The sequence below is a fragment of the Acipenser ruthenus genome, chromosome 34 (assembly GCF_902713425.1).
Source record: "Acipenser ruthenus chromosome 34, fAciRut3.2 maternal haplotype, whole genome shotgun sequence".
Taxonomy (NCBI): Eukaryota; Metazoa; Chordata; class Actinopteri; order Acipenseriformes; family Acipenseridae; genus Acipenser; species Acipenser ruthenus.
Window position 1 is genome coordinate 10,164,330 of NC_081222.1, and position 72,089 is coordinate 10,236,418.

Here is a 72,089-nt window from a genome sequence, read left to right on the forward strand (position 1 = left end):
AGTCAATCCCAGAACAGCCACTTGGACCAACCATTCCGACCAACGAGGTAAGCCAATAGGGCCCAGCTCACCTCACAAACAATGGAGACTGCAGCTGGCGTCCCGGTGGGCAACAGAAAAAAACCCTAACCCATTATGTTATGGCCAACGGGACAAAGCTCTAGATACTCCCTCTCATTCACAGCCCTCTGAGCCCCAGTGTTACCGCTGTAATACTCCAGGTCATTTAGTACGTGACTGTACAGTGATGGAGGTGGACAGCGCAGTCAAGACCTGGGCCCCCACAGCAGGTAAGGGAACTGGGGTAGGTTGGGAGGGCCCTTATTGCCTTAATGTACAGGTCGGAAAAAAGAGAACCTACGCTTTAGTGGACTCTGGGTGCGCACAAACGCTTTTCGGCATGAAGTCTTGAATGGTGTGACCTGGGAGATTCCGTTGACCGAGGAGTCTAAAGAGAAGACGGCATTCGTTACCCCCGAGGGTCTTTTCCAATTTCGCACTATGCCGTTTGGTCTTCACGGTGCCCCCGCAACCTTTCAGAGATTGATGGACAGGGTGTTGTCCCCACATCGATTGTATGCTGCGGCATATATCGATGATGTAGTGATTTATAGTTCTACCTGGAAAGAACATATTGATAGGTCAAAAGCCATTCTACAATCTCTGAGAGAAGCTGGGCTTACTGCAAACATGGCGAAGTGCGCCTTTGGAAAAGAAGAGACAAAATATTTAGGATTCATCATGGGCAAAGGTAAAATCAAGTCGCTTGTGTCTAAAGTCCAGGCTTTATTGGACAGATCGGCTCCTACCACCAAAGCTCAGGTAAGATCACTGATGGGTCTGGCTGGATACTACCACAGATTTATAAGAGATTTTGCCACCACAGCCGCAGAGTAAAATCATGACTCTGCTAGTTTTTTTTTTTTTGACAGCCATCCTGTGACAGGCACTATCATTTAATGTGCAGTTTTAAAGCAATAAAAAGTGATAGTGGAACGACTGGCTATCAGGGGTGCCTGGCAAATACACAATTCATAATATTTAATTGTGACCAAACCGCTACTAGGACATAACATGTGCACGATTTATGAGTAATACCACTTGAATCCTATGCCGAGGAATTATAAACAGGACAGAGGAGAGAAGAAGCTGGAACAGAACCCAGAGAGACAGTACTGGTTCTTGTATATTTTAATGCCACTATCATTTAATGTGCATTCGTACAGCAATAGAAAGTGATAATAGTGTAGCGATTGGCTATCTGGGGTGCCTGACTTCATTGCCACATATTCAGAATTTGCGATTGTTGTTTTATCAGTTTAGTCTTAATAATTATAACTATCACTGTAGTTATGAAATTAAAAAAAAAAAACAGAGACACTATATCAGTAAAAAGAATAGTGCATTTTTTTTGGCTTCTGTTCAGCTATGACAGCGTTTTTGAAAAAAAAATGTGATTACAGAACATTTGTGTACAGCCCGAGAAGACGGTATTTTTTTTTAAAATTCTTTGTGTGTATCAGTATTGCCTGCATGTCCACGAGGCTATAAGTAAACAAACAGCATTACAGCTGAGAAGCTGGTAAGCTCGAATTATACTAAAATATCCGCTTTTTGGGGGGGATTCTCCATGAATAACTTTGTGATCTTTAGAGTTACAATGCTATTGTATAGAGCAAGCGATTGTGAAGCATTCTGTCTATACATTTGATTACCAAAAATAAATATTTCAATGAAAAATATATAACGATTTTTAAGCAAACTATATTCATGTGACTTGTAAAGCTGCTGTTTTATGCATTTAATTGTTTCAATTGTGTTGGTTTAAAAAGTATAGTGCAGTTTTTTTCCACGTTTACTTACTTTACAGTATGTGTATATAATCCTTTTCACTGTAATCACTGTTTTTTAAGTTAAATCTGTTAGTACAACTGTTCTCGTTAAACACCAGCGAAAAATGGCTGCTTTAGGAATTTCTTTTTCTTAGCTTGTAAACAAACAGCATTACGGCTGAGAAGCTGGTAAGCTCGAATTATACAAAAATGTCTGCTTTTTGTGGGGATTCTCTATGAATAACTATGCGATCTTTACAGTTACAACGAGAGCAAGCAATTGTGAAGCATTCTGTCTATACATTTGATTACCAAAAATAAATATTTCAATGTAAGATACGGCCCCAAAGTCGCCATGGCCCCCCCCCACGCCCCGCCCTGCCCCGCCCTGCCCCGCCCCGCCCCGGCCCGGCCCGGCCCCCCCGTCCGTCCCGCCCACGCCCCGCCCCGGCCCCCCCGTCCGTCCCCCCTTTACACATGCATCTTTTAAATGGATTACACACGCAGTGTCGTTTCAACAGATTCGGGATTTGTGACTGTGTTTGACCACAGTTCAGTCATAAAAATAATTATATAACAATTTTTAAGCAAACTACATTCGTGTGACTTGTAAAGCTGCTGTTGTATGCATTTCATTGTTTCGATTGTGTTGGTTTATAAAGCATAGTGCAGTTTTTTTTTCGCGTGGATGCAGCTGCAACAGTTCTTAAAAAAATGTTTTCTTAGTTTACAGTATGTGTCTGTATACAGTACTATGTGTACGTCTAAGTATAATCCTTTCCACTGTAATTACTGTTTGTTACATGTGTTACTAAAACTGTTCTTGTAAACACCAGGGAAAAATGAGTGCTTTAGAATTTTTTTTGTATATCTTGCTGAGTTTTTCATGTTAACAGCTGCCCCTAGTGGTGGGAATGTGTCATTAATTGGCTCATGGCGATCATGTTTGTTATTATTATTATTTATTTCTTAGCAGACACCCTTATCCAGGGCGACTTACAATTGTTACAAGATATCACATTATTTTTTACATACAATTACCCATTTATACAGTTGGGTTTTTACTGGAGCAATCTAGGTAAAATACCAGGGATTGAACCCACGACCCTCTGGTTAAGAGTCCGGAGCCCTAACCATTACTCCATACTGACTACATTTTTTAGAGGATAATACAAAGATAACGTATAACCAAGATTCACATCAATCGGGCATGTGAACAAGACTTGAAAATTGCCAAAAAAATGTCATTAAATCTAAGATGGCTACCACACCATGTGACCTTTGGCCGCCATATTGACCATGGCACAACATCCCATAGTCCTCCACATCCGTGTCAAATTTCATGCATTTCGGTGCAGCATAGGCAGTTTTATAGCCAGTTGCGTGTGTTGATGATGTCATGCAGCGTGGACGCCACGATTTGCACAGTAGCAACTTCCTTTGAACAAGCGGAATAGAGGACCACACTGAGATGTTTTATTCCAATTTTTGTTTCAATCGGATAAGCGCTTTCAGAGAAAATTATGTTTGAATTTTGATAATTTCGTATTTTTATGTAATTATTCGATGTGGTTGCCAAACCACATAACCAATCAGCATAATATTAGCAACAGTTAATCATGGACTATCCCTCAACATGTATAGCAATTCTCATAACTCTGCAGTAAGCGGATTCCGAAGCATAGGCGTTTTAACAAATTCCGCAAAATCCAATATGGCTGCCAAACCATGTGACTTGCGCAAGTTTGGACACCAGTCTGGTTATCTCCACACAGCCACCTACCTACACACCCAATTTCATAAGCCTGCGATGAGGTCTCAGAGGAAAGAATAATAATAATAATAATAATAATAATAATAATAATAATAATAATAATAATAATAATAATCTTAACAGAAACAATAGGCTTCCTCAGCCTATGGCTTGGAAGCCAAATAATAATAATAATAATAATAATAATAATAATAATAATAATAATAATAATAATAATAATAATAATCCTAACAAAAACAATAGGCTTCCCCAGCCTACGGCTTGGAAGCCTAATAATGATTTTTAAGCAAACTATATTCATGTGACTTGTAAAGATGATGTTTAATGCATTTAATTGTTTTGATTGTGTCGGATTAAAAAACATAGTGCATTTTTTTTCGCGTGGATGCAGCTGCAGCACTTCTTAAAAAATGTTTTCTTAGTTTACAGTATGTGTATGTATACTGTACTATGTGTACGTCTAAATATAATCCTTTCCACTGTAATCACTTTTTTTAAAGTTACATCTGTTAGTAAAACTGTTCTTGTTAAACACCAGTGAAAAATGGCTGCTTTAGGAATTTTATTTCTTACCTTGCTAAGTTTTCCATGTTAACAGCTGCCCCTAATGGTGGGAATGCGTCATTTCATGGTAACATTTGGGCAAACTGGCATGTCACCCATATTGATTGGCTCATGTCGGTCATGTTTGTTGATATAGGAACTTTTCCTGACTAATTTTTTTTAGAGGACAGTACAAAGTTAACGTATAACCAAGATTCACATCAATCGGCCAAAGGGCTCATGAGGAGTTGTTGTTTAAGCGTTTCACGCAAAATCCAACATAGCTGCCACACCATGTGAACGATCCATTTTTTCTTAAGTAGAATCAATCGTGGACATGAGCGCATTATGTACAAATTTTTCACAGCTGTGCTATTTTACCGTTCATGAGAAGACTTTTGAAAATTGCATAAAAAATGACATTTAATCTAAGATGGCTGCCACACCATGTGACCAAAGGCCGCCATATTGACCATGGCACAACATCCCATAGTCCTCTACATCTGTGTCAAATTTCGTACATTTTGGTGCAGCATAGGCAGTTTTATAGCCAGTTGCGTATGTTGATGATGTCATGCAGCGTGGACGCCATGATTTTCACAGTAGCAACTTCCCTTGAACAAGCCTAACAGATGATCATACTGAGATGTTTTATTCCAATTTTTGTTTCAATCGGATAAGCGGTTTCAGAGAAGAAGATGTTTGAATTTTGATGATTTTATATTTTTATGTAATTAATCAATGTGGTTGCCAAACCACAGAACCAATCAGCTTCATATTAACAACAGTTAATCATGGACTATCCCTCAACATGTATAGCAATTTTCAGAACTCTGCAGTAAGCGGTTTCCGATACATAGGCGTTTTAACAAATTCCGCAAAATCCAATATGGCTGCCGAACCATGTGACTTACGCAGTTTTGGACACCAGTCTGATTATCTGAACATAGCCACCTACCTACACATTCGATTTCATAAGCCTGCGATGAGGTCTCGGAAGAAAGAATAATAATAATAATAATAATAATAATAATAATAATAATAATAATAATAATAATAATATACACAGCAATAACAATAGGCTTCCCCAGCATTTGGCTAGGAATCCTAATAATAATAAACACAAGTATTAAATCACGCAAATAGTGGAAGGTAAGCGTTCACAGTTTATATTAAAATTGCAGCATGTTTTTGAAATAATATCGATTTATATACTTGTGTTTACGTAATACTGGCCTCTATACTCAGAACTGTTGGTATTTCAGTGTTGTGGTAAACATTTTTCCAAATAATTTCTTTTTGCACTTTGTCAGAAAATCGAAGCGGTACTCAAACAAAATCTTCTAAAATAAGGGAATTCAGTGAGCACAAATTCAGTCTTATATCCTTCGTTACAATCCGTCAATTTAGGATTCAATCAGTGAAAACAACATGTACATTAACAGGTAGATTGCCTTCCTCCCAGGAAAACAAGATGAAAACAGATCAGCAAAAGTGATGAACTACGATTCAACTGTTTCCAAAGGGTACTTATTACTGGCATGTTCCTTGTTTTTACAGGAACCAGCTGAAAACAAGCTCTTCGTGGTTTGGGGTACCATTTATTTAAAAAAAAAAATACATTGTAAATTGGCGTTCCTTATTAATACATTTTGCTACTGACACTTTTGAGTAAAGAGGCCACTGTAGCTAACTGCAGTTACAGTCCTGATTGGCAGGATATATGTATACAAGAAAATATCTCCCTTTCTACATTATTCTAGCAACATGTAGTCTATTCCCCCCTCGGCTTAAAGCACCTAAACCTCATCTGCACCTGGTCTCACTGTTTGAATGTTTTGCACTCTGCAGTTGAGTTCTTATCTCCTGAGTTCTGAGAGCACAGTATTTAGAAAGCTTGACTTCCCAGAAGCCTTAGGGTGTGGTTGGTGGTTTTTTATTTCTTCTTGAAGTTTCATGTAAGCACTGTAAAACAATAAATGAAAATAAAATATCAAACTTTAAAAACCTCAGTCTTACAAATATTTCAGAAAATACAAAAATAAAAAAACGGATCTTACTCATCACTAAATTCATCTTCACGCCATGGATTAGGGAGAAGTGGCTCTGGTCTCGGCTGTTCTGCAAAATAAGGAGAGATACGTAAATATGCACAACTCTGTTTTTTTCTGTGGTAAAGATGAGGCTTTTAATATGATTTACCTCTTGATGACAATCCTCCCATTGCAGCAGACGTTGAGATGAGGATATGTATTGTGGAAGGTGCTCAGAGGTTACAGAAGTAATGATACTATTAAAGAAAAACAAACTATATATATATATATATATATACTGTGTGTGTGTATATATATATATATATATATATATATATATATATATATATATATATATATATATATATATATATACAGTATATGGTAGATGAGGTGACACCCCCTGATGAAAGGAAATCTAAATCCAGTCTATATTTGGTTAAATGGGAGGGGCATGGTAAGATTCTTCTAGTAAATGACTGTGTCTGAACAGACTGTTTGCCACATGTAGGATCTGATGCTGTGAACACACAACACATTGTCACCAGAATACAGTATTTCCAGTTGCAGAGAGGAGCAGGAGAAGAAGGTAGGGCACACTTTATCTACTTATACTTATTGGGTGGTTTGGGTTGGCTGAAATGTGACAGATTGCATAAAAAAAGCATTGATAAATTCAGACAATAAAACTAAAGGTTTGATACTATTTTGGGATCATCTGATAGCAATAACAAGTGTTATTTAATCTGTAGTATTTTGTATTTAATTATATCCTGATATAACTATCACTGACACTGTTATCTGCTCCGTTATTGAATCGTATTTTGTCATATACTTGTACTTGCTAGAACCAAAGTCATTGTATTTTATCTTGCTCTTAATTGTATTAATACTTGTACTGTGATTCTTAAAATGCATTCTTGTTTATGACTGTAAGTCACCCTGGATAAGGGTGTCTGTTAAGAAATAAATAATAATAATAATAATAATAATAATAATAATAATTTCCACTCAGGTTTTAAGATTTCAGAACTTCTAGGGCTTAGGGACAGAAAATGTTTTGTTTTTTAAATGTTAAAGCATTAAGGAAATATTTAGCCTCTGGCTTCTAGAGAATTTATTTCTGGTATATTTCTTGTTTTTACTAATGACAGAAACCCGCTGGTCAGGTCTTTTTTTGCATGTGTCCAGCTGCTATTAGTGCTATAACCTAATATCTACAACTAACCTAATCTTTACCCCCAAACCTAATCTCAAACTCTAATCCTAACTGTGTTACTATTAAAGTCATTTTGCCGAGTCAGCAACACAATCTAATCAGCTATAGGCGTACATTAATCGTTTTTTGCACTTTGCACGTTTTCTCCATAATGAATACACATATTATTGATCTCTATCGTGTGTCCAAACTGGAGCATGTTTAAGACTTCAGAGCATGACCAGAATTCACATTGTTTGGGATTGTATTAAATACACTGAAAAAGAAAAACGAGGTTGCCGTTCTAGTTCTGCAGATTACATACATGTGTTGAAGAAAACCTGGCTAAACAGTGCAGATAACCACATATGGGAGATAATGACATCAGTTGTGATAAAAAATGTGTACAGTAAAATATTGACGTCTTGAATATAAAACAGACATGTGTTGCACAGCCTAACTGTAAATATTGAATCTAAAAAGAAAACATGTCTTTACTATTTAATTTGCATTATCAAAAACCAGCTCGACCTTGTGGTCTTTTTAGGTATCGCGCAAGTAAATTCTATACACAGATTTTACCCCCCCAAAGAGAAAATTAAAAGAAAATTATTATTATTTTATTATTATTATTTGTTTATTTAGCAGACGCCTTTATCCAAGGCGACTTACAGAGACTCGGGTGTGTGAACTATGCATCAACTGCAGAGTCACTTACATTTACGTCTCACCTGAAAGACGGAGCACAAGGAGGTTAAGTGACTTGCTCAGGGTCACACAATGAGTCAGTGGCTGAGGTGGGATTTGAACCGGGGACCTTCTGGTTACAAGCCATTTTCTTTAACCACTGGACCACACAGCCTCCTAAAATGATAGCCCCACCCCTGTTTTGTTGTACCTGTGCCCCACACATGCACGTCTTTCAGACAAATGCCAGACAGAGGTGCTTGATTTTACTGTTGGATTGTCTGCAGTTCATTTATTTAGGGCAGCAGTATGGAGTAGAGGTTAGGCCTGGCCTGTAAGAAAAAAAAACTCCAATTTGTTCCAAGTAGAGTCAGAGCACCCTTACAGCAGCAATAGTTCCCAGTCCGATTTCTATTCCTCAATGGCACACACAGGTCTAAATACCAGACAAGGCTGAAGTTGGCTTCTTATTCGCCTGTTTCTCAATCGCTTTTTTCTTATTCACTGGTTCTTATTCAGACTTTGATCTGCTTCAAAATGAATGATTGGCTTTGTATGTAAGGGGTTAAATCACATTGGGCTGCTAATTTCTCTGTGGATTTTTATAGAGGGGCAGCTCCTAAACACTATTCATTTCTTTTTTGCTCAGCCCAACAGTTGGCATGTTATCCGATTAATGAAAATTGAATAGGTAACTGGGGTATTTCAGGGGTAAAATCGCTTTGGGCCACTTACTTCAAAGCTGATTCTCACAGAGGGGGAACCCCTCTACGTCCCTCATGGGTATTTATCCCGGCCCCAAACCGATTTTGATAGATAAACAGTGGGCAAACATGGCACAGACAGTGCATTTCAGCTTCTTATTCACATCCCGCAAATGTAACACAAATCGAATAAGTAACTGGGGTATTTTGGGGGTTAAATCACTCTGGGCAACAGATTACAAAGTGGAACCCCTCTATGTCACCCATTGGTAGTTATCCCGGCCCAAAACGTATTTTGATGCACTATTATTATTTATAGTTACCAACTTTCCGAAGCCTAAATCCGGGAGTCATAATTTACAAAGACTGTAACTCAGTAAGAGTTTCCGTGCTCATCCAGTCTGCAGTAACGAGGTGTGAACTCAAAACATATGACTATATCTATATGACCATATGAAAATATATGACTTAAGAATTTGATTTAGTATAATACACTACTCATTTTCATGAACTGAGAAGACATTTGTGTTTATTATTATTATTATTATTATTATTATTATTATTATTATTATTATTATTATTATTATGTATTAATTTATCTGACCTTTATCTAAGGTGACTTACAAGTATTACAATAGAAAATACAATATACAAAAATATTCAAAAGTTGAAATCAGTGTTCTCCACAGAGAAATTAGTAGCCCAATATGATTTAACCCATTACAGACAATGCCAATCATTCAGTCTGAAGCAGATTAAAGTCTGAATAAGAAACGGCAAACACGTGAATAAGAAACAGGCAAATAAGAAGCCAACTTCAGCCTCGTAAATACCAGGGCGGACACATTCTTTCTCATGACCGCGCTGCCGCTCAAAACAAGAAATAGAAAACAAAACTTAACTTTTGTGTGTTGTAATGATTCCTGTACCTTTAAGGATGTGTTGGCTCCACTCATATATCGTGTGTGTGAGTTAGCGCAGAGAGAGTGTGAGAGTGAGAGCACACGTGTAGTTTGGAACTCCTATATAAATCATATATAAATCATATGGATTATTATTATATTATTTCCTAGCATTCCGATTGTACTCGGATTAATCTCTTGTGAACAGTTCGAAAGGTCTTCCATTGATAAAGTGGATATGTTTGTTTTATGCCGGATTGCATGTGGCTCATTTCTGAAAAGGATCCAAACCTCATTGATGGTCCGGGGTCCAGCCTCCAGACCCTCACAGTGTGCTGATGCGCAAAGCAGGCTGCAATGTGGTTGATTCCTGGAGCCAGCATTACACCAGTCACCAACAAACAATGGACAGGACCATCATCTGCAGGCCTGAACTGGCCATCTGGCAGCTCTGGCAAATGCCAGAGGGGCCAGTGCATTAGTGGGCCAGTGTTCATGAGTGAAAAAAAAAGTAAACCTATTTTTTTCTTTTTTTTCTGCTTTCGCTATTGTGTACGTGTAGATTAAAGATAAGACCGTAGTGAAAGTAGAAAGTAGGTTCATCTGTATGTTCGACATGTCAAGTCTCCCGCATTGGACGTGAGACTCACACATTAGCATGCTATCTCACGCTCACATGCATTCCTAAGCTTATCTCATGCATTGTCAGTGCAGTACAGTATATGTACCGGCATATATAAAGATTTAAAATAGTTTTACTCAAGTGCCTCAGAGACAACAATACAGATCCACAGCCTCAGGCACAGGGCTTAACCAAGCTTGTGTACTGTGGTAACCATGGAGACTACATGCCCGCGAGAGGAGAGGAGCAACTGTTCAGCCAATTGTATTGCCGTGCGGGTGCTGGCATTTAGCGTTTCAACCAATTGGCACCAGGCAATAATGAGCAAGGGCGGGCGTTCTTGTTTTCAACCTATCAGTGATTGTATCCGCACCAAGCACTACGAGAAACAGTGTTTACTGTACTTGATGCTTTCACTAACTGTGATGTCGGCTGGCAAACTTTAAAAGTACATTTCAAACTTATAAAATGCCACATTTAAAACAATCACACATGTGCATCAATTCTAGGTCAGACTACGCAGCATAAACTGTGCAAACAGCTGATCCCTACAAGAAAATCGTTTGAACACTAATTTGAATAAAGTATAATAATGTGTATTTTTATTTTTTCTACACCTCATTAATGCAGTGGTTTCATTTGCATGGTAGTTTCTATACTGTCACTTATAAATTCTGTGACGTGAATAGAAAATACATTTTAATTGATACGTTTTAATTGATACATTTTAATTTGTCCCAGTGCTAAACAAAAATATTGTGTTGCATGTTCGATTTTGCTAAGATCATAATATTGCTACTGCATCATAAAGAAAATACAGCTGCATAAGGATTATACCTTTCTACCACAGAATATGTTCTTAAAAATAGCGGAGGGGAGTGGCTTATGAACAGTAAGTACACAAGTTTCTTATTATGTATAATATTTAAGTTAAAGTTGCCAATTGTCCTGGGAAAATATAAATCAAATTCTGTTTTAAGTATTATTTATTTATTTATTTATTTATTTATTTATTTATTTATTTATTAGCAGACACCTTATCCAAAAAATACATTTCAAGAATCACACTACAAGTATTAATACAATTAAGAGCATGATAAAATATATTAACTTCAGTTCTAGTAAGTACAACTATATTACAAAATACAAATCAATAACAGGGCAGAAAACAGTGTCAGTGATAGTTACATCAGGATATGATTAAGTGCAAAATACTACAGACTGAATAACACTTATGGCAGATTACAGTACTCTGTAAAGTACAGGATTAAATGCATTAAAATAGGGAGCAGATAAGTGCAAGTAAAGTGCATTAAGGAAGAGCGATAGTGTCCAGAGGGAAAAAAGGAGTTCTACAGGTGCTATCTGAAGAGGTGAGTCTTGAGGAGGTGCCGGAAAGGTGGTCAGGGACTGGGCAGTCCTGACATCTGTTGGAAGGTCATTCCACCACTGCGGGATGAGGGTGGAGAAGGAGTGGGCCTCTGGAGGCAGGGGAGCGTAGAGGAGGTACAGCCAGTCTTCTAGTGCAGGAGGAGCAGAGAGGTCGAGAGGGGGTGTAGGGAGAGATGAGGGTCTGGAGGTAGGTATGTGCAGTCTGGTCAAGGCATATGTAGGCAAGCCAGTGGAGTGAGTGGAGCAGTGGAGTTGCGTGGGACAAGCGAGGCAGAGAGAACATCAGGCGAGCAGCGGAGTTCTGGATGAGCTGAAGTGGACGGGTGGCGGACGCAGGGAGGCCAGCCTGGAGGGAGTTGCAGTAGTCTAGGCGGGAGAGTACCAGGGCCTGGACCAAAAGCTGGGTGGCATAGTTGGTGAGGAAGGGTTGGATTCTTCGGATGTTGCTCAGGAAGAATCAGCAAGTGGGTGCCAGTGGAGATGTGCTGGGAATATGAGAGGCAGGGGTCCAGAGTGACTCCAAGGTTATTAGCTGAGGAGGAGGGAGAGAATGTGGTAGATTCCAGAGGAATGGAGATAGAGAGATCAGAGGAGGGGGAGGAGGAGGAGGGAGGTGAGAGAAAGCGGTGGAGGCAAGGACAGAGGGAGAGAGAGAGCAGAGGTTACGGCAAGAGGTGACAGAGGGGGTAGGAGGAGCAGGGAGAGATGGGAGAGACCGAGAAAAAGAGATGAAATAGTGATCAGAGAGGTCCAGGGGGGTGACAAAGAGGGTGGAGGGGCAGCAGGCAGTTTAGCAACAGCCAACCAGCCGTGTGTTCCTCCACCGGGCTCTGTTTACATACACCCTGCTGTAGAGTAGACCTTGCCCACCTAGGTGAGTTGGGCCTTCATAACAAACAACAGTGTGTTCACCCCCAACTGTCTTTACTGTGTTGCTGTTTACTTTTTAGCTTGCCCGCTGTGGCTTCGGCCCTTGTGTCTCCCTGGTACACGCTACGCGCTCACCAGGTGTGTGACCATGCGGTTAGGGTAGGCACTGCTGCATAGCTGCCCCCCTGGATGCTTTGATACCTCGGTGCAAGCTCAGCCCTCAGTACTTCGGTACCTCGGCGTGCACAGTGCACAGTGCCTGGTGCTAGCAGTGTCCAGTGCATGCATTGTTCATAGCACTTGACACACGGTGCTGCATGGTACTCAGCGCATGGCACCCAGCACACACAGTGCTAGTGCACACGGTGCACTTGGTGCATACAGTGTTCGGTGCACACCGTGCACACTATACATGGTGCAATCAGTGCCTGATATGGACACTGTTCGGCACACTCCTCCGTAATGATGGGCAAGGCCAAAATCCCTCAGGAAGACAGGAACACCCTGTGTGCGAGATGGTTGGGCGTCCAGCATGCCACCTTGGCCCATGACAGGGATATGGCCTCTACCATCTGTGCAGCTTTACAGCCCCATGTACTGGAAAACTGTCTGGAAAGGGCTACAAGGGCGAGTTCCGCGTCCTCTGTGGCCGGACCGTTGGTGGCTCTTGGAGCCCCAGAGCCTCCGCGGACTGTCCCAGGACCCCCTGCTGGAAATTCCCCACACACAGGCCACCCGGAGCCGCAGGCGAGAAGGGTGAAACGCTCCAAACCTTAAGACCCAGGTGGCCCTGGCCCTGTCCAAGCAGGCGCCTGTGGCCCCGGTCGCAGTCCCTGGCTTCCTTCTCCTCTGGAATGGAGGTAGGAGGGAAGGCCAAGGCCCCTGCCGAGGCGGGGGCTTCGAGGTGGACTAGCGTACCACCACTGTGAAGCTCGACCTCGGCACTAATGGGACGCACTGCAACCTTTTTACAGGTCCCCTGGATGTTCGCGGCAGAACCACGCCAGTCCGTGTTTTAGACGCAGGCAGTGGCTCCTCACCCTCAAAAGTTTCCAGCCTTCCCGGACTTCATGGAGGAAGTATGCTCCTCCTGGAATCGTCTGTCCTCAGCCCCAAGTGTGCTGAAGCAAGCCAAGCAGCTTGCTTCCTTGGAAGGTGCAGAGAAACTGGGCCTGGCGGGGTTTCCCCCAGTAGACTCCACCATCACGGCCTTGGTCAAGGCTCCGCTGGTGGGAGGATTGACCAGAGACCCGATGTGCCCAAACCCGCAATGCAGGGTGACAGAGACACACCTCAGGAGGGTGTACGCAGCGGAGGCACAGCTAACCCACCTGGAAAACATGGCGGGTATGCTGATGGCCTGCATGAATGCAGTACTGCGTGAGACCCCGCTCCTGAAACCGGTGGCCACCAAGTTACGCCTCCTGTCGGGCACGCTGCTTCAGATCTCTGGGCTCCAAGGGCAAGCTCTTGGCCAGAGTGGCTAGCTTGGTTGTGGCTAGGTTAGATACGCCAATATCCCTGGGACATACCTTTGGTCCAGCTGTGGAGGAGATCCTGCAGCGATTCCACCGAGAACGGGTGACCTGAGGCATCACCTACAGGGCACAACAGCAGAGAATAACAGGGCCCTCCCAAGGGGCAGGTAAAAGCAGGATGTGGCCAGCCCACACATCAGCATCCCAGGAGGCGGTTCCAGGGACACTATAGCCCCAGCAGGGACCCTGAAGGCTTACGGCCTCAGACCCCCTTTTCGGCACACAAACTGCATTATTGCGCACTTGCACCTTGGACACCTGGGAGCTCAGTTCCGCTTTGGATCTCCTCCCTTTCGAGTATTCACAAGTACTTTCGTGACAGACCCTCTCCAGGCCTCAGTACATCAGAAGGAAGTGGCCGTCTTGATGTGCAAGTGAGCCATTCATCTTGTAGACCCCACCTCCCACGGAGAGGGGTACTACTCGAGATATTTTCATGTGCCCAAAAAAGATGCCGGCCTGCTCCCCATCCTAGACCTGAGGCTCCTCAATGGGATCTTAAAATAAAGGAGGTTCCAGATGCTGACGATGACATTCTCCAGTCAGTCAGGCCGGGCAACTGGTTCACTTATTGAATGCGTAATTTCACGTTCCTATTCGTCCAGAGTACAGAAAGTATCTCCGTTTCGCCTTTCAGGGAAGCGTTTATGAGTTTCCTGTGCTGCCATTCGGCCTCTCCCTCTCTCCTCGTACATTCTCAAAGTGTAGAGACGTTATCACAAAAATAGGAGGAGTGGCAAACACTGTTGCAACAGCAAAGGTCACTCAAAATGATCTAGACAGCATTCAGAACTGGGTAGACACATGGCAAATGGCATTTAATAAAGAAAAGTGTAAAGTAATGCACGCAGGCAATAAAAATGTGCATTATAAATATCATATGGGAGATACTGAAATTGAAGAAGGGAACTATGAAAAAGACCTAGGAGTTTATGTTGATTCAGAAATGTCTTCATCTAGACAATGTGGGGAAGCTATAAAAAAGGCCAACAAGATGCTTGGATATATTGTGAGAAGTGTTGAATTTAAATCAAGGGAAGTAATGTTAAAACTTTGCAATGCATTAGTAAGACCTCACCTAGAATATTGTGTTCAATTCTGGTCACCTCGTTACAAAAAGGATATTGCTGCTCTAGAAAGAGTGCAAAGAAGAGCAACCAGAATTATCCCGGGTTTAAAAGGCATGTCGTATGCAGACAGGCTAAAAGAATTGAATCTATTCAGTCTTGAACAAAGAAAACTACATGGTGATCTGATTCAAACATTCAAAATCCTAAAAGGTATAGACAATGTCGACCCAGGAGACTTTTTTGAGTTGAATAAAGAAACAAGGACCAGGGGTCACAAATGGAGATTAGATAAAGGGGCACTCTGAACAGAAAATAGGAGGCACTTTTTACACAGAGAATTGTGAGGGTCTGGAACCAACTCCCCAGTAATGTTGTTGAAGCTGACACCCTGGGATCCTTCAAGAAGCTGCTTGATGAGATTCTGGGATCAATAAGCTACTAACAACCAAACGTGCAAGATGGTCTGAATGGCCTCCTTTCATTTGTAAACTTTCTTATGTTCTTATGCATCTCAGGGGTTCAGAGTAATCTCGACGACTGGTTGATCTGTTCCCAGTCGCGAGAGAGAGCAGTGGCCCAAACGGCAGTGACAGAGCATCTGGTGAGGCTGGGCCTCACCATCAATGATGCAAAGAGTCAGCTTACACCGATGAAGTGCAAGATGTACTTGGGGCTCCGGCTGGACTCCAGAATAATGCGTACATACCTGTCGGACAACAGAGTAGCAGCTATTTTTTGTTTCGACAGGGATCGCAGGTCACTCTGGTATTGTCTGATGGCCGCAGCCATATCAGACATTCATCTGGGTCTACTCCGCATGCACCCGCTAGAAGCGTTTCTCAATGCCTTTCATCTACACCCCATGCGCAACAGACACTGTCGGCTGACGGTATCTCATATGTGCTCGGCAGCCCTACGCTGGTGGAGGACAACCTCTCACTTGCGCGAGGTTGTGCAGATGGGAGTGGTGCTAAACCACCATGTGGTGATGACAGACGTCTCCAACTTGGGTTGGGGGGCGGTCTGGAAAGGCAGAGGAGTCTGCAGATCTTGGTCGGACCGCTGGACATCCCTGCATATAAACTTGCTGGAGTTGCAGGCGGTCTCCTTTGCTCTCCACCACTTCCTCCAGGTTGTGTGGGACACACATGTGTTGATACGGACGGACAACACACAGTGGTAGCTTATGTCAACCACCAGAGTGGCCTACGGTCCCTGGGGTTACATCACATTGCCTTCAGGCTTTTGACATGGGCGCAGAGGAACTTGCTGTCCCTACAGACAACGCACATTCCTGGAGTGGCGAATTTGGCTGCAGACCTCCTCTCCAGGGAAGGACCATATCTGTCAGAGTGGCGACTCCACCCTCAGGTGGTGGAGCACATTTGGGAATGATTTGGGAAAGCGCAGGTCGACGCTCTAGCTTACGAGTGGCCCAGAATGCTCCTATATGCATTTCCACCAATACCGTTACTCCCGGCCTTTCTCGAAAAGGTCCAGTTAGAGGATGTGTCAGTTCTCCTAGTGGCCCCCAGGTGGCCCAGGAGAATCTGGTTCTCGATCCTGTGCCAGCTCTTACAAGGCCAGCCCTGGGAGATCCCGCTTTGCCTGGATCTCCTCAGTCAGACTGGAGGCACTCTTTGGCATCTGGAACCAGGCAGGTTCCAGCTATGGGTCAGGCCCGTGAAAGAGACTGCTGGTTAGATCTAGGGCTATCAGACATGGTTGTGTGTACATTGCAGAATGCTAGGGCAGATTCCACTGGAAGTATTTCCAGAATTGGTGTCTGACTAAGAGTCATGACCCAATCTCTTGCCCCATGTCAGTTATCTTACAGTTTCTACAAGAACTGCTTGATGCTGGTAGGTCACCTTCCACTTTGAAGGTGTATTTAGCAGTTATTTCTGAGTGCGCATTTCTTGGCTACCCGGTTTCTTAAAAGTGCATGGCGATTACGTCCTCCCAGGAGGACTGTTCTCCCCGTATGGAGCCTTGACATTGTATTGAAGGCTATCACAAAGGCCCCGTTTGAGCCAATATACTCCATAGAGTTGAAGTATATGTCTATGAAGACAGCCTTCCTCATGGCTATCACCTCCACTAAGCAGCAAGTCAGTGAGCTGCAGGCGCTGTCCGTGCACAGCTCCTGCATGCGTATTTGGGAGGATGGCAGCAGGGTGTCACTGCGTACAAACCCTGCATTCCTCAAGGTGATCACAGTCTTCCACATGAAGAAGTCTGTGGAACTGGAGTCTTCCATCCACCCATTTTCTTCGGAGGATAATGAGAAATTGAATTTCCTCTGCCCAGTGCAGGCATTGAGATGCTACGTAAATAGGACAAGAGCTCTGCGTCATTCTGACCAGCTCTTTGTCTGTCACAGGATATGGATCCAAGGACAGCCCATCTCAAAGCAGCAACTGTTGCATTGGATTATGGACACAGTCTCAACTCCGTATGATGGTGCTGGTTTGCCCCCACCTGGGAGGGTAGCTGCACTTCCACTAGATGGTTAGCTACATCTCTTCAGAGGGGCCTTGATGTCTGATATTTGTAATGTGGCTAGCTGGGCTGCGCTGCATACTTTCTACAGATTCTACTGCCTTTATGTGGTAGATCCTTCCTAACCTTCATTAGGCACGAGGGTCCTTGAAGTTATAAGCTCACACCGCTAACCCTTGGGTTATGTGGTTCTGATGCATCCCTCATATGCTGCTCTGTTATTCTTTCCCATAAGAAATGTTGGTGGTCGTCTTCCAATTGAAAGGGAATGTTAGGTTACTTACCAACCACGAGATCGCATCGGTTGCCCTCACGCGTTTGATGAAAAAAGAGAAATGACTTCCTCAGGATGACGATTTTAATCCCCCGATGGGGTGGACCGAGTGCGTCATCCCAGGAAAGGGCCTATCGGCAGCTCTGATAAAGAGCTCAGTAATACCTACCAAATAGGCAGGCATATCCCATAAGTAATGTTGGTGATCGTCTTTGAATTGAAAGGGAACCAGGTAGGCAGCGACTTCGGAGTTAAGAAAGAAGCCATCACTCGCAGGTTACTGTACAATTACTGTTTGTTTTGTACTTTTTTAAAAATCTTTGTGTGGAGATGGCTTATAGTAAACCGCTTAGCAACACTGCGTATTGTAGCCTAATTAATCTCGTTTATGTTTGCTTATTTTTAAAACAAATAATTTTCCCATGTTTAAAGCAGTCTTTGGCTCTGGGGCTGTTTAAAAAAATAGCTACTATGTATTTTTAGTGTCCTGTCTTCATTTCTTTTTTCTTTAGTATAGTGTGCACTTCCGATGATGATATAAAATAACAGTTTGAAATACGGCAACTGAATGGCGTTGACATAGTTGATTTTCATTGGTCAAGTTGCCTTGCTACGGTGCATACAGCACTACTGTTGGATGACAATGATGTGTGAGTGGAATCCAACCCTGATCCATTCTATACGGCCGAACTTTATGATCCGGCTCCAGTGAAACTAAACTCCATTCCTTTTTTTAAATCATGTTAATACAATGTGCTACTGAGCTTACAATCTGAAGTGCTAAGATCAGGATTTTAAGTCAGTTTGCGTAAAAATGATGCAGCATACAGATTTAAAATCAAGGGTCCTGGAATGACAACTGAAAGTGCAGAGCCAGGAAAAAAAAAAACAGTGCCCCCCATCCCGTCATCAAATTGTACCCTGTATACGTGTGTGTGTGATATATATATATATATATATATATATATATATATATATATATATATATATCAAAGTATTCAGACCCCTGACCAATTCTCTCATACTACTGAATTACAAATGGTACACTGAAATTTTATTCTGTTTGATATTTTATTTTAAAACACTGAAACTCAAAATCAATTATTGTACGGTGACATTGGTTTTATGTTGGGAAATATTTTTAAGAAAAATAAAAAACTGAAATATCTTGTTTGCATAAGTATTCAACCCCCACACATTAATATTTGGTAGAGCCATCTTTCACTGCAATAACAGCTTTAAGTCTTTTGGGGTAAGTATGTAGCAGCTTTGCACAGTGTCGGAGTGATTTTGGCCCATTCTTCTTGGCAGATTTGCTCCAGGTTGTTCAGGGTGGTTGGACGACGCTTGTGGACAGAAATTTTCAAATATTGCCACAGATTCTCAATGGTAATGAGATCAGGACTTTGATTGGGCCACTGTAGGACATTCACCTTTTTGTTCTTGAGCCACTCCAATGTTGCTTTGGCCTTGTGCTTGGGATCATTGTCCCAAGCTTCAGTTTTTTAGCGGACTGAAGCAGGTTCTCTTGCAGTATTTCCCTGTATTTTGCTCCATCCATTTTTCCTTCAATTTTAACAAGATGACCAGTCCCTGCTGATGACAAGCATCCCCACAGCATGATGCTGCAACACCATACTTCACTGTAGGGATGGTGTGTCTTGAGGCATGGGGACTGTTAGGTTTGTTGCACACATAGTGCTTTGAGTTTTGGACAAAAAGCTCTATCTTGGTCTCATCTGACCAAAAAACCTTTTCCCACATCGCAGCTGGGTCACTCTCATGCTTTCTGGCAAACTCCAGACGTGCTTTCAGATGGTACTTTTTGAGTAACGGCTTCTTTCTTGCCAGTGTTATGCAGAGCTCTTGATATGGTTGACTGGTGCACCATTACTCCACTCCCAGCCACTGAACTCTGTAGCTCCTTCAAAGTGATTGTTGGCCTCTCTGTGGTTTCTCTCATAAGTCTCCTTCTTGTTTGAGCGCCGAGTTTTGAGGGATGGCCTTTTCTTGGCAGTGCCTGGTTGATGTGATGCAGCTTCCACTTCCTGATTATTGATCCAACTGTGCTCACTGGGATATCCAAACACTTAGATGTTATTTTGTACTCTTTCCCTAATCTATGCATTTGTATTACTTTATCTCTAACTTCTGTAGAATGCTGTTTGGTCTTCATTTTCCTTCCGATTCACAGCCTGAGCAATGATCCTTCAACAGTGGGGTTTTTATCCAGAAAATGTGACAGCAACTTTAATGGTTCACAGGCGGAGGCCAATGGTAAGGTAACTGTGTCCTCGTTAGGGCAATTTCTTTCATCGGTGTAAACTGGGAGCTTCCACAGCACAGGGGTTGAATACTTATGCAAGCAAGATATTTCAGTTTTTTATTTTTCTTAAAAATATTTCCCAACATAAAACCAATGTCACCATACAATAATTGATTTTGAGTTTGTATTTTAAAATAAAATATCAAACAGAACGAAATTTCAATGTACCATTTGTAATTCAGTAATTTGAGAGAATTGGTCCGGGGTCTGAATACTTTTGCAAGGCACACTGTATATATATATATATATATATACACACACACACAGTGCATATAGGATGTCTACACCCCCTTGAACTTTTTTCACAATTTGTTGTGTCAGTGCCTCAGAGTTCCATGCATTTGTTTTTCAAATTTCCTACACAACTGAAAGATCATAATTGGATAAGTCTCCACCCCCCTGAGTTAATACTTGGTGGAAGCACCTTTGGCAGCAATTACAGCTGTGAGTCTGTTAGGAATTTGCACACCTAGATTTGGCAATATTTGACCACTCTTCTTTACAAAACTGCTCAAGCTCTATCAAGTTCCTTGGGGAGCATTGATGGACAGCAATCTTCAAATCATGCCACAAAATTTAGGTCGGGGCACAGACTGGGCCAATCAAGGACATTTACCTTTTTGTTCCTTAGCCACTCCAGTGCAGATTTGGCTGTATGCTTTGGGTCGTTGTCATGCTAAAAGGTGAACTTCTGTCCCAGTTTCAGCTTTCTTGCAGAGGGCAGCAGGTTATCCTCAAGGACTTCTCTGTACTTTGCTCCATTCATTTTCCCTTCTATCCTGACAAATGCCCCAGTCCCTGCCGATGAGAAACATCTCCATAACATGATGCTGCCACCACCATGCTTCACAGTAGGGATGGTATTCTTTGGGTGATGCACTGTGTTGGGTTTGTGCCAAACATAACACTTTGAATTTAGGCCATTTTAGTTTCGTGAGACCACAAAACTTTTTGCCACATGGCTACAGAATCTCCTGACTGTTTTTTTGCATACTTCAAATGGCCAAATGGGATTCAAGGTGGTCTTTCTTGAGTAAAATACAGACCAGATTTGTGGAGTGCTTGGGATATTGTTGTCACATGCACAATTTGACCAGTCTTGGCCGTAAAAGCCTGTAGCTCTTGCAAAGTTGTCATTGACCTTTTGGTAGTCTCTGATCAGTTTACTTCTTGCTTGGTCATCCAGTTTGGAGGGATGGCCTGATCTAGGCAGGGTCTTGGTGATGCCATACATCTTCCACTTCTTAATAATCATCTTGACCATGCTCCAAGGGATATTCAAGGCCTTAGATATTTTTTTTATACACATCCCCAGATCTGTGCATTTCAACAACTTTGTCCCGGAGTTCTTTTGAAAGCGTCTTGGTGCTCATGGTTGAATCTTTGCTTTCAAATGCACTACCCAGCATAGGAAACCTACAGGAACTGCTGAATTTAACCTGAAATCATGTGAATCACTACAATTTAACACCGGTGGAGGCCACTTAACTTAGTGTGTGATTTTGAAGGCGATTGGTTACACCTGAGCTAATTTAGGATTGCTATTACAAGGGGGGTGGACACTTTTCCAACCAAGCTCTTTCAGTTTTTATTTTTAATTAATTTTCTACAAATTTCTAGAATATTTTTTTCACTTGGAAGTTGTGGATGTAGGATGTGTAGGATGTATATATATATATATATATATATATATATATATATATATATATATATATATATATATATATATATATATATATATTTTCTTTATTCTCTATACACAGTGCATTGCTGATTATATAGGCTTCTTGTACATTACCAGTACAGAACAGGTGTCTTTAGTTCATCAGCCTTGTGCAGATGAGGTTTAGGAGCTGCTTGATCTCCCACAGCTCAGTGGGGGCAGGGCTGGCTGGGTGAGGGCTACAGAATATCTGTGCTGGTTGCTGTGTCGGGCCGGGCTGGGCTGGGATGGTGGGGCGCAGTGTGGGCTGATGATGTCCAGCCTGTGTGTGGGGGTTTCCCCTGAGGGGTCACCTCCCTGGCTCCTGCCTGTGTTGTGCTCTTTCAGGGTCTTGGCAAAGATCTTGACGCCCTGTTGATTGAGATGTAACCTGTCGTAGAGGTGCTGGGTGCAAAGGGTGAGGTGGTGGGCCAGGTGGACTCTGGGGAGCTCTGTGCAGCCTGATGATTTTGGCGTCGGGGAAGTGCTGTTCGGCTCTCTCTGCCACTCTCCTCACTGACCTGGCCACCCCCAGTGTGAAGCCACGTCCATGAGGATGGTGCGGGGGCTCCCCAGGGTGGGCCTGGTCAGCAGCTGCAGGGCTCTCTGTGTTTGCACACCTGATCTTCATCACATCCTGGCCTGGGAGCAGCCGCCGCTCGTCTAGGTATTTCCTATTTGAATCAAAGGGAATCGCCACCTTGGCACTGGGCTCTTGTAGCCTGTGTGTTTTTTGGGTGGTGGTGGTTTATATTATATTAACATTCTATTTCATTCAAAATAAAAAAAATGTTAATGTTCTGTTAATAGCTCATTATTTATGTGACTGTTCTCACAGGTATCTATCTCTCTCGGAGGAGGAGGAGGAGGATTGTGGTATCGTGGGAGGGGCTTGTGTGGAGTGAGTGGTGTGTACTGTGCATGAGTAAAACTTTTACTGAAGTTATATTAATTTTGTACACGTTTAGTTTTATTTTTTTATTTGTATTATTTAATTTGAGTTTTTTCTCCTGATTTGGAGCCGCCATGGGTTCCAAATCGGGAGGTTTTGGGTCGCTGACCCGTAGGTACGGATTTGAATGTATTCCAGACAGTTCAGTAACAGTGGAGGAGTGTTTGTTAGCTGTTGGGGAAAAATAGGGTATGCTGCAAGAATTAATAAATTTGTTGTTTTTCTTAGTAGTGAACTGTTAGTGAACAGGATTGTTGAAGAAGGTTTGTATATCAAAGAAAGTTTTGTCAGCGTTTTACCTTTAGCTTCCCCTGTCACTAAAGTTATCCTTTCAAAATTCCCGCTTTACATTAAAGATGAGTTCAGAACATAAGAACATAAGAAAGTTTACAAACGAGAGGAGGCCATTCAGCCCATCTTGTTCGTTTGGTTGATTTTAATTGTACAGAACATTTTATTATGGATAGGAATCATGAAGAGCTACATCCCCAGTCTTCAAAAGAACTGTCTGCTGTTTTAAAAGTTCAAAGCCTGGTTGATGTCTGGAGGAATTTATACCCCAGAGTAAAGCAGTACACTTGGGTTAAAATCAATTATAATCAGATATCAAAAGTGCAACTAGATAGATTGTACTGCACTAAACAAAATCTTAATCAGATTTTTAAGAGCAATATCATTCCCACTATGTTGTCTGATCACCACTGTGTGTTGCTTACCATTTGCCTGCCTTCTGCTGCTCCCTCAAATTGTCATATTGGCATTTTAATACTAAATTATTGGAAGACAAACAGTTCTTAGATCTTTTTAAAGCATTTTGGGTCTCCTGGAGGCAGCAGAGTATGAAATAGAGTAGTATACAACAGTGGTGGGACATTGGAAAAATACAAATTAAAAATTTCTGTCAGCAATATACTTTAAACACAACCAAGGTTTTGAACCAGACAGTTGAAGAGCTTGAGAGAGAGATATTGAGAATAGAAACAAAAATTACTCTCGATAGTGATGAAAATATCTTCCAGTCTCTGAGAGAGAAAAGAGAAACTCTGAGCAGCCTACTGGAGGAAAGAGTGAAAGGGTCCCCCATCCGCTCTCGTTTCACACAGCTAAAGGACATGGACCCACCCACCAAATTCTTTTTCAATTTAGAGAAGAAGGTGGAGAATAAGCAGCTGTTCTGTGTGCGTCTGCCCTGCGGGAAAGAGGAGCACAGTAAAAAAAGATATTAACAGAGCAGCTGTGTATTTCTACACCCAGCTGTTTAGTACCGTGCCCTGTGATGAGGAGCAAATCGCTTTACTGCACTAGGACGTTCCCAGCTTGTCTCAAGAAGAACAGCGCCCCCTAGAACCCTGTTTGACAATGCAGGAGCTGACGGAGGCAGTCACTCAGCTGTCACCAGGAAAAGGCCCTGGGATTGATGGCCTTTAGGCAGAGTTTTATAAAAAGCTCTGGCCAGTGATTGGGGAAGACCTTTTCCGGGTTTTACAAGAGTGCATTAGAGCTGCCTTTGAGCTGTCGTTGGGCTGTGATTACACTGTTGCCAAAAAAAGGAGATCTAAAAGAACTAAAGAATTGGCACCCCGTCTCACTGTTATGTTCGGATTATAAAATATTTTCAAAAGCCTTGGCCAATAGACTGATGGAATGTATTCACACCGTGGTTCATAAAGACCTGTCATATTGCATTCCTGGAATGACAATATTTGAAAATATCTTTTTTAATTCGACACTTTTTAACTGCTAGTAATCTTTTTAATCTTGATTTAGGTATTATTACTCCAGATCAAGAAAAAGCATCTGATAGGGTGGATCACAAATACCTTGTTAAAATATTGCAGTCTTTTGGTTTTGGTCCTAATTTCATTTCTTTTATTTCCCTGTTATATAAAAATGTTTTTTGTGTTTTGAAAATTAATAATATCTTGAGCTGTCCGTTTCCAGCGTACATAGGGATTCACCAGGGATGATCCCTATCAGGCATGTTATATGCCCTCTCTATTGAACCTCTGCTTTGTCATCTTAGGAGTAAGCTGAGAATACCTTTTACACATAATGCTCCTTCAGTCAAACTGTCTGCCTATGTTGATGACGTTAATGTTTTCATCACCAGTCATGCTGATGTGTCAGCACTGAAAGACAGTTTGGACATTTTTCATAAAGCCTCATCAGCCAAGGTGACCTGAAGTGCAGCACATTCCTGTCAGGGGAGTGGAGTGGAGCCGGCCCCCCGGCGCTCCCTCAGCCGTTGCGCTGGGGGAGGACTGGGATCAAGGTCCTGGCAGTCTATTTGGGAGGACGGCAGTGTGAATTCAAGAACTGGCGGTGGCTGATACCTCAGTTGTCATACAAGGGGAGAGTTCTTGTGATCAACAATCTGGTGGCCTCCATGCTATGGCACAGGCTGGTGTGCCTGGATCCTCCCCCAGGGCTGATAAATGAGATACAGAGAGTGCTACTGGAGTTTTTTTGGAGTGGCCATCATTGGCTAAAGCCAGCCGTCTTGTACCTTGTAAAGACACTGCCTGACACCAGGTGGAGAGCTCATGTGGACTGTGTAGGTAGTACTGCTCTGGCCTGGAGGTCCTTATATAAACCGCCTTTGCCTAAGCGTTCAGGAGATCCACAGTAGTGCATTCTTCATGGCATCATAGCCACTGGGCGCCACGTCCACCGTATTGACCCTGCGGTTAGTAAAGACTGTTTTTTTATGGAGAGGAAGAAACACTGTTTCACCATTTTACTGACTGCAGAAGGCTGGATGCCTTGTTTAATGCTATTGCTGAATTCTTTAAATGTGATTTTTACTAAATAATTATTCATTTTTAATTTTCCTTTCAGTCACAAGACATGATTTAAAAGTGCTTTAATTAATTTTATATTTGGGCAAGGAAAACTAGCAATCTGGAAAACCAGGAAAAACAAGCTGCAGAGGTCAGGAATTTATAACACTGCATTAATGTTGAAATTGTTGTCAAAAACAAGAATTCAAATTGATTTTGCTTATTTTTCTTTAGTACATGACTTACATAGTTTTCAGCAGCGTTGGTGTGTAAAATAAGGATTGTGTGTGCTGGGGGAGGAGGGAGAGCAACAGTTTTCTGTGTGAAATAATGTGGATGTATTTATTTATGTGCATGTATATACAGATTTATATAAAATATATATATATATATATAATATATATATATATATTATATATATATAATATATATATATATATATATAATTTAGATCTGTTTTATATATAACCTTGTTTGTCTAAAAAAAGTGTATTGTAAATTGTTAATTATTTTATTTGTTTTTTCAAAATGTTTTCAATAAAGGACCCTTAAAAGTCTCTCTCTCTAAATATATATATATATATATATATATTATATATATATATATATATATATATATATATATATATATATATATATATATAATTATATATACAAACGTGCTCAAATTTGTTGGTACCTCTCCACAAAAAACGAAGAATGCACAATTTTCTCTGAAATAACTTGAAACTGACAAAAGTAATTGGCATCCACCATTGTTTATTCCATATTTAATAGAAATCAGACTTTGCTTTTGATTTTTTATTCAACATAATATTGTAAATAATAAAACAAATGAAAATGGCATGGACAAAAATGATGGGACCGCTAACCTAATATTGTGTTGCACAACCTTTAGAGGCAATCACTGCAATCAAACGTTTTCTGTAGCTCTCAATGAGACTTCTGCACCTGTTAACAGGTAGTTTGGCCCACTCTTCCTGAGCAAACTGCTCCAGCTGTCTCAGGTTTGATGGGTGCCTTCTCCAGACTGCAAGTTTCAGCTTTTTCCATAGATGTTCGATAGGATTCAGATCAGGACTCATAGAAGGCCATTTCAGAATAGTCCAATGTTTTGTTCTTATCCATTCTTGGGTGCTTTTAGCTGTGTGTTTTGGGTCATTATCCTGTTGGAGGACCCATGACCTGCGACTGAGACAGAGCTTTCTGACACTGGGCAGTACGTTTCGCTCCAGAATGCCTTGATAGTCTTGAGATTTCATTGTGCCCTGCACAGATTCAAGGCACCCTGTGCTAGGCGCAGCAAAGCAGCCCCAAAACATAACCGAGCCTCCTCCATGTTTCACTGTAGGTGTTCTTTTCTTTGAAAGCTTCATTTTTTCATCTGTGAACATAGAGCTGATGTGACTTGCCAAAAAGCTCCAGTTTTGACTCATCTGTCCAAAGGACATTCTCCCAGAAGGATTGTGCCTTGTCAATATGCATTTTTGCAAATTCCAGTCTGGCTTTTTTATGTTTTTCTTTCAAAAGTGGAGTCCTCCTGGGTCTTCTTCCATGGAGCCCACTTTCGCTCAAAAAGCGACGGATGGTGCGATTAGAAACTGACGTACCTTCACCTTGGAGTTCAGCTTGTATCTCTTTGGCAGTTATCCTTGGTTCTTTTTCTACCATTCGCACTATCCTTCTGTTCAATCTGGGGTCGATTTTCCTCTTGCGGCCGCGCCCAGGGAGGTTGGCTACAGTTCCATGGACCTTAAACTTCTTAATAATATTTGCAACTGTTGTCACAGGAACATCAAGCTGCTTGGAGATGGTCTTGTAGCCTTTACCTTTACCATGCTTGTCTATTATTTTCTTTCTGATCTCCTCAGACAACTCTCTCCTTTGCTTTCTCTGGTCCATGTTCAGTGTGGTGCACTCAATGATACCAAACAGCACAGTGACTACTTTTCTCCATTTAAATAGGCTGAATGACTGATTACAAGATTGGAGACATGTGTGATACTAATTAAAGAAACTAATTAGTTTGAAATATCACTATAATCCAATTATTTATTATCTTTTCTAAGGGGTACCAACAAATGTGTCCAGGCCATTTTAGAATATCTTTGTAGAATAAGCAATAATTCATCTCTTTTCACAGCTTCTTTGCTTTATTCTATGACATACCAAAGGCATGCAAGTATACATGATAAAATAGCTTTTAATTTCATCACTTTTCAGGAGGAATGAAGCATTATTTCAATGAGCTGTAAGGGTACCAACAAATTTGAGCACGTCTGTATATATATATATATATATATATATATATATATATATATATATATATATATATATATATATATATATATACGTAAACAGCTGTAGCAACACATTGGAACATGTAACACAATAAAATAAAAAGGTCCTTATATACCCTTTACATTTTTTGAAGTGAGCAACAAAACAAATTCAGCAAATATAATGCAGATATTAATATACACATATAATAAATAATGTACAAAAGTAACACATGCACACGATGTCTAGAAGTGCAATATCATATCATTTTAATAAACTAATAAACAATATAGGTGATAATTAATTCTGTGTTTGAATTTTAAAATGGCTCTGTATAAATCTGGTGATACAGAGCAGTATGTTTATTTTCTAACTCAGCACAAGTGACGTTCCAAATAAGTCATTTTTGGTAGGAATAAACATATAAACTGCATTCATGCCTTTACAAAATCATTTTAAACTGCACTGTATAGTATCTGTACCCAGGGCAGTGTTAAGCCAATGGGCTAGATGGGCTGAAGTCCAGGGCCCCTGTAAAGTCAAACTGATAACGGTTGGCTAATAAAGCATGGACTAAACTAAACAATTCGCCTTTTTTAAAAACATTTTGTGTCCTTTTGGCATGCCGTAGTTATTTGACGCAATAAAAAAATCTTATGCTAGCTCTACCCACTGGCGTTCAACTAAAACAAGCTAAGCTGAGTAGCTAGCGGCAAACATGTCACGGAAATACGAGAGCGGTGCGAAAAAAAGAAAAATCACTAAACTCAAACTAAAGCCGAGGAGGTTAGAAATAGTACACCAAAACTAACTACATTCTTTAAAAGTCAGTGACAGAAGAATGAAAGTGAGGAAGAGCAACATGAGTCAGAGGAGCAAGCAGAGAGCGGCGAGTCGGTTAGCGCTGAGTGCACAGCCACTACAGCAGATGAGAAAAATGAGAGCGAGCCATTGAACTGCGAACTTAAGGCATGTTGGGGTCCGATAACTACACTATGTTTTTGTCTAATGTCACATCATGCTGCGCTGCCTGATAACGTGGTCCCATCGACTACAACTAGCGTTGATTTAATTTGAAACGATGCGGTCGGTAATGAGAGCTAGTGCTAGTGCCGACTACCATACTATTGTGCATGCCATAGCTACTGTGATGTGAGTGGTAACGCTGTCCACTGCCTATTCGAATGACATGATTGGTGATGGTGTTGGTATTGTATGAGATTGTGCATGAGCGCAGAGCGCGAGACTATCATCTGATTGTACAGTATTATTGGGGGGGGGGGGGGGGGTCTCCAAGGGGGCCCCTGAAATGTCAGTAGCCCTGGGCCTCCAAATACCTTAATATGGGCCTGTCTGTAGCGCTTGAGATCGATGCAGGGGAACATCAATACTGCTGTACTGTCCCTACAGATTATAAACTGCACTGTATAGTATCTGTACCACTTGAGATCGGTGCAGGGGAATATCATGCTGTACTGTAACCATTTTGTTGCTTGCAAGTGCTGTTGCTACATGTTAGACATTGCATCCCCACCAGTTTAATTTAATCTTAACTGTATAATAAGTAACACTATACACAGAGCCACATTCATTTTTCACGTTTTATTATTTAAAAGCACAGAGAAGTTAACAGTTTTAATACCGACAGCAACATAGATTTGTTTGTGGAATGGAGCGGTATCAGTATTGTGTTGAAGGCACAAACACAAAAAAGCATTATCACTAATTACCAGTTTTAATCCAGACAGAACCACAGATGTGACTCGTGTGTGCTGGACTATATATTCCATGTCTCCCTATTCAGTGCAATGGAATGGTCACAAGTCAATCTGCCTAGGAATGATGTCAAACAGGAGTGGTTGGGGTTGCCAAAGCATAAGCTGGACTGCAAGCATTCTTCCTGCTGAGTGAAGAACTTGGCATTTAAGTAATGTAGATTTTTGGCAGTGGCCACATCTGCCATCATCGATGGATGCCCACTTGTGCTCAATAATAATGAGTTGTTCCAATTGCATGGAATATGTACCATCAGGTACATGCAGAGAGTAAACATACCCCACCTCTTGATTTGATGTGTGGTACCCACATTGTGTACATAGCATGTCGTAGCTTAAGGTGACTGAAACTACAGCAGATACTTGTGGGCAATTTGGACACAATTTGGTGAGAAACTCAGCAACATCTTGAGGTGAAATCAGTGTTGCTCAAGCCTCTGATTGGATGTCTGACTGCAAGTGTTTCTTCAGAACGCTTTTGCTGTTCCTGAACGTTGGTGACGGCTTGACATAAGAAATGTACACAATCTTTCACAGTGGATTGCTTGTGTGTGTTGCTCTGCTTCAGGCTTATCAACTTAGGGCAATAAAGACCTCTCAGCCTACTGTTCTCTGTAACTGCAGTTTGAAATGGAGGTGGGGGGGAGGTATTATAGACTTTGTTGAGATCCACAGTGTCCAGCCAAAATGTTTTGGACACGGCTGGTGCACTTCATACCAAGATGTGGAGTTCCAGGTCATGTGGCAGAGCTTGCTTTGGAGATGGCAGTTTACTCAGTTTTTCCTGGAGAGACAAGGGCAGGTGAATGTTTCGGCCATGCACTTTCTGAACTCTCTGTTGGTGAGGCAAATTCTTGTTGGTGGAAACTGGAGACATTCTTGAGACAGCCTGAAAAGCCTTTCATGCTGAATCAGAATCTTTTCATGTTCAGGAACGAAATTTCAGCAGGAATCCAGGGAACTGCCATTTGGTTAAGGACTCATCAGGGTGGCAGTTTGTGGCAGTGAAATTTTTGCAGGCAAGATTTGCAAATGTGCTTCGCTGGTGTGTCGATACTAGCTAAGTAAATCATTCAATCCATCCACTTTTGGCTATCTGGTGTTGCTTGCAAACAATGTATTTCAACGCATTCTCTTCTGTAGCACAGCTTGTCACAAGAAGCACAAGTGTGTTGTGGTGTGTCAGCCGAGCGTTGCGTGAAATTTAGAAATTGCGAGTGATACTTTTTGAGAATTGATGCTTACTTTAGGAAGTGCTCCTCATCGTCATTGGGATGCAAATGTGATGTAGTCAAGTAAGGTTTGCATCATAGTGTCTTCATCACCTTCTTCCAAGGCTTTTGTTAAAGACATTATTTTCTGGTACACTGTGACCACAGTATAAATGTTGCTAACAAGTTTATCTTACATGAGGAAAATGGCAGCCAAGTGTATGGAGGTAGTGAAATGATGACTTACAAGTGCTCCCAGACATGTAGCAGTTAATGTGTTGGACAGCTTTGTTGGATGCGTGAAAAACCTCATTGTCACCATGTGACAGGATAGCGTGTCGTCAGGCAGAAGCAGGAAGGATAACTGAGACCAGGCAAGTACTGCAGTTCAAAAGAATCGGCTGGCTGCCGTTTTTATTTATAACAAAAGTAAAATAAATATTTAAACAAAAAAACACACTTGCTCACTGAGCGAAAATAAAAGGTTTGAACATAACAAAATCACGAACACAAAAATACACAAACAAAGGTCAGGCTGGGCAAATAGCCGTCACTGATCCTTTATGTTTTTACTCTTATGTTTTTACTCTTACGTTTCTCTCCTCGCTCTCTCCACTCTCGCTCCTCATACACCCGCCATCGAGTTGGAGAGCTGCAGGCTTTTTATAACAGGTGACCATCTCCCGATTAGCAACAAATTGCTTGCCCTGTTACACACAGTCATCAAATTTGTCCATAAATGCATGTGCATGTCTTGGGTCTGCTGAAACAATGCAGTCAAGGCTGTTGAGTACACAAGGAACAAGATCAGTGTTGGAGTCAGTTCGACAGATGTTTTCATGGCATTGCCTTATGTGTAAGCATTGTTTTTGCTTTGGTTGCTCTCGTTCATCACTCTTTTTGAGGTTTTTCAGTGAAGAATCTGGCCTTGTCCTTTTTCATTCATGGGAATGAATGACAAAACAGTAGTGTCATACAGGGCTTCCCAAAAGTAGGCCTCTGTGTTTGTGTGTTGATTTGTGCCACATCTTATGTCTGCCTTTTGGGAGATATTGTCCTTACAGCTCTTTTACTAAGAAGGGCATCTGTTTTGTTTTGTAATGTAACAAACTCTCTAACTTGGCTACTATGCATTTTCACTAAAACCTCCTTTTTTTGTGTTCACGGCACTTTTTATTTGTAGGTAGCGTCACATGACTATTCTGTTTATCAACATCAACCAGCCCTCCGTGTCTCTCCCATTCGTCCCTGTTGGTGTGCAATTATCTTTTTGCAGTTTGTGCTTCATATAATACTCATGTCTTTTGGCTTTAACCCTTTGCAGTCCATTTATTAAGTACGTCTCAGGCACGTTAGGTCCAATTTATTTTCACACGTGCAGTTAATTTTAGATGCGCTGTTTAAAAGTATTTGTTTTTCCACAGTCAAACGGGTTTAAAAGGCCCTGCATATCAACAAAGCACTCACTAGGCATCTCCAGCCCCACCCCACCCTTTCGTTCACTATAGCTTTCACCTATGCTAATAAATAGATAATAATAATAGTCGTACATACCGATCAATCATCTCCTGATCACTCATTTTATCACCAAACTCCTCAATAATGCAATCCCTGTACCAGCGAAAAATGGCTGCTTTAGGATTTTTCCATGCTAACAGCTGTCCCCAGTGGTGGGAATATGTCATTTCAGGGTGAAAAATAAAAAAAAAACTGGCATGTCACCCATATTGAGTGGTTCATGGCGGTCATGTTTGTTGATGTAGGAACTTTTCCTGACTAATTTTTTTAGAGGACAGTACAAAGTTATCGTATAACCAAGATTCACATCAATCGGCCAAAGGGCTCATGAGGAGTTCTTGTTTAAGCGTTTCATGCAAAATCCAACATAGCTGCCACACCATGTGACTGATCCATTTTTCCTTAAGTAGAATCAATCGTGGACATGAGCACACTATGTATAAAAATTTTCACAGCTGTACTATTTACCGTTCATGGGAAGAAGACTTTTGAATATTGTCCAAACTTTTAATTAAATCCAAGATGGCCACCACACCATGTGACCAAAGGCCACCATATTGACCACGACACAACATTCTAAATAGTATGCAGTCATATAGACTTTGAAAATAATGTATATAAGAGGCTAACATTGCTCTAAATGGCTCTTTGTTTGAGTTTGTGTGCGTGTGTGTGTCTGGCTGAATCAAAAACATCATACTGCACACTTGATAAACTCATTATAGTTTGCACATAAATAATAATTATTGCACATCAATAGTAGCCCAGTTATATTACACATAAGCTAGTTATATTGCACACCTTGGTTAATCATGTATATTGTGAACAGTGAACAAAAAAAAAAAAACTCCATAGGTGTTTTAAATACACATGCTGCTTCGTTGCCACCTATTGAGGATTGGCGATTGTGGATTTTATCAGTTTAGGTCTTAATTATAACTATGAATGTAGTTACGAATTAAAAAAAAAAAAATAACAGACGCCATATCAGTAAGTATTTTTGTCAGTACAGTATACCCATTCACTTGAACTCCATATGTAGATACTAATGAATCAGACGACTTATCTGTAAACACAGCCCTATTAATACAGCTTAATATAATTAAAATAAACGGTAGAATGTGACATCAGTCATATATTAACATTGTGCCGGAATTATAATCATGGTAGCTTTAATAAAACAAATTCATTTATAAGTTTTACAAACTGCATATAACTTATCTCGAGACTTTGAATTTTCCTATTGACTTGTCAACACATTGTGGCGGTAAGTTTACAATAGAAACACATACAAAAAACAAAGAGGCATTATTGCAGGCAAAAGACGCGGCGTGCTAGTTTTTTAAATAATAAAATAAAATATTAAAAACTTTGATCACAGAGCAAAAATCAAATATAAACAAAACAAATCACGAACCCAATACACCACAGGTCCTTTAAGGTCAGGCTGGGCAGCAGCTTTGACGGTTTCTTTTTAAGTTTCGTTTTTGTTGTCTTTCTTTTATTTCTACTCTCCGTTGTCGCTGTCGTTCCTTCTCTAAACACCCCAGCACGAACTGGATGCGCTGGAGGTTATTATACATCTGAGTATTTACCGATTAGCAACAATGTAAACAATTAACGAACAAGGGAGATGGCCACCTTCTGCACGAGGTTTTTAAATACTCCTGGCAGCGGAATTCGTGTGACTTGTAAAGCTTATGTATTATTTATACATGTTATTGGCTCGATTGGTTGTGGTTCATATATATATATATATATATATATATATAGAGAGAGAGAGAGAGAGAGAGATAAGACGTCCGGCCAGCCACAGAATGCTCCAACCCCTTCTCCAGAATGCAGTATAATATGACATTGCAATATCAGATTAGAATGCAACACAGCAAATAGTGATAGTTATTTGTACTTGGTGTATTAGAGGGCTGCTCCTCATGGAATTGGTGTGGAATTTAGAAATCTGTGAAGCCTTTGCAAACCTTATGGGATTCGAACCCAGGACATGCAGAATCCAGTACAGAAGTGCTACCTTTTACACCATTTACACGCGAGAACACTAAAGTTGCTCTTAAATGCAGCACAAAGTATCATGTGTGTTATTTGGTGTGGCAGTTTTTAACCAGTAACAGACTTTTGTAAATAATTATTATGTGTTATCCCAAAAAGTTTTCATCTGATTTTGCAAACTAAGAGAACCCGGTTCATGAAACGAACACAACAGAAAATGCATGAGAGACAAAATCATCAATGAACAGGTTCAGCCTATGACGCAACCTCTGCTCAGCCAGTCCCTCGTCGGTTACGTCACATGCACAGCCTGCAGTCACGCCCACAGGCATACATACACACACACACACACAAACACACACACACAGCCAGACCAGTGACACGTGGTAATGTGTATCAAATAAATAAAGGAAATAAAAAAAAACCTGATAATGTAAGTCAGGAATGAACCCTGACCGTGCAGATTCCAGTACAGATGCGCTACCTGCATGCACATGGATTAGGGAGTGGTTAACACGTAGAAGACAGAAAGTACTGATTAGAGGAGAAACTTCAAAATGGAGCGAGGTAACCAGTGGTGTACCACAGGGATCAGTATTAGGTCCTCTGCTATTCCTAATCTACATTAATGATTTAGATTCTGGTATAGTAAGCAAACTTGTTAAATTTGCAGACGACACAAAAATAGGAGGCGTGATGTATTATCCTGATTACCCATATATTAAAAGTTATCATTTGATCAGCTATCAGCTTCATCCATTCTTTTGCATAACATTTTATTTGACTGATGCTTTTATCCAATGCGACTTACAATTGGTATTTTGTTACATACAAATTCTGGTACCCATTTATATTGTTTTGTGTTTTTTCTGGGTAAAGTACCTTGCTCACGGGTACAGCATCAGCAGTGTCCCCACCTGGGATTTGAACCCACGACCCTCCGGTCAGGAGTCCAGATCCCACCTAACCACTAATCCACACAATTTTTTAAAATTAAATTCTACAAGTTAAAAAAAAATACTGAACTATGTATGACAACCGACCTCTACAAAAATCATTTACTAATGTACAAGTAGAGTTGGGTAATTATTTTAATTTCGTACATTAATAGAGACATTTTGAAATAAATTAACTGACAATGTGAATTACCGCTCAAAAGATAGACAACAAAACAATTTTTTTTTTGCAGAAAACATTGGCCAGTCTTTACAAAAATTAAGAGACGTAGCATTTCACATGAATGGCATCTAGTTTAATTCAGTAGTGTTAAGAGTTGTAATGTTCTTATATATTCTTCAAGATTAGCATTGAGGGTAAATGCAAAGTTTGTGTTCTTTTTTCTTTATAGGAGAGGAGGAATAAAATGGGATGTGGTCGAAGCAAACCGTTTAAGGGTAATGCCATTTATATGTACTTCATAAAATAAAGATATATTGGGTGTGTTTTTGGAGTAGCTGGATTCAGCTGTGTAAATGTTCCCTTCTTGTCTGGTCAGAATCAAGCCCAAATTCAAGGGCAGGTGGAGAGCTGACTCAGAAATAGAAACATCCTGGAGATATAATAATAAAAAAAAACACGAGTCAATTCTGAGGACGTAGATAATTGACCAATATACATCTCCCTGGCTGAACATAATAGTAATAAGGAAAGTTATTACAATTATTAAGAGGAAAGGTGCGGAAAGGAAATTGGCTGTGCTGTAAGAAACTGTTGTAAATTTATATCAATCAGCTATATTTCTTTTTGTTTCTGAATTTTAGTGTATGAACATGGAGGACAAAATACAGAGATCTGTAAACAATTTACAAGGAAGATTGAAAAAAAAGGAAACTATGAAGTATCAGTTCGTACTGACATTAAGAAGCCGTCTTTTCTCTATGTTCATGAAGTTACCCGGGTTTTCCATGACATTAAGAGTGCACTGAATAGTGCTGGAAATATCAGTAAGTATATAAGCCATGTTTATTGAACATCTCTTTAATAAAGCTGCAAAATGCATAACCATACCTGTCACATAGTTGAACTGAAAATGAATGAGAATCTAATATATTACATTTTTTTTTAAAGCTTGATATCCAAGGCTTTCAAATCCTTGTTATTGCCTCTTATTGGCAAATTATTGCTAGAAAGAGGAAGCAACTGAACACTTGTTTATACAGCCACTTTAAATAATCCAACCTCCCCCTGCAGCGAAAATGTAAATTCAATTAAATCTGGCTGGTGCCACTGTTGAGCTGGTACTGTGATGGACTTCAATACACTAGAAATGATCACGGCACAATAAATACATCCTATATTAAATTAAATACCAAAGTTAGATCCTGCACCTGGATTGATATAAAACTACTTTATTTGCTTCATCATACACTATGCTGGTACAGAGCTTTAAAAAATGTAATTAAATACTAGTACCTGTAATTTAAATAAACCATGCTTTACTGTATGTGTCTACCTCTACCATCAATAAAAAACAGGATTTCTGTGTGGCTCATAATACAGTAAAACCATGTTATCAAACTCAATTCTCCAGTACTGATGAATGACCTTACTACTATAAAAACAGTACACCAGAACAAGTTGATAATAAATTGAAAATATTCCATATGCAGAATCTACAGCCTTTGAACTCCTTGAACTAATTGACAATGGAAATGCCACTGATGTTGACAATTCGGGGATGGATGAAGATGCTGCTAGATTTCCAAGAGTTGGTGAGTGTAGAAAGTCAGTTAGGAAGAAATGTCATATTGAAAAAGTCATGTTTTAGTATAAACATCACATAATATCACATTTAAGATAAATAAAATAATAGAAAATGTCACATATAAGGTTTCAACAGCAGTAGCTCAACCTATGTCAGCCTGCACTCCATAAATGCTCATGTATTGGTTACTAACATGTTATGTATGGCTTATCAATGTGTTATGAAGTTGTTATGTAAGGGCTAAAGTGTTCCCATTAAGGAGATACATTAAGGAATATATGGACAGATAAGTTTTTGCTAATGATTTCAGGGGAAGACAGGGATGAGTCAGAGGTACCATTGGTAGGGAAGAAGTTGAGATTGAGGCAATGGAAAGTCAGGATGAGGAAGACAGTGAGGATTATAAGCCTGAAGAGGCAGATATAAACCTGTTAATTGAGGATGATCCTCGTGCAAACACGGCATGGGAAAGTCCTGCTCCTGCTCTTAAGCTCCCTGAGCCACTAACACCATATGGCTACTTCAAGCAGTGTGTTCCCAGTGAGATGTTCGAGCTGATGACAACAATGACTAACATCTATGCAGAACAAAATGCAGTCAAGGGGTATAAACATTATTATTATTATTTATTTCTTAGCAGACGCCCTTATCCAGGGCAACTTACAATCGTAAGCAAATACATTTCAAGTGTTACAGTACAAGTAATACAAAAAGAGCAAGATAAATACAATGGCTTTGGTTCAAGCAAGTACAAGTGTGGCAAAATACAATTCAATAATACAGCAGATAACAGTGACAGTGATAGTTACATCAAGATATGATTAAATACAAAATACTACAGATTAAACACTTGGCAGATTACAGTACTCTGAAGTACAGGATTAAATGCAGTGAAATAGGGGGCAAGTAAGAGCAAATAAAGCGCATTTAAGGAAGGGTGATAGTGTCCCAGGGGAAAAAGAGGAGTTCTACAGGTGCTGTCTGAAGAGGTGAGTCTTAAGGAGGCGCCGGAATGTGGTCAGGGACTGGGCGGTCCTGACATCTGTAGGTAGGTCATTCCACCACTGCGGGGCGAGGGTGGAGAAGGAGCGGGCTCTGGAGGCAGGGGAGCATAGAGGAGGTAGAGCCAGTATTGTAGTGTAGGTGGAGCGGAGAGGTTGAGTGGGGATGTAGGGAGAGATGAGGGTCTGGAGGTAGCTGGGTGCAGTCTGGTCAAGGCATCTGTAGGCTAGTACAAGAGTCTTGAACTGGATGCGAGCGGTGATCGGTAGCCAGTGGAGTGAGCGGAGTAGTGGAGTAGCGTGGGCGAAGCGAGGCAGAGAGAACACCAGGCGGGCAGCAAAGTTCTGGATGAGCTGGAGCAGACGGGTGGCGGACGCAGGGAGGCCAGCCAGGAGGGAGTTGCAGTAGTCTAGGCGGGAGAGTACCAAGGCCTGGACCAGGAGCTGGGTGGCGTAGTTGGTGAGGAAGGGTCGGATTCTTCGGATGTTGCTCAGGAAGAATCGGCAAGTGCGTGCCAGAGCGGAGATGTGCTGGGATTAAGAGAGGCAGGGGTCCATGGTGACTCCGAGGTTCTTAGCAGAGGAAGAGGGAGAGAGTGTGGTAGATTCCAGAGGAACAGAGATAGAGAGATCAGAGGAGGGGGAGGAGGAGGGAAACAAAAGGTCAGATTTAGAGAGGTTAAGTTTGAGGTGATGCGAGGTGCGGGAGGAGATGGTGGAGGCAGAGGTGGGGAAGGAAAATCTGAGCATCATCAGCATAGAAATGGTATGAGAAACCATAGGATGCGATGAGGGGGCCCAGGGAGCAGGTGTAGAGAGAAAACAGGAGAGGACCCAAGACTGACCCTTGGGGGATTCCTGTTAAGAGAGGGTGAGGTGTGGAGGTTGCTCCACGCCAGGTTACCTGGCAAGTGCAGTTGGAGAGGTAGGAGGAGAACCAGAGATGATAGTAGAATAGAGTGATCAACAGTGTCAAAGGCAGCAGAGAGGTCGAGGAGAATTAGGACAGAGGAGAGAGAGGCAGCTCGGGCAGACTTAAGTGAGTTGGTGACAGACAGGAGGGCAGTTTCAGTGGAGTGAGCAGAGCGGAAGCCAGATTGGAGAGGGTCGAGCAGAGAGAGGTTGGACAAGAAAGCAGAGAGCTGGCGGTGTACAGTCCGCTCGAGGGTTTTGGAGAGGAAGGGTAGGAGGGAGACAGGACGGTAGCTCTGGAGGGAGGTGGGGTCGAGGGTAGGTTTTTTGTGGAGGGGAGTGATAGAGGCTTTTTTAAAGGCAGAGGGAAAGAGACCAGAAAGTAGAGAGGTGTTGAGAAGGGAGGAGATGAAGGGAAGTAGAGCAGGAGCAGCAGCTTGAAAGAGGTGAGTGGGGAGGGGGTCCAGGGCACACGTGGTGGGTTTGTGACCCTGGAGCAGGGAGGAGATGTCAGAGTCTGAGAGGGGTGAGAAGGTGGAGAAGGAGGGCGAGTTAGTAGGGGATGCAGTGGGTGTAGAGGTTGGAGCAGGAGGGGGTGCGGGGGAGGGAGAGGTGTTAAAGAGTTTGCGGATATCTGAGATTTTAGAAGAGAAGAAGGAGGCAAAGTCATCAGGGGAGATAGAGGAGGGAGGAGGAGGGGGGGAGGGTTTAGGAGGGAGGAGAAGGTAGAGAATAGTTTATGTGGGTTGTTAGTGGAGGCTTGGATTACAGATTGGAAATAAGTACATTTAGCAGAGGAGAGAGTAGAGGAGAAGGAGGAGAGTGCGGTAAAGGTCTAGGGCAGCAGGGAGTTTGGTTCTCTTCCATTTCTTTTCAGCAGATTGCAGTATGATTCTTGCTGAGCGGAGCGCAGAGGAGAGCCAGGGTTGGGGAGGGGAGGGGCGAGCAGGTCGGGAGGTGAGGGGACAGAGGGAGTCGAGGGAGGAGGTAGCCGAAATAGGCTGCTTGATTAATGTTACAACTGCGTGGCAAAAGAACCAACTAAACTGTGTGGAAACCAATCAAATAGCAAATCAACTTCTAATCAATTTAACCACTCACCTGGTACTAACCACACACTAACTTAGCTAATTCAAACACCACCTTACAATGTTACCAAATGTAGTTAGTTTAAAATTACTTGAAGCAGGAACTTGCCTATCTGCCTCGGTCCCTGGTTACCTGTAGACTGAACTAATTATTAACTGAACTAAACATGCATCATTTTCTGAGACTGAAGTCCTTGTCGGTCTACATATGGCAATGGGGGTACTGGGTTTGCCAAGAGTGCGAATGTACTGGTCCTCCAGTATCAATATTGGCCTTTTCCGGGAATGACCCTGTCTCGTGACCAATTTTCCAGCTTCATTCCAACCTGCATGTGGTGAACAACAATGAGAGGCCTCCTGAAGAGACTGATGTGTTCTACAAGGTCAGACCCCTCTATGACTCCATAAGGAAATGATGGCTAGAGCTGCAATTGGAGGAAGATCTCTCTATTGATGAGCAGATTGTGCCTTTCAGGGAGAAACTTTATGTTCTTCAGTATCAAAGGGAAGCCAGAACCATGGGGAGTCAAGGTGTATTTCCTCTGTGGCAAAAGTGGCCTTGCTTATGATTTCCTCATCTATCAAGGTGCCACAACAGAGCTCTCTGAGCAGAGCAAGATGGTTTTAGGACACGAAGCAGCTGTCGTCACCCACCTGTGCCAGAGAATCCAGACTCCTAACCACAAGCTCTTTTTTGACAACTTCACCACCTACAATGTCCTTGAAGTGCTGGCAGAAAAGAAAATCCATGCGGCTAGAACAGCTAGGGGTGGCCGCTTTGCGAAGCCCCCACTGAAGGCAGACAAGGAAATGTCAAAGAAAGGGAAGAGTAGGAATGGAAAGGTGGGTCTAGTGAAGTGTGGTAACCACTCTGTTGTGCTGGCCTCCAACTTTGTTGGAGATGAAGACGAAGTTGAGAGGTAGGAGCAGGAAGAGAGGCAGTTTGTGAAGGTCAAGCTTCACAAACTGAAGAAATACAACAAGGTCATGAGAGGGGTGGACAAGCTTGATCAACTCATCAGCCTTTACAGGATAGACATCCGGTCCCGCAAATGGCCACTGCGCCTGATTACTCATGCCTTTGATGTTGCTGTAGTGAACAGCTGGCTTGAGTATCGCAGAGAGAAAGAATGCCAGGGCACTCAGCCACAGCAAATCATGGATCTCCTCAACTTCAAAATTAATGGGGAAGCCCCACGTATTGAGAAAACGAGGGAGGCCGAGTAGTTCCAACACACCCATTCCATGTACGAGTCCAACTCCCCATGATGAGCCAGCAAAAAAGAGATGGCCCATTCAAGAGGTGCAGACCGATATGCTGGACCACATGCCAAATTATGATGGAAAAAAAGAAGCAACAAGGTGCAAATTGCCAGGCTGTTCTGGAAAAATGCATGTTTACTGTGACAAGTGCAAGGTGCACTTCTGCTTTGTGTCACAGAGAAACTGCTTCAAAGATGTCTACAGAAAATGAGACTAAAGTGACAGAATTATGAGATTCTCAAGCTTTTTTGTTGGTAAATTGTAACCAGCTTTTTAAAACAAACAAAAAAAAATCTATGATGTTATACCTTACAAATGAAAAGAAAAACTGTTAAACTGTTCAAGTTCATGTTCCATGTCATGTCAATGTTACAATTATAAGGCTATATATATATATGACGCTATTATATGATGTTGGTATTTTATTGGTATTTTACAACTGTTTGGACCCGATGTCCATTCAAATGGACAAAAAATTTAACAATGAAGGAGTTCTGATTTATTTATTTTTTTTATTCAGTCTCATTTTTGGTTGCATTAAGGATGGGAAAAAGGCATTATTATCTTTTTCACAACCTTGGAACATAATTTAGGTCTGAAGGGGTTAAAATGACTGTGGCCCTTAAACGAGGGTGCCCTTTATGAATAATACTATGCTTTACAAACGTTGCACTATTTTATTAAATGATTTAAAATAAACGCTGTGGCGCCAAATTGAACTAAAATGGTATGTAACAAATTAATGCACTTACCTGTCACACACGATTTCCAACTCCGTCACCAGTTTTCTGATCCAAAGCCCATCTCTTCAATGTTAAAATTAATTTAATTATCCATCACAGCCCGTGGTTTTTTTGTCTTTATTGTGCATTTCCTCCAGTTTCACCTGATGAAAATGCAATCAAAACAAAGCAAACGAGACCAGCGACTGTAATGTAAAAGTTAATCATTAGTTTTAGATACTGTGATGCATTTTTTTTTAAATCTGTGATCTTTAGTTGCTTTTGTGCATTTTTATTTGCAAGTGAACTGTGACATTAGGGCCTTATCAAGCACTATATTCTGCAATTTTGAATACTGACTTTTGATACTGTTTTAATTCTGGAAACTGGTGTTTCTTTTAATCTTTTGCTAAATTGCATTGCCTTTTATGTTTTACGCAGTTCTGTGTATGGGTATCATTTTAATTTAACTTTGCTGTGTGATGGGGTGTAGCCCATTTTGTGGTGGTTTTGTGTTTTTGTATTGTTTAGAGTGGATATGAGTGAGTTTGGGGTGTGGTTCAGTGAGTGAGTTTGTGTGAGTAATGTGTGGAATGTGACTGGGCTAAGAGTCACATTCCACACATTATCTGATCTATCTCATTATGTCACAAGAAAAAAATAAGAAAAAGAAAACAGCAACAGTGCCAAAGAAAAGAAGAAAACACACTTTAATATACATCTCCCTGCACAGTTCCTCAAACCCAAGACATATTTTTCTTTCCATATGAAATGTGTGTGTGTGTGTGTGTGTGTGCAGGGCAGGGGGTTGTGGTTACAATGTACTCAGCTACATACACGTCAAATCAGATGGAATAATCACATATGCTTCACACTCGTTTATCTGTCACTGAAATCAAAATGTTATAGGGTCAGTGTGGTCCAGTGGTTAAAGAAAAGGGCTTGTTAGCAGATTCCCGGTTCACATCCCACCTCAGCCACTGACTCATTGTTTGACCCTGAGCAAGTCACTTAACCTCCTTGTGCTCCGTCTTTCGGGTGAGAAGTAATTGTAAGTGACTCTGCATCTGATGCATAGTTCACACACCCTAGTCTCTGTAAGTCGCCTTGGATAAAGGCGTCTGCTAACTAATCAAATAATAATAATAATAATAATATGTGAGTACTGACTGTAGAAAACGTGGATGGGTTGTACATTTTTCAAACTAAAAACAAGTTCTGTTTTGTTTTGTTTTTAAGATTCCTATGATGCTGTGGTTGTATTTAGGAAATTAACACAATATGAAAAACCAGACTCCAGTGATCTCTACTCCAAACCCCGGCCCTTGGGGATCCCTAATGAGTTACCCATCGTTGCATGCTACTGGCTTGAAAAGAACTGCAAGCAACAACTGTGTAACTGTGAGGAAAACGAGAAGTCTGTGAAGAAGCTTGTTCACTTAATAAAAAAGGTACAAACAGTAAGAAGCTTCAAATATAATTGTCATTCTTTATTGTTTGATTGGTCTGTGTTTAGGAGCTGCTCTACTGTTCTAGCTGCCTGCAACAGACATTACATTGTCTGATCTGCTTACTCTATCTTTGGTTAGGTGAGTTTAGATACATAGGTAATTGGAAAGGAGCTCAGGAGGCTGAGAAATAAAGAATATATAATATATCCTGTTTAAACGCCAGACAGAAAGCAGAGTGACATTTCTTTTATTGACTACTTTCATGCGATCTGGCTGGCTGTTGTACAAGGTAATGTGCACAGATTCGGGCTGCTTTTCTGTAACATGCTAATCAGACACTAGTGCTACAGTATGTAGATCTTCTCTGTAACTGAACTGCAGTGACTCACTCAATCAAGGTGATAAATACTGTCCCGGAAATAGAACACATCTACTGTAGAATATCAAGTAATATAATTGTAATTCTCAAGATGAAATGTACAATATGTTTCTGTGAAAACTTCTGTAAGTTAGTGGATGTTATTCTGTATAGTTAAGGATCAGCAGACTAAAGGAAGGGTCCTGATGGTGCTGAAGACTGAAGAGACGTTCTCACACAACAAAAGTCCAAAAACAGCTTTTATTTATTTGAAAAAAAAATCTTCACAAAACAGAGCGTTCCTCAGGACCACAGCTGGTGTGGTTTAAAAGCAAGGGACAGTCAAAACTATTTACAGGCAAAACAGAAGAAAACAAAACAAAAAAAAAATTAAAATAAATGACTAAATAAATAAATGCCTAGAGCATGCATTCACACTGGCCTGTAAGAGAAAACTCTAGCAGTCACAGCACCAATAGTTCTGTCCTATTCCTATTCATGAATGGGCACCTGCAGCTCTAAATACCAGGGCGGACACACACATGCACGTGTTTTCTCATGACTGCACTGAGCCCTCAGCCATGCAGCCAACAATATGAGAAACTGCCACTCAAAAGAAAAAGAAAATTGAAACTTAACCTTTAAAATACTGCAGAAAACATTGGACAGTCTTTGCAAAAATAGATCTAGCATTTCATATCAATGCTACCCTTTTCCCATGCAATATCCCATGGTCTTCATTTTTGTTTAAACACTCAACTTTTCCCCTTTTCTGTTTCCTTTACAAGGACACGGCCTGCTGCTGCTCCTGCCTCTTCTCACGGTAAGTACTATTAGATTTTCCTTGCACTTTACTAATACTGCTCCAAGTAGAGTCACAGCACCCTAGAGCAGCAATAGTGCCCAGTTCTTTACAGTAACAATATTACACCCAACACACCAAATAATATAGTTTTATAATTTTGTAAGTGAATGTCAACAAGTGGCAGCATTTACATTCCAATGATTAGTTTTTGTAGGATATTTATAAGTCAGTATAATGCCAATTTGTTGCATGTGGTAAGTGCAGACCGGTTTGGGAAAGATGCTCTTCCGAGGATTCCTCAGTGAAGTATGAAGTAGAGGGGTGTGACGTACTGGAGTTTAATGGCACATTTGAGGGAGTATGCACCAAGGTCTGGGTGCAATCCACCTGCAACATGTCATACAGAAGCTTATGAATTCAGAACCTTGCCAGGGATCTACTTCACTCAGAGAGTTTGCTGAGAGAAACAGAGGTGAATTTTGCAAAAGATTCATCCTCGTTTTTTTCTTTTGATGTATCTATATTTTTTAGCCTGTCTAGCAAAGCTTCTTCCACAGGATCTAAACTCTTTCTCTTCTTTTCTAGCTTATTGTGCATCCTGGGAGTCTTGAACAGGTGCGTAATCTAGCTGACCTACAGATGCACTTTCTGTGTTGCTGCAAATACTTTCACTCTCTTCAGCATTGTCTGGTGGTGCTGGGTTCTGAAATAATAATCATAACTTCTTCATAGCATAGGCTACTTGTAATAAAATAATAATCATAAGAAAAAACATTGGAAACAAAGGTTTCAAACTTCATTGTTATGTCATAAACTACAGTATATTATTACTTTTAACTCAAACTGAATAATACTGAATAAGACATCAACATGATTGTATCTATCAAAACACATATAACAATAAGTTACCTTCAAGTTCATCTGTGAATGCGTAATTATATATAGCCTATATATACAAACTTATAATATGGCAAACAGCATTATGAAAGATACACGTGCCGCATTATCATATTCTAAGTTAAATAATATTACTACGGAAATAAATATGTCTGTTTTTATTTTGTGACAAAGAAATGAAAGCTAGATGGAGTAAAGATTATATCAATCTAGAATTATTTTCTGTTCATGAATATATTTAACATACTTGTTTATTTCTTATTACTCCTACTCCTTAATTCCTTATGGCAAGCCTGCATATACTGTACTTGTTTGATTTATTTATTTCAATACATACCTCATCGTCCTGCTCTGGCACATTTAAATCTGTGTCCCTGTGTTTGATAAATTTGGATAGCCAGCTCAAAAGTTCAATATATTTTGGTATTTTCCTACTTCCACCAGCGTCCCCACTCTTTCCCCTCATTTTTATTTTTTATTTTTAACATATCTGTCGCTGTAACAGGGGAGATCTGGACTGACTATTTGGCACATCCGTATTACTGCAGGTGGAGGGCAGCAGTCTCGTGGGATCCGCCTGTCGGTCATGGCGATGACACGGAGAGGTGGGGAAGAGGGTGTGTGTGAGCTTTCCCTCTCTCTGAGTGGCTGAGAGGCAGGCCTTGGGAGATTGCTCGGCCCATAAGAACTGCGCTTGGTTGTGCACTCGGGTGGCTGTGTTGGGGAATGAACTGTGAGACTGACAGAATAGGTCAGTTTAAAAACAAGGATCAGGCAAGCCTGGCTGGGGAAAACAGCCTGCCTTAAAATAAGTTAAAGAAAAACAGAAGAAATAATTACATACCCGAGGGGACTATGGGGAACTCTGGCCACCCCCGTGCATAGGATAACTGAGCGTAGGTTGGAGGCCCGTTCTGACCGGCTTAGCGGCAGTGGGGGAACTGCGTAAGAGGCACTTTTGTTTGTAGTTTTATTACTGTGTTTTATTTTCCCTTTTTCTTTCGCCTTCTGTTTTCATTATTATTTTCGAGCACTTGTATGTGCACAGAACAGTATACCTGTATTGGTAACCCCGTGGTCCTGTTTACTGTTGACAGTATTCAGGCCACAGACAACAGCGCCCTCTGTGGGCTAAAATAAATAAAAACTGGACACCTGTGTAGTGTTTGCAAATAAAATCTTCTGACACCCGTGTCAGTGAATACCCCCACCCTTCCACAGTCGCGTATATACTTCTATTTCTCCCTACAGAAATGAAAGTAAAAAGTTACAAAATTTCAACTTAAGGATTTGATGCGCGCGTCTACACCTTGCGTCTCAAGACGCGCACCAATTATTTTTAGAATGTACTGCGAGTAGGTTGCATGTCCTGGACTCTGAATAGCCCTTAATGCTGCTGCTGCTGTTCTGCTGACCTGCGAGTGCAGACTGTTCCCGCACGCTGCAGATCTGGATGAAACACGAAACCTCTCTGGTTGTCTTTTTAGAGTTTTATTAAGAAGAAACAGCATACGAAGTTTACGAACACGAAGTCTAGCTTCAGAGTTGTGTGGCTCTGAACATAACAGTTCACGTGGATTACAGACAGTGTGTCCGGGTTCAAGATGGATGGTAGATTCTGAACAAACTACAGACAAAGAAACACCCTTTTTATACAGATCCTATAGAAACCCCCCATGCACATGAGACTCTGGAGACTGACCAGTCATTCTAGAACATCTGGTTCATCTTAACAGGGTACTTGTTTTTCTCCTGCTTTGTCCTGTCAATCCTCTCACCTTAGCTGCTCCCAGCCAAGTATGTCCAATCCTATCTGTTAAACATATCTACCCAATCTGATAAGGGGGGGTGGTTCCTGGGGACCCCAACCATACAGATCCCTATTTTAAACACCTGTCTTCTCCTGGCTCCTCCCTCAGGCTAGCCCATTTTTACAGGTTTTCTTTTTCACATAATTAAAAACAACAAATAACATTGTTATTTATTTACATATATACTGTATATGTAATCCAAAGCCACAGGGCACAGCAGTTAAAAAGGTTTAATGGTGAGACTTGGTGAAGTAGCAAAATAGTTATTTATAAAAAGCATACCAGGCAAAAAAAATAATCTGGGTTTTCAAATAGATTGTGAATAAACTGTGGTCACAAGAAAAGTTGAACTTGGCTACTGATACAAAAAGGTAAATTGCATTCACAAGGTGAAATAATAAAGATAATTAAACCCATTCCATCAGAGTGATAGAGAAAGATAGTGGTGTAACCACTGTATTATAGCAGTTAACCATTTTTTTCTTCTAGATTCAGAAATAGACTGGTGGAATACTATAGTTTTAATTTTTACTAATTCAATTGCAACACACAAGTGGGATTTGTTCTGGTAACACTTTTTATTACCTTAAAACAAAAAAGGGCAGTTGTTATTTTATTTTTTGACAAAAACTAGAATCTATAGTCTCATGTCACGGCTTGCTCGGGTGGTGATGTCAGACCAGGAACTAGACAAACAATTGAATGTTGATTGAATGCGCTAATGCACAGATTTAATTATAAATGAACAAATAAAACAGTTGAACAAAACATTAAAAATAAATGGCACAATGGCCAAACGAACATACAAACAAACACTGACCTCCAACAAGTAGCGGGCGGGTGTAGCAGTTGTTTAATTTATTTATGTTTCTCCCAACTCTCTCCCGTTCTCTCCACACTGAACACCCAACCCTGAGAGTGATTCGTGCATCTATATATACATCTGTGCCGGGATTCAATTACTAATTAATAACTCACTTGAATCTCGGCACATGAACTAATGTGTGCATTTCCTGTGCTTCCATACAGTTACCCATTTAAATCTGCATGTGAAATTATTGTCTAAATACAATTATACAACTCATGTCTAAATACATTTTAAATCACTGTGCTACATAGCCCCATTATATCCCGTGCACCAATACATATACACCAACAATAACACACCACATACAACATATAACACAAATTACACACAGGGGCGGGGCACTCTGCCACACCTTCCCCCTTAAAAGCCCAGTCATAGTCCTGAGCCAGACACAGAGACCTTAAGGGCCCCATGAGCAGCAATGTTCCCCGTACCAATGCTGTCAGCGGAAAACTGGCCGCTTCCAGGCTGGCTCCATCAGCAGTGTTAATTCTGGCAGCAGAAAAGCTGCTAAGGGCACTGCTGTCAGCGGAAAGGCTGAGAGTTGGGAGAGTTCCTCCTCCCGTGGCACCACTAGCAGCGAAAATGCTGCCTTTGGCAGTGCTGTCAGTGGAAATGCTGACAGCTCCAAGACTGGCTCCTCCAGTCGGGGCAATTCCGGCAGTGGAAATGCTGCCATTGGCAATGTTGGCTGCGGTAATGCTGGCAACGGCACTGCTGTCAGCAGCCGTGCTGACGGAGGTGTGGCAGACTCCAGCAGAGGCCACAGCAAATCCCCGGGGGTCAGCTGCAAACGACCTCCAGGCGATGATGAACAGACCTTTCCAGGGGATGGCGAACAGGGCGTTTGTCAAGTAATATGGCATCACAAACCACCGTTGACAATAGAAATAATTTAAAAGACTTCTTTCAAACACCAGTGGGAAAGGTACCATGGCAAGACGCAGTGATTCAGAGGGGTTTGCAGCAACAATGAAATACTTGCATAATAACAAAGAAAACTTGAGATGAATCACTTATACGTTAAAGTAGTTTTATTTTCAATAATATGTACATGGATTTTGTTTTAATAAAATATTGTAACAAGAAAACAAATAAACAAAAATTGCTAATTAACATAAACAGCACTTTTTTTTTGTTATTTTTTTATTTTTAAAGAATCTTTGTCTCAAATAAAACAAAATAAACCAAATCTGTACTTGTGCGAGTGTGGTAACAATATTATACCCAACACACCAAATAATATAGTTTTATAATTTGTCTGTCCTGTCTGTCACCACCTCACTAAACTCTGCTTCTCTCTCCTCTGTCCTAATTCTCCTCGACCTCTCTGCTGCCTTTGACATGTCGATCACTCTATTCTACTATCCTCTCTCGCTGACCTGGGAATCTCTGGCACTGCTCTGGCCTGGTTCTCCTCCTACCTCTCCAACCGCACTTACCAGGTAACCTGGCGTGGAGCAACCTCCACACCTCGCCCTCTCTCAACAGGAGTCCTCCAAGGGTCAGTCTTGGGTCCTCTCCTGTTCTCTCTCTACACCCGCTCCTTGGGCCCCCTCATTGCATCCTATGGTTTCTCATACCATTTCTATGCTGATGATGCTCAGATTTTCCTCTCCTTCCCCACCTCTGACTCGACCTTCCCGTATCTCTACCTGTCTGTCTGCTATCTCCTCCTGGATGCACTCGCATCACCTCAAACTCAACCTCTCTAAATCTGACCTCCTCTTCTTTCCCCCCTCCTCCCCCTCCTCTGATCTCTCTATCTCCATTCCTCTGGAATCTACCACACTCTCTCCCTCCTCCTCAGCTAAGAACCTCGGAGTCACCCTGGACCCCTGCCTCTTTTATTCCCAGCACATTTCCACTCTGGCACACACTTGCCGATTCTTCCTGAGCAACATACAAAGAATCTGACCCTTCCTCACCAACTATGCCACCCAGCTCCTTGTCCAGGCCCTGGTACTCTCCCACCTAGACTACTGCAACTCCCTCTTGGCTGGCCTCCCTGCGTCCACCACCCGTCTGCTCCAGCTCATCCAGAACTTCGCTGCTCGCCTGGTGTTCTCTCTGCCTCGCTTCTCCCACGCAACTCCACTGCTCCGCTCACTCCACTGGCTACCGATCACCACTCGCATCCAGTTCAAGACTCTTGTACTAGCCTACAGATGCCTTGACCACACTGCACCCAGCTACCTCCAGGCCCTCATCTCTCCCTACACCCCCACTCAACCTCTCAGCTTCTCCTGCACTAGAAGTCTGGCTCTACCTCCTCTACGCTCCCCTGCTTCCAGAGCCCGCTCCTTCTCCACCCTCGCCCCACAGTGGTGGAATGACCTTCCTACAGATGTCAGGACTGCCCAGTCCCTGACCACTTTCCGGTGCCTCCTCAGGACTCACCTCTTCAGACAGCACCTGTAGAACTCTTCTGTTTTTCCCAGGCTGACTCCCACAAAAACTTTTCAGGTCCTTGTAAGCAGTCTTTTTGTTGTTTGATTCACCTTCTTTATCTGACTGCGTTCCGTGGAAGTCTGTGACTCTAAAGGACTATTCCTAGTCAGGCATGCAAAAACAGAGCGTGTCTCTTCATTCTTACACACGGAACTCTTTGTGACGCACGTAACTAACTCAGACAGAGAAATCGAAGTCAAGCGTAAATGTGTGCATTGGTTTGTTCATAGTTTATCATGGTCCACATACCTAAACATGGCCACCGAAGATGAGGGAATTTGTTTATTTCTGCTATACAGACGTATAAAAAAGGAAGACGAGGCGGTGATAAATAGTAAAATATTAGCATGATAAATATATAATAAATTAGTCACTGTGACAAGATGGCTGACGAGGTGAAGTCAGGCCAGAAGCAGGAATGAAAACAATGGCAGGTACTGCAGGGCAAAAGACGTGGCATGCACCGTTTATTTTTAAATAACAAATAAATAAAAGGTTTTTAACAAAAACACTGCTTACAGATGAAAGTTTAAACAAAATAATCATGAACACCATAAGAAAATAAATATTCCAGGTCAGGCTGGGCAAATCGCCTTCACTGTTCCTAGATTTATTTTATTTTCATTTCTGTCGTCTCCTCCGCTCTCGTTCTCCACCGAGCGCAGAGAGCTGCAGGCTTATATACAGATGACCATCTCCCGATTAGCAACAATTAAACAATTAAATTAACTTTGGAGATGGTCACCTTCTGCACAAGGTTTTTAATGTGGATGGGGCTTCCAATCCACGCTGCTAAACAATACAAAACAATAACAAAACACGGCTCCGCCGTCATATTTATAAATAAATAAACCATAATAATAATAATAATAATAATAATAATAATAATAATAATATTGGGTACTAATAATAATTACAACAAAACAAATACAAAATAATAAATTGCATAGAGGCGGAGGGGTACCCCATTCTAAAAATAATTAATACAAAAACCGCACATTTTATGGCAGGGTTTTGCCCAGCCCCCTTTTCATATACAGGGCTCCTGGCCCTGTTACATATCCCCCCCTTGTGCAACGCACACTTGGCCCCAATGGCCACCTCCACCCTCAGTCTCAAAGTCCCGGAAGCGGGGGAGCAAGGTGTCCATAGGGGCGGCCATGGTGGGAGGTACTTCACCCCTCATTTCTTCGTGGCTAGCAGCTCCCTCTTCCGGGGCTCCAGCCACACTATCTCCTGCAGCGAAACTGCTGCGGGGGGGAGCTGGTCTCCTGACCTCCCCCCACCTTTTCCATGACCAGAAGCTCCCCTTTTTGGGGCTCCGGTCACACGATCTCCTGCAGTGAAACTGCTGCAGGGGGAGCTGGTCTCCTGACCTTCCCTCCCTTCTTCATGGCCGGCAGCTCCCCCATGCAGGACCCTCGGTGACCCCAGGCGAAGCCGGACCCTCAGCGACCCCAGGCGAAGCGGGACCGTCAGCAACCCTAGGAGACAAAAAAGAAATAGCTCTCCCAGGCGATGCGGAGCAGCAGGCAACCCCAGGCGATGCGAAGCAGCAGGCAACCCCAGGCGATGCGAAGCAGCAGGCAACCCCAGGCGATGCGAAGCAGCAGGCAACCCCAGGCGATGCGGAGTACGTCTGGTCTTGGTCTTGATCTTGGTCTCGGCACGTCTGGTCTTGGTCTCGATCTCGGTCTCGGCACGTCTGGTCTTTGTCTCGATCTCGGTACATCTGGTCTTGGTCTCCATCTTGATCTTGGCTCGTCTGGTCTTGGTCTCGATCTCGGCTCGTCTGGTCTTGATCTCCGTCTCAGCACGTCTGGTCTTGGTCTTGATCTCGGTCTTGATCTCGGTCTTGGCTCGTCTGGTCTTGGTCTTGATCTCAGTCTCGGCTCGTCTGGTCTTGGTCTTGATCTCGATCTCGGCACGTCTGGTCTTGGTCTTGATTCGGTCTCGGCTTGTCTGGTCTTGATATCAATCTCGGCTGGTCTGGTCTTGGTCTCCGTCTCGGTCTCGGCACGCCGGTCTTGACAATACGCTTGATTATCTGATATCCTAATTTTCACCCAAATTCACACACACTCATAGACATAAACAGTTATTAATGACAACAAATATGGTTCAATTACAACAAAATGTAAAATACACTAGTAGCATTTAACGTCCGCTCAACATAGATCACACACTTACCATGGGTAAAACCACAGCAATGAGCCACTGATTGGCTAGAGAGATGAGAGATTAGAAGATGTGCCAATCCCGTACTAGCAAAAGAGTATGCGCGTGAGACTTTTCCTTTTCTGTTTGTTTATTTTTCAGTACTATTTTGCTATGAAATTACTGATCAATAGAGTCACTGTAATCACATTAAATATTGCAGCAAATCTAAAAATATGCAGTTTAGTTTCAGTTTCTGCAATACACGTGCCTTCTCAATTTTGAAATTGATGAGAAAAATAATAAAATGGATGGCAAAGTGCAAGCATTGCCACATAAAGGTGTCAGAAGTATGGGGAATGTATTCCTTTTTCAGGTAAGTCAATTATTTTACATGTGTATAGCTTGTATGTAAAGCTAGCAAACACAATATTTCAACTCGCTTTGTTGTTACTAGATAACCGTGATTACATTTTTTTTTTGTTATTTGTTTTTTTAATGTCACTAAAGCTATATTTGCCGTGAAGTTTTAAAGATATGAAATAAATACTATTGCTTTTATTGAGAACTCTGTGTGGATATGGACTTGATTTTAACGGGAGTTGCTGTCTTTTTTCCCCCTTCGCTGTGGTTTTCCACTGGAGATTTTTGTATGCAGTTGTCCCAAGAAAAAGTTTTTTTAGCGCCGGCATTCACAGTTATAGAATATATATATATATATATATATATATATATATATATATATATATATATATATATATATATATATATATATACGTACATATATATATGAACGACAGCACTAAAAAGTTTTAGAATGGCCAATACATTCCATTTTTTGAGCAATGAAATGTTTAAAGCAGGAATTCTAACAGTTTATTTCAAGCAGAATGTATACAATACTGTATTCTGGTTATACCAGCATCTTCTGCTAATCCACTGAAAAATGTATCAAGTAAACATAATTATTTAGCATAATTTTATATAATGCTTATATTAATAGTAGTCGTAATAATAATAATAATAATAATAATAATAATAATAATAATAATAATAATATTTTTTAAAGTGAATGCATTGTATTACTTTATTATAAAAGTCTGAGTTTTTGAAGTACAATACTATTTGTGTATGTGGAAACATGAGAATATAATTATTGAAGCCTATGAGCCATTGAATATTACTTTCTATGTAGTTTACATATATACTGGTCTCGGTCTTGGTGTCAACATATCCGGTCTCGGTCTTGGTCTCAATTTTGGTCTTGACTACATCACTGGTAGTGACTTCCTTCCTAGCTGACATTGAAACGATTATAATAGAAGACAAACACATGTGAAAAAGTGTTACATAAACTATTATTAGTTTGTACTGGGTATTTGGTCATGAGTCACTAAGAAGATTGTTCGTAACTTATTTTAGATGAGATTACATCTCTACAAAAACAGCCTAGAAATGGTAGAAATATGAGCATAATGCATTGTATTATTTAGTTTATAAACTGTTTACTGTACAATACAGCTTAATTGGCTGTAGCACCAATGCCCCTGGTACCTAAAAGTGCTTCTCCTATCATTGTTAGAGCCAACAAGAAATAAACATTTCCAATTTACCAGTGAATATTTGTGTTCTGTCTACTGCATGTGTTTTCTACTTAAATATAATGAGCATTAGATACAATTTGATCATGTAAATTAAGCACATTATACTGTGGAGGTGACATTATTGCCTAGTTTCTTTATTTTACTTCATTCGTGTTATAATTCCCCTGGTAAAAAATGAAATGTCGGAACTTTCTCCTAGCTGAAGCTTACTTTTGGTTCTATACTAGTCTGATGTGATGTTTGTGTTTCTTCATTTCAGTGCTTTCAAACTTTGACTTTTTATTTTCAGGTGCTGCTGCTGTATATGTATCAAATGTAGTTGTGACTGCATGACGCCCCAGAAAGGAAGGGTGTGCAGGGCTGGAGACACAGCATGTTAAAGAAGAACACCTCGCTCCTTGTTTTTACACTCTGTTTTAACAAGTCAATTTGTAAACCAAGAAAAAATCCTTAAAGTGAATGTAGGATACCTTCACAAATTCCTCTTTGCAAATAAAATGATTTAACATCTGCGTAAAGTATTTGGTTGTGTTTTTTAGATGTATGTTTTTTATCTTTTGGTGTTTGGGACAAAATGTACGCATACAAAATGTAAAATACGTGCTCCCCGAAGAATGTTTGTGTTGCATATAAATAACAAAAAGAAGTGGATCCATCCTCTAACATTTGTAAGCATCTGTTAGCATAACTGAATTACTAGCACCACATTTTCAGTACTACACAGTAGTTGGTTCCAGACCATTGATACAAAAGCGTTTCTAAAAGGATAATGTTAATTGAATATATCCTTGTGCGAAACCTGCGATCTGCTGAAGCTAGGCTCTTAAGAGTCCCAAAAACTAGGCTCCGGTCTATGGGAGACAGAGCATTTAGCTGTTATGCACCCAAGTTATGGAATGCCCTTCCAAAAATGATATTTTTAAGTCATTTAAAAACTTTTTAAATTGGCATATCAGCCTATGTCAGGGGATCTGCTTTTATGAATTTGTATAGTATATGTGCTTTGTGCATTATGTTTTAATATGCTTAGTCTGTGTGATTATTTATGATTATGTGTTAGTGTGTTTTTAGATTCTAAAGTGCTTTGAGATGTGCTGCATGAATTGCGCTATATAAAATAAAGATTATTATTATTATTATTATTATTATTATTATTATTATTATTATTATTATTATTATTATTAATAACCAAGGTTGGTTGGCCACTTTGCAGTTGACCGTCACACACTGGACCTTTTCAAGAACACCCACCCCAGCAGTGTTTGCTCCAGGACTTGCAGCCTGAGGGTCAATGTGGCCCCCTCTCAAAATGTTAGGGGGACATTTTCTTCAGTGAGGGGGTCAATATGTTTGATTCAGAACCAACCACCATTTCTTATTTTTGTTTGTTTTAAATATGCCAACAGAGTTTACGGACCTTTTGTTTCTGAAGAACAAAAAACAAAACTGTAAAGCTGTAGATACAACCAAGGTGTCTCTACAATACTCACTGTCACTTGGGGAAAATATTGGGAAATGTGTCACAGTGACGCTGGTGTATCGCTGAGTAGAGGATATTGTACCAAATCACATTAGAACAGGGGTTTTCAATCTTTTTAAGCTGCGTACCCCTTTCCACCGCGTACCCCCATCTGAGATACAGTCATAATAAAATGAAAACAGAAAAAAATGGTCTGTACAATAACATGATACAACAAAACGCACAAGCCTTGGAGTGTGTGATGGATACAATTACAAAAGTTACAGTATTATAACAGAAACATATATATATATATATATATATATATATATATATATATATATATATTTACTTTTGGATAAAAATAGTCCCTCAAACAGGTTTCTAGTTGATGGAAACATCAACATCATTTTATTGTAATTACTAATTAATTAAAATCAACGAAGCCTCCGTGCTAGCCTCAATCAATCATGTATTTTTATTGATAATAAAACTACATAAAAGGCGGCCAAAAAATTCACTATCTACGCATCTCTACAGCTGACCTCATTACGAAAACATATTGGCATTTTTAAATTCTTGGTGACTAAAACATACAGTACTGATGCTAATTGAAAAACAATAATAAAACGCTTACCTAACAATGTGATGGATGTCCCTGCTTGTTATTATTATTATTTATTCCTTAGCAGACGCCCTTATCCAGGGCGACTTACAATTGTTACAATATATCACATTATACATTATTTCAAATTATACAGATATCACATTAATTTACATACAATTACCCATTTATACAGTTGGGTTTTTTACTGGAGCAATCTAGGTAAAGTACCTTGCTCAAGGGTACAACAGCAGTGTCCCCCACTGGGGACTGAACCCACAACCCTCCGGTCAAGAGTCCAGAGCCCTAACCACTACTCCACACTGCTGCCCACTGCTGCTTGTCACACAAATCACTAATGATGGCAGAGAAATTGGACAGAGCTTCAATCACAAGACATTTTGGGCGTTTTTAATCTCTGCCGGTATTTCGTCTTGATCGCCCAGAATAGTAATGTACTAGTATTGAGCCAGCAATCAATATTTTTTCACTGGATTGAAAGTTAAAAATTATTACTCTCACACCAGACACCAGTAACGGCTTATCAAACTAGACCGCATGACAATACTTTGGTTTCTGATTGGCCATACATTCTGTATCTTGAAATGAACCAGTCGTACTTAAGTTACAATAAACTTTAATCGGGTCATTGAAAAAAAAAAAAAATATCGATTTGCAGGCACGAATGCACACAGGAAATAAAATGAGTTAACTAGGCTTTTAGTTTTTTAAAATGTCATTTTTTAATTTTTTTTCTAATCACAAAGACAGACTGCAATAACTGCCCAACTGTTTATATGACATTTAAACAACAGGGCTTATTTAAAAAGTACATATTTAATATGTAAATTAGTCATGTGTGCAGTGAACGCTGTGTCACAGCACATCAGTCTGGTGTTAGCAATTAAACATACATGACAAAAGTTTGCAATAGACTGGTAAGTGGTACTAAATATAATGCGTTATCTGCCATTTCAGAATTTCTCTCGTGTACCCCAGTTTGAAAACCGCTGCATTAGAAGAAACCACATTACCAACAGATACAGTTTAATAGTAGTATTTAAATGCCATTGTCCTGACTGGTAAATTCTTACCTTCCAGCTGCCCCTTTATTTTGACAATTTCCATATAAAAAATTGCATTTTTTTGACATTTTTCATTCTTAGCCCCCAACTAAATATTTTGGACAGTTTTCAAACAATTTTTGCTTTAATTTTACAACATACGCTGATGTTGTTGATATGATAAACGCGTATCTGCTTCAGGTACTGTGTTGAATTTTTTTCAAGGTTAAACGATGGCCCGTGTTACACAGAACACTAAAAATAAAATATCAATATATACAATATGTATTTTGTTGGTTTTGTGGATTTAGGGTTATGTGACGGTGCAGTGGGTGTGGAGGTGGAACACACGTCACAGAGTCACTTTATAGAGGTGAAAAACCTCTACCACAATGGTAGAGGGTGAATTTTATTAAAAGGGAAACACAGTCCAAAACAAAAGTACAAATCATAAGTCCCAATAAAGCACGTCCCTCTCGGCTCTTTGGGTGCACTTGTGGGGTGGTGAAAAGTGCAGGTGCTCAGGTGCTGAAGTGTCCAGTTCAGTTGTGCGGGGCGTGTGATGTCCAAGGTGACGAGTGCTGGCAGTAGTGCGGCAGCTCCTTGGCATCTGACCCCGGTCCTGACGATAAATAAATCACAAACACATAGACCACCAACAAACAAAACAAACACACAGCTCAGCAACACAGGCTTACTATTACCTCAAAGGCCCCACACTTACAGAATGACAGCCCTTATATACTAGGAGACTCCACCCCATGATCAGCGCAACACGGCACACCTGCCAGTTGTCTAATGCAGCACAGCTGATCACAGTAATCTTGTCCCCTAATATGGTCATTCCGCCCTGCACCAAGATGGCCGACTTCCTTTTCCGCCCCTCTCTCCAAGCCGGCCCGTCTCTGAACAGGCGTGCAAGTACCTCTGCTTAGCGCCCTCTTGGGTCGGGAGGGAGATTTGCAGCTCAGATCCTCACGCTCCGTCACAGGTTGCCACCTCATGACCTCAAAAATAAGGAACAGACCCTAACGCAACGCCACACAACACCCGTGCCCCCCTAACATTTTTATTTTTTTTACTCTCAAAGGTACAGTAGATCTCTTAAAACATAATTATTAATGTATTTTAAGATATTTTGACAAATGAAAGCATCATAGGCTTTTTACGTTTTCTATTGGCCAAAAACATTTATTATATATAACATTAGTTCCAGGGCGCTTTTGTAGATTCTTGGCAATTCAAACAAATGTCAGGATTTCACACACATTCAACACAAACAAATATCAATGAAAAACCTAGAATGATGTGAAATTACAAGTTCCCTTTAAATTTCCTCTTTAAAATAAATACCACAAATTAAGCAGTGGACATGCAAATTTCTGCTGACAGGAAGTCACATCCCAGAATGAATTTGCTGCATAAAGCTAAAGATAAATAATAAATAAAAGATATATTGATCTTCGTAAACTCTCTGCATATACACATTCTGCTAAATTCTCAGCCTGAGTTTGTAAGTCTTTACAGAATCAGAATGGGTTGTCAAAATGACCAAGATATGTGAATTTAGAAATTGTTAGTAAAGTAGAAATTATTACTTATTTACAAATTGCTTATGATGAGCGAATAACAATGCTGTTGGTCCAAAGGAGTGGAAGTCTGCACACCCCACATCAAAATAGAGGCTCACAAGAAGCTCACTTTTGATAAGCTCTACTGAACACCTGTTTCGGCTGTCGCTCCATTTGTTTTGCGATGGACACCATAGTTGACATGTGTGTTGCTGCCATTAAAAGCTGAAACTCAGTTCAGAGATAATCCAAACCTCTCCAGTGAGCTGGTGATGCATTTCACAATGCCATCTGCAGATTCATCTGGATTTTCCACAAAAACAACCATTTTATTTGCTACACCATCCTAAGGAGTGAAGAACTGGACTGCAATAGGAAACATTTTCCTGTGCCCTTGGTTTGATGCATCCATTTGTATGGAAAAGGAAAGTGGCTTCTCATTCTCATTGGTGGATGATAAGGTCTGGATGACGTCAGCTACTGCTTTTGGGGCAGATGTATGAATCACTAAACGTTTTCTGTGCCAGGTTTCAAGGCACAGTCTGTACTGTTGTAGCTCAAGTTGTGCTTCACTGTGTGGTATACATTAACCAACTCAGCAGCTGTGACCTATTAATAAAGTAGCCTATGTTATTAAAAACCTCTTACACTAAATACTTAACTTAATAGAAATAACATGAAATAGGCTAATAAACAACTGATTCTGTATTAAAATATGTATCTGGCAATTATTTTATCTTAAATATGTGAGTATATAAATATTATTTCAATACATTTTTAAATAAGATGATTATATATATATATATATTCAATAATAATGAATAAGGAATAAAACTTTACTGTAGCTACATTAAGTAATACTAGCTACTTATTTCAATATTTAAATACAAATTGTGTAATGCAAATAATAACAGCAACAAGTTCAATACATACTATTAAAATGCAAATATATAAATAGCTTAGATTATAAGAACCCAGAAAATGATCGATACATTAAAACGCTATTTACATATCACACATCAAGAAAATACACTTGGAATGATGAACGGATTATGAGTGCACGCACGTGAAGTATAAAGTCCATTTAAAACGTTAAGAGTAATGTTAGCTACTAATTGGTGGTGCGATTTGAGTTGTGAGAGCGACCCAGAAAATGTATTTAGTAAACGATCAAAAGTCAAAACTACACAAAGAACAACACTGTCCAATGCATAATTAATTAAAATAATTACACTTAAAGTCCACAAGAAACAAAATAGAGACCGGAGACCGCATTACAGAAGAAAATCATAACTTTGTGCTCAGGTACGTGAATGGCTAGAAATTGTGGTGGGTAACATTAGCTAGCTAACATTAGCTAATATAATTGTAATCGCTCTAGCTAGAGGAATAAATTATGCAAGGCGTACAGTAGCCTGCCTACCTTATCAGCTTCAGGTGATCTCTCTGGAACAAAGAACGATTGAATAGCCTGATTGGTTCTCCTTGTTCGACAGTTATGAGCATGGCCTTCTCCCGCTTCATGCTGTCTAAGGTCACAAACTCGTGAGAGATCGAAAATTCTTTTCTGCACACTAGTGCACCGGGCTTTGAAAATATTGTCATGAACTTTGTTCACCCATGTAAAATCCTTCTCCCATTCGTCTCTATATATTTGCATCTGTTTTTTTTTTTTTTTAGGTGTCACTGAATTTGCCATCGTGTCCAAAATATGTCAGCTAGGTTATATGTTTCATAGCTACATAGCTGACAGCGGCACACACCACCCAATAGGATTCAGAACTGCCTCGCGCTAGTAGATCCTTTTTGCGCAGTATGTGTAAAGTGAGTAATTGTTAATCAAATGAACTACACCTCCCACAATTACCTGCTAACTCTGAGATGGATCCGGTTCCGGTAGGAAGTTGGTGCTTCACCAGAGATGGAGATATTTGACTTCATATGCTTAAAAAATACATTTGGCGCAGTAGTGCAAACTACGGAGGAAATTGCGTTGCGTATCGATTTGAAACGGAACGCAACATTTCGTTTACCAATACAGGACCATTCAGTATTATACGGAACGGGTGGCAACCTTATGTGGATTTGCTATATTGTAACATATTTTAATGCTACACATAATGATATGGTTTTGAAAATGCTAGTTAAACAAAACCATCACAGCACGTGAACTGTATTGCATAATAATTTCCTTTATTCCGAATTCAGTGGTGTTTTCTCAATGCAAGATGTATTCCATACAGTGCTGTGTAAAATCACATACACTTACATTTACAGCCTACATTTCAACAGTCATTGCTGAAGCTTATTACTTATTCTTCCAGAAGTAATGGTCGGGAGTAACAGGGATACAAGGTTATATTTGCGCCGGGCCATGTTGTTAACAAGCCTGATGTTGTCGCCCATGCTTTACTGGAAGGGTGAGAGCGCATTCAACTCGACTGGAGAATAATGGCACGGGAGTTTAATTATGATTTCATCACAATTAAACAGGAGTTTAATTATGATTAGCCTGTCGTCAGACATGTCATGTTAATACAAAATGCATTACTTTACTGTGTATTGGTATTGCGTCTGGTCTGGGAAGGGGGACATACGGGCACGTTAAGAGAAATTCAGCGGGACATTTTTTATTTCAGGGAGGCTAGCGCGAACACTGCCCCAGCTAATGATGGTCCCAACCGACATATCTAAAGTTAAGCTAGTTTCATCTTAGCTAAAATAACTGTAACAAACTCTTGAATATCATCTAGAGTGGAAGAATATAACACTCTCTCACACACACACACAGTCAACATTTATTTTGTTTTGGCTTTTGTTTAATTTCAGAATTTTGTTGACGCTTGCATCTAAACTTTTTTAAAATAATTGTAAAATTAAAGAATATAACACACACACACACACACATACTTTTTTTTTCTTCATTTCAGTGCTTTCAAACTTTAGCTTTCATTTGCAGGAGCAAAACTGTTACGTGTAAGGGCAACAAAAGTGAATCGTTTTGAAGTGTGTGCCCAAATAGGCCTACCTGTTTGTCAATATCTTGAAAATGTTTTGTAAGCAGTGTTTTCTGATGAATAGATGTGTTTATTGTTTTTAAAGATTTCAGTTAGCCTAATGGAATTACGAGTGCCACATCTTTCCAGTAGGCCTACTGCCCAGGAGTTGGTTGCACAATATTGACACAGAAGTGTTTCTGAATGGACAGTCATGTGAATGTGCTCACAAAATCCTCTAAACAGCTTTCGCCGTAAGATTACTACTGTGTTGCTCATATTTGTCATGCATAAACTTAGTTTGGTATATGCGCCACTCCTTGCTGCATAAATTCAAATACAAGCTAAAAAATAATCATGCAATGTATTGGGATTGTCTATTGCGCCGTTTGAATTTCAACACCACTACAAGTGCATGTCTTTACATTTGTGATCTACAGGCATAAACACTAAGTTTTTCACAAAAGATTTTTTTTCACACATGAAATATCTCCAGCTGTGGTTTCAGCGCATGTCTTTCGAGACAGGGTAGGCGAGGGTGAAGTTCCCAGACCAGTGAGCTCACAGACAACAACACAGAAAGGTACTACAGGTGAAAGGCGCGCTGCGGCACCATTTATATTCAACAAAAATAAAATAAATATTGGAACAGAAAACAACGCTCACAGAGCAAAGTAAAAGTTTAAACAAAAACAAATCTTGCACACAAAACTGACACCAACTAAAAAAGTACGGTGCTGGGGTTTCCAGCACCCGTAGCAATTGTTTTCTTGCTTTCAGTTTGCTTAGAGTCACAGTGGGGTTGACAGCGGGTTGGTGGATGAATGCAGAGACGATGCCCAAACCGTCAAAGAGCGCAGGCCATTGTTGCTGCCAGGGGAGGAGACTTGCAATTTGTCTGTGCCACTGTAGTCTGTCAAGGAAAAGCCAAGGCCAGCAAATAAGTTAAGGCCAATGTGAATTTAGGAATAGACCAGGTACCGTAACGTACCAGCAGCTGCAGTGTACTCAGTACATCAAGTTTGGCATGTCCGTAACCACGGAGGGCCGTGGAGGAGCGTTGCAGGGAGAAGTTGAAAGAAAACTGTACGTCAAATTTCCATTGCCAACATAACAGCAAGAACGGTAGGCTCAACACCAAATAACAACAGAACACAACACACATAAAACAGGACATGTAAACACCCTCTGGGCCTTATTTACTAAATGGTGCTAAACTTTAAGGTGCGCCTTAATCGAAATTAGTATGCACATTACTGATTGGCGTATTTACTATTCGCGATGCTTGCCACTAAATTTAGTGCTTCACACTATGGTAATTGGAATGAATATGTCATTTTTAATCGTAGTGTGTGCATTAAAGGAGCATTATTTAGTGCATATGGAACCACCATTTAACCACTGATAGGCACATTATTTAGACCTTTTTTTCTGGGCTGAAATCAACTGGCATCATTATTATCAGTATTATTATCATGGAAGTATGTGAACATGTGGTTGATAGTGCATAGGTGTAGAGGTGAGGCAGTGATTATAAACAACAGTCTAACAACAGTTCAATGGTTAAAACAAAGCTTTATTGTTGCTTTTAAGTAATGAACAATGATGTGTACAGCCAGTTAAAACCACAGGGTTCAGTCCCGAAATATTAATACAATAACACACACTTTAAAACACCAAAACGATCACCAGTCCAACACCAGTGCTCTGGGTGCAAGTGGTGTTTTGAACAGTGAACAGTGAGTAACAGTGCAGTGCAGTCCGGGTTTGATGATGGCTGAATAGTGACAGCTCCCAGATATTTAGCGGTCTACAAGGACAAACACAGACAGTTAGCAAAACAAACAAAACACTCAACACTCACTCTATTTATTAATTACGTCTGTTCTCTCAACGGGTCCTTTCCATAACCATAGCGAAGGAACAGATCACTGGGGCAACTTCCCCTAAATACCCTCCGTCACACCCTCCTTCGGTGGCGTGGCTAATCACGTCTCCTCCAATCCGTGACTGACACATTGCCTACCGCATTCAGGCGCAGACTTCTTGTACCGTGGCCTCGCCCGCTTCCTGGATGGCCGGCTTCCAACTGACCCTGGAATGAACTGCCAAACCATCCCTTCCGGGGTACTCTGCTCCGGTCATACAGTGTCCTCACAGGTCGGGAGGGTGATTGTTGATTAGGATTAATTTGCTCTGTCACAAAGCGTTACTTGTATCCAGGGGCAGTATGGTTAGGAATTGAAGAGCTTATGAACATGAATGGAGGCGTAGATGAATAGGGGAGTGCGTTTTCAGACACAGGTGTTGCAGCCCAATCATCACCCTGGCTAACTCACACCCCTCGTGAATTTTAGCCTAGCCTAATTCTTACTTCATAGTGAGAAATCACCTCTTCGTCAGATGACAGTAAATTAATGTCTGAATTTTCACTCTCAGTCTTTAACAAAAATGTTCAGGAGCTCAAGCTAGAAGACACAGTCTTCTGTAGGAGAGATGGAGGAGTTGTCGTTTCCTGTACAAGTGAACGTATAAGGATTATTCTTGCATAAGGGTTATGTTTTAGGATTTGTTTTACCACAGTAAATGCACTCATAATATACTTATTACGGCTCTTCGTGCCGTGTGTACTTCTCGAACACTCTTGTCACCAGTCCTCTAATTAAATAACTGATTATGTCAGCTGGGAGGACATTTTGAATAAATAACATTCTGATGTTCAGTAAAGATGTGGACTAATCCCGAAAGGAAGTCTTCACCCCGACAGTGGATCTCCTGACACCAAAGTCAAAAATTAAAGCTGGGTGCTGGAATGTAAGAACATTGTCTCATACTGGAAGACTTACACAAGTTGTCCAGGAAATGCACTCTTACAAACTTAGTCTGCTTAGCCAATATATGCGACAAACGCTATAGAAAATGGTTTAAGTCGACTTTTAAGAAGTTTTTACTTGCATGACAAGCTCGCTCTCTAGAGGTGGTTTAATTTTTTACTCGCATGACAAGCTCGCTCTCTAGAGGTGGTTTTATTTTTTACTCGCATGACAAGCTTGCTCACTAGAGGTGGTTTTATTTTTTACTCTCATGACAAGCTCGCTCTCTAGAGGTGGTTTTATTTTTTACTCGCATGACAAGCTCGCTCCCTAGAGGTGGTTTTATTTTTTACTTGCATGACAAGCTCGCTCTCTAGAGGTGGTTTTATTTTTTACTTGCATGACAAGCTCGCTCCCTAGAGGTGGTTTTATTTTTTACTTGCATGACAAGCTCGCTCTCTAGAGGTGGTTTTATTTTTTACTTGCATGACAAGCTCGCTCACTAGAGGTGGTTTTATTTTTTACTCTCATGACAAGCTCGCTCTCTAGAGGTGGTTTTATTTTTTACTCTCATGTCAAGCTCTCTCGCAGGAGTTGGTTTTATTTTTTACTCGCATGACAAGCTCGCTCGCTACAGGTGGTTTTATTTTTTACTCGCATGTCAAGCTCTCTCGCAGGAGTTGGTTTTATTTTTTACTCGCATGACAAGCTCGCTCGCTACAGGTGGTTTTATTTTTTACTCGCATGACAAGCTCGCTCGCTAGAGGTGATTTTATTTTTTATTCGCAGCGACATTTTATTCGACACTTGCATGGAAAACCATAACAAGCGTATTTCTGGTCCTAGCGCCCTTCTTCGCCATTCCAGTAGCATCAAATTGTTTAATGTGCATGCTCTGATGATAAAAACAAGTTGGCGGATGTGGAGCAAATAAGAAACACAATTATTCAAAAGATTGAGCAACTGCACCAAAATGGGACGCTCATGTTACCAGTACTTCCAAGGGCCTCTGTCTTTTTATTGTGCCAGTGTAAGAATCTTGATTCTGTGTGTCTGTCTGTCTGTCCCTACAGTCAGCAAATACTACAGCACAGCTTAAGTGTCTGCAAATTTGTTTTAACTCAATTTATTTACCAGCATTATTATTATTAATAGCGATGTAGAGTAGCGAGTAATTTCATGAAAATTCAAAAGTTGAGAAGCACTCCTGTGCTTAATTAGCTTTAAATGTAATTTTATTGTTTTTATTTATTTTTAAAGTTACGCTTCTTTTTAATATTTAACAGTGTTCTGCTCCAGTCATTCTGAATGGTTCTGGGTTCTGTTGCTCCTCCAATATTAAGTTCTTATTTGAAATCTGCCTTTACCCAGCTTTGAGCTGCTTTCAGCTTGTCTGGACAATCTTATGTGCGCTGAACAACCTTAGCTCCACCTTTCCATATCTCCCTCTCTATTTGTGTAATATATATATATATATATATATATATATATATATATATATATATATATATAGTAAATAACCAGGAGAGTACTCCCGTGTGTGACTCTCCTTTTGCTTCCACCGACTGGCACAGACACAAGGAATGTTCAGGTAAGTAATTCTTTATTTACAATATTTACACAAATTATCACTTTCTCCGGGTTGAGTAAAGCCCTGTACGGGTCACTAACTGGCTCACTTCTTCGTCCCTCACTAACTGATTCAGAAATACCGAGTCCAGCAGGCCGAGGCCTTTGCAAGTCCTTTCCCTGTGGAGTATTCCTGCTACACAGGTAAGTATGGAACCGGTGCCCTCTGCTGGAGTCTCCCGGCCACACAGGCAAGAATCACGCAGCCTCCCTCTGCTGGAGTCTGGCTGCAACACAGGTAAGAAGAAGTAACGCCCTCTGCCGGAATGTCTCTGTAACACAGGTCAGGACAACGCAGACTCCCTCTGCTGGAGCCTTGTCGTAACGCAGGTAGGAACACAAAGACACCCTCTGCTGGAATGCCTCTGTAACACAGGTCAGGGTAACGCAGACTCCCTCTGCCGGAACTGGCTGAAACACAGACAAGAACAGAGAGATTCTCCTCCCCCTGTTGGAGTATCCTTGAACACAGGTGATATGTAAGAACAACGTGGACACCCACAACTGGAGTATCGCTGCAAGACTGGTAAGAATCCACAAGAATGAAAATGGAATTGTATCCTGGTTGTGGGGGTGAACCCCTGCAACCAATGTCCCAGTGCTTCACAGAAACACGGGGGTATCCCAGCGTTCAAACACAATATCCTTGTTTGGTTACACCACCTGTGGAAACTGTAGTTCCTGTCTGTACAATAAAAGCCACGTCCAAAACTCCAGACCGTCGCCTCCGTTCTTACTATTACAGTTCGCTAATTGTGCTGCGTCTTCATGCGCGCTTCCCTCTGAGTCCCGAGACAAACATACATCCACATACAAACGGCAGTTGTGAAGGTTCCCAACCGTCACGGAGACTGCGGAATTGTTTTAAATTCGTCACCGGTAGACAGCGTCTCTTGTCCGGTATTTCATAAAAATAAATTAAACTTTAACAAAACAAAAGACTACCTCACAAAGAGGATAAACGCCCACAGTAAAGCAAAATACAGCTTTACTCAAAACGAAATCAAACGTTCACTTTACCTTCCAATAACTCGTAATGCACTTTCAATTCTCTGAGCCCTGTTCAGCAGTACACACCGGCGGTGCTCCCCACGATCACCCCCGCTGTACCGCTCCACTTCCCTTTATACCCAGAAACCCCGCCTTCCCTATTAAAGCTAAGGTTCCTGGGTTGTATAGTTTTTCAAATGGCGTCGCCATTTCTTAAAGGCGACGCCGCTCTTTCTACAATATATATATATATATATATATATATATATATATATATATATATATATATATATATATATATATATATATATATATATATATATATATATACAGTGCCTTGCGAAAGTATTCGGCCCCCTTGAACTTTGCGACCTTTTGCCACATTTCAGGCTTCAAACATAAAGATATGAAACTGTAATTTTTTGTGAAGAATCAACAACAAGTGGGACACAATCATGAAGTGGAACGAAATTTATTGGATATTTCAAACTTTTTTAACAAATAAAAAACTGATATAGATATAGATATATACAGTATATATATATTAAAAATTATGTTTTAAGCTCAACATTGATAATATTTGTTTAAATTAGAAAAAATATATTTAAAAAATGAACCACCAAGTGGGGACTTAAACTACGTTTACGCTACAAAGTGGGGTCCTGCACAGCCTGCAGTAGGACTTGTCTGCGCCGCAGCGACTCTGAGTCCTGCTGCTCACAACCATTACACAGACATGTTGCAGATTCATCTTCCTCTTTCTTACAATTCAGCATTTAGTAGTTCCGAAGTTCCAATTTTTTACTCTAGATTACAGAATCTTTGCAAATGATTATGAGAATGTTTTAAAAAGTGAATTTGTAATTTTTAGCTAAATTAGTTATAACCAGAAGATTATTTCTACTTAATTTTAATTAACTCTGCTCATTTTCATCATACTAAACATCAATATATAAATATTATATCATATATAATGTCTAAATTATATTTTCCTGACATATAATTTTAAAATACATTTATTTCTATGTCACTATATACAAAAAAAAATCTAAATGGAGAAAGAAATTCATATTTCAGTGTGTGAGCATCATTCTGTACTGTGCAAGTGGGGACTTGTGTCGCTCAGTACTATCTAAGTGGGGACTATAATGTGGGGGGTAGTTATATAAAGAATTATGAACCTGGTGACGTTTTATATTGATTGAAAATTAGCAGCCTAATTACTATAACTATTTTATACCAGTTACCTACAATGTACTGACGTAGTGTACTTATATTGCACACAGCCGTGTGTGAGCGTCGTTTCACACTATCCAAGTGGGGACTCCAAACTATCTCAGTATTAATAATTATTAATCTACTCATCAATTTTCATTCATGTCTGTTATTAACAACTCTAAATTATAACTCTTTGCTCTAGATTACAGTATGCTTGTAAACTATTATGAGGTTTAAATACCTTTAACAGATAATGGAAAACACAGTTTCAATATTGTTTCAGTTAAATTAATTTGATGAAAGATTTTCATTAACTGCTATTTTTTTATCATACTAAATATCAATATATAAATATCGTATTTAATATCTAAATTATAATATTTACATAACGTATCATTTTAAAATACATTAATTTAATGTGCCTATATACAAAAAAATTAAAATGGAGAAAGAAATTCATATTTTGAAACCTGAAAGATATACATTTAATATAAGAAATAGCGTGAGCATCGGTCTGCGCTATCCAAGTGGGGACTTGTGTCACTCAATACTATCTAAGTGGGGACTGGGGGACTTGTCAGGATAGAAGGGAAAATGAATGGAACAAAGTAGAGAGAAGTCCTTGCGGAAAACCTGCTGCCCTCTCCAAGAAAGCTGAAACTGGGACGAAAGTTCAACTTTCAGCATGACAACGACCCAAAGCAAACAGCCAAATCTACACTGGAGCAGCTAAGGAACAAAAAGGTAAATGTCAGAGCCCTTACCTAAATCTAATCAAAAATTTGTGGCATGACTTGAAGATTGCTGTCCATGACTTGAAGATTGCTGTCCATCAACACTCCTCAAGGAACCTGACAGAGCTTGAACAGTTTTGTAAAGAAGAAAGGTCAAATATTGCCAAATCTAGGTGTGCAAAGTTGGTAGAGACCTATCCCAACAGACTCACAGCTGTAATTCTTGCCAAAGGTGCTTCCACCAAGTATTAACTCAGGGGGGTGGAGACTTATCCAATTGAATCTGAATATTTTTTAGAAATATGATAAGGTATTATATAAATAGAATTACAGCCAAATTATTGATGATAGTGTACACTAATTATACCACTTACCTACCATGCATTTTACAATCATACTTGTATTACACTAACACGCAAACTGTTGTTATCTACAGTAGGTGGGCACTTCCTTGTAGAAGGATTCTGAAAAACCTGAAAAATAAACTGTATTAAATATTCAAGATGAAAAATGAATGCTGTTAGCAATGTTATTTGACTCTATAAAGTGCAGAAAATTGTATGCTAGATTATAATCACACACTTTGGTAAAGTTTCTTTCTTTTGTTGTCGTTAAATGCCATACATTTCATGCATCACCAAACGCCTTAATAATGTGATCCAAGTCATTATTTTATTACTAAAAAAGCTCAGCAAATGTCTGTGATATTCTCTGAGCGCTGATGCAGTAACAGCCAGCTTGTTTCCTTATGACCGCCGTTATCTGATGCCAGGAGCTTGTCTCGGCTCCTGTCACTCCCACTTGGCCATTGAATGGTTTTCTTGGCTTTTTTCCGGAGAAAAAATGACTAGAAACCCGTTTTTTTGATGATGTCGGACAGGGTCCAACATTGGACCGGATAGGAATAATTGCAATGTCGGACCAGGTCCAACATAGGACCGCAAAGGGTTAAAGAGTTCAACTCATCCAATAATAAAGTGACGCAAATAAAGTTAGAGTAAAAACATATTTATTGCTTGATACAGAGATATACTGTACAAGAGAGCAACTTATTTGTAGACATTCAAACCAAAAGTATTAACATGAACAGTTTTTTTTTTTTTTTTTTTACAGAATTTTGATTCAGTCAGAACTCAAGCACATTTTAATGGTACTGTTGCAGCAGCTGATGCTGTGACAAGTGATGTAGATACAAGATCTAGAAGAATGTCTAACAACAGTTTTTATTAATCAAAGCCATGTATTTCTCTTGATTGAGTTTATTCTGTTGTACAAGTAATATTTTACAGCTTTCCAGTCACGACCGTTCTCCTGTAGTGTGGGATTTTCAGCGATGCACTTTTCACAGTGCACTTTCCCAGGGACTTGCATCATTTTAATGAACGTTTTTAAATGGCTTTCAACCATTTCTTTTTCCATTTTTGACCAGGTCCTTCTCTCTGAAGTAAATCTCCCTAAAATAATAATAATAATTATAAAACATATTACTGCATCAAACATTATTATTTATATGATATATCATACTTAACATTTGTGACAATTACACTGAATACAATTCTCTTATTTGTACAACTATTTCTTATTTGTTATCTTTGACAATTAATAATAATAATAATAATAATAATAATAATAATAATAATAATAATAATAATAATAAAGCATAATCGCAATAAATTGGGATCAGTACAACTGAGCTACATTTCAGTGCTATAATCTAAAATGTATGAAACATATAAAATATATTATTTACACATGTTTGCATGTAATACTTTACCTTTTCTTATTGGTGTAATGCTGTTGTCTGTTTCTTTTGCACCTTTGTGCTTCCTTTTCCTTTTCTGAAAGTCTTCATTTTTCTGACTCACTGTCCATCTTCCTTCTGAGGGGCCAGTGCCGTGAAAAAAGTATTTGCCCCGTCTGATTTTCTGCATTTTTGCACATTTTTCACATTGTATTTGGTCAGATTCTTTTGTGGGTTGTAGTGGTATATAGAGGGAGTCTGGGAGAAAAAATGACACCAAAGTTTGGTGCTTCTTTCATTTGTTTGGTGTGCAAGGTGATCAAACATGCAATCTGCAGGTGTGAAAAAGTTATTGCTCCCCTAGTTAACTCAACTGAATTAAAGGGATAATTAGGGTCAGCTGTTTGAGTACTTTGGTTATCAACCAGGCCTGATTTGGGCCAACCCTGCCCAATATAAATCTGATTAACTTTGGCCCTTACCATCAGAGTGAAGTTGTCAACACACAGGTTCTAGAGGCACATCATGCCACGAACAAAAGAAATTCCTGAAGACCTCCGGAAAAAAGTTGTTGATGCCTATCAGTCTGGAAAGGGTTACAAAGCCATTTCTAAGGCTCTGGGGCTCCACCGAACAACAGTCAGAGCCATATTGTCCAAATGGAGTGGCCGTCCTGCCAAAATCTC

At 40.5% G+C, this 72,089-nt stretch overlaps 1 protein-coding gene across 1 annotated transcript; it reads left to right on the top strand.

The window, feature by feature from the left end:
- Positions 1–6,705: 6,705 nt before the first annotated feature.
- On the top strand, positions 6,706–55,381 carry LOC131705081 (uncharacterized). Its single transcript, XM_059007285.1, has 8 exons — positions 6,706–6,771; positions 35,841–35,886; positions 36,253–36,435; positions 37,102–37,203; positions 43,422–43,633; positions 44,780–44,814; positions 45,382–45,411; positions 54,874–55,381. Exons 2-8 carry the CDS (start codon positions 35,856–35,858, stop codon positions 54,962–54,964), a joined length of 684 nt encoding a protein of 227 aa, XP_058863268.1. The 5' UTR covers positions 6,706–6,771; positions 35,841–35,855; the 3' UTR covers positions 54,965–55,381.
- The last annotated feature ends 16,708 nt before the right edge of the window (positions 55,382–72,089 follow it).

Coding starts and splice junctions, on each gene's coding strand:
- LOC131705081 (XM_059007285.1), top strand. CDS start 35,856: ATGGGATGTGGTCGAAGCAAACCGTTTAAGG. Junction 43,634..44,779: donor TTGTTCACTTAATAAAAAAG/GTACAAACAGTA, acceptor TTCCTTTACAAG/GACACGGCCTGCTGCTGCTC. Junction 45,412..54,873: donor ATCCTGGGAGTCTTGAACAG/GTGCGTAATCTA, acceptor TTTTATTTTCAG/GTGCTGCTGCTGTATATGTA.